Genomic DNA, 72,089 nt, shown 5'->3' on the forward strand with positions numbered 1-72,089 from the left:
GTGACATGGTACATTAGTATTGCCAAGAGAGTTATAGAAACTGGACATTCTTGAGGCGGGGCATGGTGGCCCACGCCTGTAATCCCAGCACTTTGGGGGAGCAAGGCAGGTGGATCACGAGGTCAGGAGTTCAAGACCAGCCTGGCCAACATGGTGAAACTCCTTCTCTACTAAAAATACAAAAATTAGCTAGGTGTGGTGGCGGGCGTCTGTAATCCCAGTTACTCGGGAGGCTGAGGCAGGAGAATCACTTGAACCTGGGAGGCAGAGTTTGCAGTGAGCCGAGATCCCACCACTGTAGATCCCACCACTGTGCTCCAGCCTAGGCGACAGAGCGAGACTACATCCAGAAAAAAAAAAAGAAACTGAACATTCTCTTTGGCAGAGTGAGGCATCCTAGAGGGGCTCAGTGTCGAGTCCTGGGAGCACTGCAGTGCAGATGTCATAGGCTGGGGAGAATTGAAGTGAAAGTGTCTCAGGTCTCAGGTTGATGTGGAGGTGGTGGTGTCTATGTGAGTATGTTGGGGATGGAGGAAATGATTCATTTCCACAGGACTCCTGACTCATGGAAGTATTTGGGCCAAACTCACTTTCTAGAGTTAAATTTCATGAATTAGAATTAAAATATAATAGCCACAAGGGCTGGGAAGGATGGAAACTTCGTATTTATTAATTCATTTAATCCTCACAGCAACTCTATGAGGTCATTCACCTGCATTTGATAGAGGAGTAAACGAAACCCCTGGGAGTTAGAGGGCTGATAAATTGCAGGGCCTGGACAACATTCCTACAGCTGACCCCAGAACTCTCATTCTTTCCACAGCATTATTTTACTACATCTTGGGTTTAATTCACATACTGTGTAATATTAGAAAAAAATTTTTAAGAAGGTGGGAGTTTGGAGATCAAAGAGCCCCTGAGAGGTGGGAGCTGGCTGTGGTTGGGACTCTAGCAAGCCAGAACTTATATCTGGCTCTCACTCTTGTGCTTTGTGAATTTGGAGAAATAATAATAATTTTTTTTTTTTTTTTTGAGATAGGGTCTTGCTCGGTTGCCTAGGCTAGAGTGCAGTGGCATGATCACAGCTCACTGCAGCCTCTGACCTCCCAGGCTCAAGTGATCCTCCTACCTCCACCTCCCAACTAGCTTGGACTACAGGCACATACCATCATGCCCAGCTAATTTTTAAGTTTTTTGTAGAGGCGGGGTCTCCCTATGTTGCCCAGGCTGGTCTTGAACTCCTGGGCTCAAGCAATCCTCCCACCTTGGTCTCCCAAAGTGCTGGGATCACAGATGTGAGCCACTGCACCCAGCCAGTTGAATATTCTTTTGCTTTAGTTTGCTTCTCTTTCACAGTGGTCTCTGTACTGTTTTGATTGCACATGCCACCAGTAATAAAAAGGTTTGAGAACACTAGTTCATGAAATGTTTATCTCTTTATAAAGTTATGTACATATAAAGCCATTTTAACATATTATGTATGTTAAAAATATTTACAAAAATAGAACTTTCAAAAGGATAAGATAAAAATAAAATAGCCATAACTCTGCCCTCACTAATATTTTTAGTTGAGACCATGTGACTGAACTAGATTGTCCTTATTTTTACCTCATGTGACAAATAAAGGTGGTGTCTGCTGTGCCATATTCTTGTGGTTTTACTTATGCTGGCTAAGTAAGAACTTTGTTCTTAGCTTTACTCTCTGATTCCATTAGAAAAAAATATTTTCATGTCACTGACCTATTTTTGTCAAGTTTAGCTTTATTAAAACTAAATTATGAAAGCTATAAATCTATGTAACCTGCCATACACAAATGCACTGTGTCCTAATACACTAAAAACAATCAAATTAGAGTGATGCTATTATTCCAGCCAAATCATGGGATGCCCTCAGGCTTCTTTCTCCATCATCCAGAACACTCAACCTTCTGACATGTGGGCTGAGAGAGGAGACCAGTGCCAATCCATTGATTAACTATTAGTAAAGCTTAACTTCTGTCGTATTTATTTCATTTATTTATTTATTTTTTTGAGACAGAGTTTTGCTTTTGTGGCCCAGGCTGGAGTGCAATGGCATGATCTCGGCTCACTGCAACCCCTGCTTCCCGGGTTCAAGCAATTCTCCTGCCTCAGCCTCCCAAGTAGCTGAGATTACAGGTGCCTGCCACCACGCCCAGCTAATTTTTTGTATTTTTAGTAGACATGGGTTTCACCATGTTGCCCAGGCTGGTCTCGAACTCCCAACCTCAGGTGATCCACCCACCTTGGCTTCCCAAAGTGCTGGGATTACAGGCAAGAGCCACTGTGCCTGGCCAACTTTTGTCATATTTTAAATCAAAATAAATCTAAGTTTAAATGTTTTCTTACTGTGCTCCAAAAGATTGTCTTGCGTATCCACTAGGTACAGACACTTTATTTTAGAGACAGCTGACCCTTGAACAACATGGGTGTGAACTTTGTGAGTCTACTTATACCCAGATTTTCTTTCACCTCTGCCATCCCTGAGACAGCAAGACTAATCCCTCTTCTTCCTCCTCCTCCACCTCCTTAATGTGAAGACGATGAGGATGAAGACCTTTATGATGATCCACTACCACTTAATGAAGAGTAAATAGGCTGGGTACAGTGGCTCACGCCTGTAATCCCAGCACTTTGGGAGGCCAAGGCAAGTGGATTGCTTTGAACCCAGGAGTTCGAGACCAGCCTGGGCAACATGGAGAAACCCTGTCTCTACTAAAAAATACAAAAATTAGGCGTTGGTGGCTGTCGCCTGTAATCCCAGCTACATAGGAGGCTGAGGCACGAGAATAGCTTGAACCTGGGAGGGAAAGGTTGCAGTGAGCTGAGATTGCGCCACTGCACTCCAGCCTGGGTGACAGAAAAAGGCCCTGTCTCAAAAAAAAAGAAGAAGAAGAAGAAGAGTAAATATATTTTCTTTTCCTTATAATTTTCTTAAAAGCATTTTCTTTTCCCTAGCTTGCTTTGTTGTAAGAATACAGTACACAGGCCGGGCACGGTGGCTCACACCTATAATCCCAGCACTTTGGGAGGCCAAGGCAGGCGGATCACCTGAGGTTGGGAGTTCGAGACCAGCCTGACCAACATGGAGAAAGCCCATCTCTACTAAAAATACAAGATTAGCCGGGCTTGGTGGCACATGCCTGTAATCCCAGCTACTTGGGAGGCTGAGGCAGGAGAGTCGCTTGAATCTGGGAGGCAGAGGTTGCGGTGAGCCAAGATCACACCATTGCACTCCAGCCTGGGCAACAGAGCAAAACTCTGTCTCAAAAAAAAAAAACAAAAAAACAGTATATAATACATATAACATATAAAATATGTGTTAATTGACTTTTTGTTACACATAAGGCGTCCAGGCAACAGTAGGCTGTTAGTAAGGTTTTGGGGGACTCAAAAGTTATTTTCAACTTCACATGGGGTTGGGGCCCCTAACCCCTGTGTTGTTCAAAGGTCAACTATGTAAGTTTCCCCCAAACAGGAGAAACGTAGGAGTTGACGGTATGAGTTCCGTTGCACTTTGTTGAATTATTCAGTAAAAAGGCTAAAATGCCTTTAAGAAAAATATTTTTGCATCTCTAAACTATTTTTGCTGCAAGAATTGAGAGAATCCAGAAGTGTGGTTGATGATAACCAAAGCAAGGATTCAAATTAAATGTGAGCTCCCCAAACTTCTGAAGACAGCCTGTTTTCTGCTGTAGCTTTGACAAGGTCAGTCCCAGGACAGATGGAGGAGGCAACTTTGTTGGAGCTATTACTGATCAAGTAACCCAGATGTCTCAGATCCACTCAGAACCTTCCTCTCTGGATTCTCTTTCATATCTCAGGACATCTAAACCATTTCTATCAATTTGCTCCAGAGCAAGCTGGAACCTGGACCCCAAGATGAAGAACAAGCCTGGGCTGACCCAGACAAGGTTATCCTAGACCACAGCTCACAGAGCCGCCCCTTGGAGGGCCTGAGCTGAATTCCAACCCCAGCCCGAGGGTTTTGGATGGAAGTGAGTCAACTTCTGGAATGCAGTGAATTCAACATTTAGCCCCAAGTTAGTCACCATCGCAAATAGCAGTGAGGGCTGTGGCTCTTGTTCCATCTCCTTTTCAGCTGCAACAAAGTGACTACTGGAAACAGAGGCCAGGGGAAAGAGCAGGCCAGCCTAAGTGAAACAGGGAGCCCTGGGCCCATGTACACCGCCAGCACCACTCTAGATCTGGGTTACTTTAATGCTACTGAAGCCGAAGGCTGTATGGCTTTAATGGGAGTCTCTTCAAGCTGTAGCTTTAAAAAAGCAGTTCTGAATTAGCCGGGCATGGTGGTGGGTGCCTGTAGTCCCAGCTACTCGGGAGGCTGAGGCAGGAGAATGGCGCGAACTCGGGAGGCAGAGGTTGCAGTGAGCCGAGATCGCGCCACTGCACTCCAGCCTGGGGGAGAGTGCGAGACTATGTCTCAGAAAAAAAAAAAAAAAGAAAAAAAAGAAAAAAAAAGCAGTCCTGAAGTAGAATTCAAAGCAACAAGAGATGAAAGGAGCTGCCATTTATTTATTTATTTACTTATTTATTTATTTATTTATTTTTGAGATAGTCTCCCTCTGTCACCCAGGCTGGAGTGTAGTAGAGCGATCTTGCTCACTGCAGCCTCTGCCTCCCTTGTTCAAGCTATTCTCCTGCCTCATCCTTCCGAGTGGCTGGAACTATAGGCATGTGCCACCACGCCCAGCTAAGTTTTGTATTTTTAGTAGACAGGATTTCACCAAGTTGGCCAGGCTGCTCTTGAACTCATGACCTCAGGTGATCCACCTGCCTCGGCCTCCCAAAGTGCTGGGATTACAAGCATGAGCCACCGTGCCTGGCCAGGACCTGCCATTTAAAATGCTCCATGAAGTTTACAATTCAACAACAACAAAAAACATGATTGAAATGACCTGGAGAAAAAGAAGCCTCCAATTCTCCGGGGTGTAATTCACGTCAACTACAATTTCTGCAGCAAAGGCAAAAAAAAAAAAAAAGTAAACAGTACTTACTTTTTGCAATAGGAAACTCTTGCACATGGTTTCACTGAAATTTAAAAGTTATAACAGAGCATATAGTAAAAATCTCCCTCCTTTCCCATCACCCAGTTCCCCGTTTCCTCTCCAATTCAGAGACAGGCTGGCACAGTTCATCTTTATTAGCCAACAAATATCTGAATTATGGGTGAGTTGGTTTGGCCCATGGTAAGGGCAGTGATCCAAGAACAAATCCCAGCAGAATGGAAAAGTTGTTAATGAAGCTTTTAAAAAACATTCTTCCATGTACACACAATGTAACATCGGTAGAATTATCTTCAGATATGAAGCACAAGCGAAGACCATAGAGGTTAGCAGTACCCAGGAGAAAAAACATTTTGGCAGACTGGGAGCAGATCGAATAACTTACCTTCTCTTGATTTTCTGCAGGACGTTTGAGGCTCCTGGCAATGAGGATCTTCCTGTAAGTGTTTGAATTAGGGTTTGGCATCTGGCTTGACCTGATTCGCTCAGACACAGCTGGCCCTAATTATTATGAAATCACATGCGACAAGAAGGCCTTCTCTTGGCACTGGAACATTCCAAGCCATTAGGTGGATGTAAAATCTGGTCATTATCCATTAATTTTTCCTTTCCTCTGATATACTTCTAGACCTTCCAGTCACCAGACTCTGTGCCGTGTTAAAGGAGCTCTTGACATCCCAACCATGTTCCTGGAACCCAAGAAACGATCAGTTATAATTTGGGCAACTGCCAGCTAATCTCCTTTCCCACAGGGTTGGGTAAGGGATAAGATAGCAGTTGTTCATTTAGTACCTGGTATTTTACACTCCTTATTCCATTGAATAGTAGATCATATCTATGCCTATTATATTTTCAATTAACTTAACAAATAGCAGGAAATGAAACTATTAAAATCTTATATCCTAGTCCCAGCCATTCCAGAGATTATCTTTAACTTTAAAAAAGGAGGAGGGAGGTAATATTTTACTAGGCAAAAATGTATAAATATACCTTTATAAATGAGTTCTTAAATTTTTTTGAGACGGAGTCTTGCTCTCTCATCCAGGCTGGAGTGCAATGGTGCGGTCTCAGCTCACTGCAACCTCCGTCTGCTGGGTTCAAGCGATTCTCCTGCCTCAGCCTCCTGAGTAGGTGGGACTACAGGTGTGTGCCACCACACTCGGCTAATTTTTGTATTTTTAGTAGACACGGTGTTTCACTACGTTGGCCAGACTGGTCTCGAACTCCTGACCTCTTGTTCTGGGCATTAACCACTGTGCCCAGCCTGAGTTTAAAATTTTTTAAGTGTCCCAGGTAGCTTCTATCCTTGGTTTATGAAACCCTGTAATGTCTCCATTTTATAATTCTCTACACCACCTTCCCCCAAATAATCCACTGTGATTTAAATAATAAATGTGCCATGCTCTGTGGCTCATGCCTGTAATCCCAGCACTTTGGGAGGCCCAGGTGAATTGATCACTTGAGACTAGGAGTTCAAGGCCAGTCTGGCCAACATGGTATCACACCCTGCCCCGTCTCTACTAAAAATACAAAAATTGGCCAGGTGCTGTGGCACATGCCTGTAGTTCCAGCTACCCTGGAGGCTGAGGCAGGAGAATCACTTGAACCTGGGAGGTGGAGGCTGCGGTGAGTTGAGATCATGCCACTGCACTCCAGCTTGCAGGACAAACTGAGACCCTGTCTCAAAACAACAACAACAGCAACAAAAACTAACTAGATTAAAAATAAAAATAAGAAAAAATAAAATAAATAATAAATGCATGTAACATGCATGTGACTTAAGTTGTCTGGGTATCATGACAACAAACAAATGGCAATGGAGAGTGGTAACTCAGTGTTTCTTTAAATCAATTCACTGGCTGTCAGAACTTAAAAGACTTCCTGGTTAGTATTTTCCCAAGTTCACTTATTTGCATACCATCTTCATAACTTTTTTAATGGAATTTTTTTTAAAGTATCAATTTCATATAATTAATGATGAAATAGTTTTACAATATTTGTTACAAAAAAAGAAAGCCTGTCCTCCATTCCTTGAAGTTACGGCTTTCAATGCTGCTACATTATTATTTTCTTTTCTTGCTCCTTGTTTTTTTTTTTTTTTTTTTTTTTCCTGAGACAGAGTCTTGCCCTATTGCCCAGGCTGGAGTGCAGTGGCAGGATCCCGGCTCACTGCAACCGCTGCCTCCCAGGTTCAAGCGATTTTCCTGCCTCAGCCTCCCGAGTAGCTGGAATTATAGATGTGCACCACCATGCCCAGTTAATTTTTGTATTTTTAGTAGATACCAGTTTTACCATATTGGCAGGCTGGTCTCGAACTCCTGACCTCAGGTCATCCATCTGCCCTGGCTTCCGAAAGTACTGGGATTACAGGCGTGAGCCACCATGCCTGGCCACTAAATTATTATCTTCATATTTACCTCCAATTCTTCCCTTTAAACAGAAGTCTTGATATTTGTACTTGATTTTTCAAGTTTTAGCATTATCTATTGACTTCCTGCTGTGGAAGATTCAGATTAAGCTTAATTTCAATATTTCTGACCTAAATCCCTTTTCCCCCTCTATTATTTCCTATCCTTCCCCATTCTTCCAATATAGATATTTTGGTAAAATCAGTCTTTTGTTAGTATTCTGTACTTTTAAGATACTATTGACAGCTGAACAGCATAGTGAACTGATTTCTTTTTCTACACAGCTATTTATTTTTCTTGGAAAACCCTTTATAGAATAAATAATAATATAAATAATAGTTTGTTTAAGTTTATTTATTTATTTATTTATTTATTTTTATTTTTTATTTTTTTGAGACGGAGTTTCGCTCTTGTTGCCCAGGCTGGAGTGCAATGGCGCAATCTTGGCTCACCGCAACTTCCACCTCTTGAGTTCAAGTGATTCTCCTGCCTCAGTCTCCCAAGTAGTTGGGATTACAGGCATGTGCCACCATGCCCGGCTAATTTTGTATTTTTAGTAGAGATGTGGTTTCTCCATGTTAGTCAGGCTGGTCTCGAACTCTCAACCTCAGGTGATCCTCTCGCCTCGGTCTCCCAAAATGCTGGGATTATAGGCGTGAGCCACCACTCTCAGCCTCTGTTTAAGATTTTTAAGTACACTTATCACTAATGTATGTACAAACTTTCCCCTAGTTGCATAAATCTCTCAATCTTCATGCCATTGGTAGCCTTATAGTTTGATCTTTTAGAAGAATTCTCTTCTGGGATCTTCTGAGGAGAGGCAGGTTTCTGGCTGTGTGGAATGACAGAGGATGTCCCACTGCTTCTTATGATGACTTTCAACTGGAATTGTTTTCGACTTTACCTCCTCCGCATCTGATTCCACAGACAATGGGTGCAACAAATTCCTGGGCCTTCCAGAGGTTCTGGATGCAAATTAAGTTGCTTCTCAGCTTCCCCCACTGCTGGCTGATGGTTGAGATTTCCTGCATCTTCCAGGTAAGTTATCCCATGTCCGTTCAATGTTTCTAAAATTGTTGCCGTGGTATTTCTCATTTTATTTGTACTATTATGTGAAAATTATGTACTGTTGTGTATGCTTTTAAAAACATCCTTCTGAACCCACATTTTAGTGGTTTTAAACTGAAAATCATTTCAGTTTTTTTCCTCCTATCCTATTATTTTCTGGCCTTTACCTAATACAGGTTGAATATCCCTTATATAAAATGCTTGGGGCCAGGCGTGGTGGCTCACACCTGTAATCCCAGCACTTTGGGAGGCTGAGGCGGGTGGACCACCTGAGGTCAGGAGTTCGAGACCAGCCTGACTAACATGGTGAAACCCCATCTCTACTAAAAACACAAAATTAACCAGATGTAGTGGCGCATGCCTGTAGTCCCAGCTACTAGGGAGGCTGAGGCAGAAGAATTGCTTGAACCCGGGAGGCAGAGGTTGCAGTGAGCTGAGATCACGCCATTGCGCTCCAGCCTGGGCAACAAGAGCAAAACTCAGTCCCCAAAAAAATTTTTTTTATTAAAAAATAAAATGCTTGGGATCAAAAGTGTTTTAGATTTTGGAGTTTTTCGAATTTTGGAATATTTACTTATATACTCACCAATTAAGTATCCCTAATTTAAAAATCTGAAATGTGAAATGCTCCAGTGAGCCTTTCCTTTGAATATCATGTCAGTCCTAAAAAGTTTTGGATTTTGAGCTGGACACGGTGATGCATCCAGCTACTTTGGAGGCAGAGGTGGGAGGATTGCTTGAGGCCAGGAGTTCCAGATCAGCCTGGGCAACATAGCAAGACTCCATCTAAAAAAAAGGTTTTGGATTTTCCAGCATTTCAGATTCTGGATTTGGGACTAGGGATATTCAAACTGTAGTAGTCTTTATATTGACTTGATTTTTATATTTTAAACTCATCCTAATCAATAACATTAATAAAATTATGGGTGGAATATAGTTAGATTTTCTTATATAGTTATATTTTCTAAAATATATTAATATATATTAAAAAGAAAAAAATATTGATGTACCACCAGTGGCATGCACTCTACTTAGGGAAACACTGCCTTCGCCCACTGCAGACATTAAGGTCCAGGGAGGTTAAATGGTCTTGCTTGAGGTCTGGCAAATGGCAGAACTGGGACATTCCTTGGATCTCCTGAATTCCCTACTTGTTTTTACCGCAAAGTCAGCCAGCTTTGCGCAAAGCCGGCTTTTCTTACCGCAAAGCAGCCAGTTTTTACTGCAAAGCCAGGCCTGGGCCTCTATGTAGAGGTACTCATTAACTATATGCCTTACTTCTCTAAGCTATTCGCTACCACTTGGCATGTTATACCACCATGAAATTATTTACCCCCTAAGTTACAGAGCTTGTTTGAAGCTAACAATTCCAAATATGCCCCACTTTTAGCCCTGAATAGAGAGATGCATTGATGGAAAAATAAATGAGGTCAGTATTCTTTTCTACTCATCTGACAAGAATGGCAGTTTATTAAGGAAGCAAATTTTCCAATGTGGTTTCCAAAAATCTTACTCATTCCAAAATGAATAAGGAGGTGCTCCATTCTTTTCTTTGCTATATCAACATATAGGACCTCCACGTCACAGACCTTAGATATTTCCCCAAATAGAAAATAGTACGGTTTGTAAGTGGCAGAATCAGTTTGTAAACACAATTTGTTCCAAACCCATCATTTAAATAGAAATGGCCCAAAGCCAGCATTGCTTCAAGCATAGGAATTCTCATATCATTTGTCCTCACCAACAAATTCTGCAGTACCAAATTTAGCTTGGTGAGACAAGCATGATGCTGAAAATACATCCTCTGCTGTTATTTGGCAACATTTAATAAAAGAAGAGCAGATGTTGAACTATAGGGACAGGTTAAATTTTGAAATTACAGTGCCATTATAACTAATTAAAGCTAGAATAAAAGACACAAATTTGAGAAAGATAAAATTATTGAAATAAGACTTTGGAGTTTGTTTTAACAGGATTTGATCTGTGTAACATATTTTGTAATGTCTATTTGTATTTGTACATAATTGCACTTTAATTTATAACAGTTTAACTTCAAATATTTTTCTACTTTAAGTACAGTGCAGTATTTAAATAGAAGTATACTTCTATTTCTTCCTTCTTGTCTTTATGCTATTGTGATACATTTTGCTTCAACATATGTTATGAATCTTGCGATATACTGTGATTATTTTCGCTTTAATTAGTTGATGATGTCTTAAAGAAGTCATTTATATATTTATCATTTCTGGCACTCTTCAGTCATTTGTATAGATCCTTTTCTTGTGCTGTATCCTGCCTGAAAACTTCTGTTTTCTTTCTTGTTGTGCAGATGGCTAGTGATGAGTTTTTTCAGCTTTTGTTTGAAAAGTTTTAATTTAACTTTTATTTATTTTTTATTATTATTATTATTTTCAGATGGACTCTTGCTCTGTGGCCCAGGCTAGAGTGCGGTGGCATGATCTCGGTTCACTGCAATCTCTGCCTCCCAGGTTCAAGGGATTCTCCTGCCTCAGCATCCCAAGTAACTGGGATTACAGGCACCCACCACTGCGTCCAGCTAATTTTTGTATTTTTAGTAGAGACAGGGTTTCACCATCTTGGCCAGGTTTGTCTTGAACTTCTGACCTCATGATTCACTCACCTCAACCTCCCAAAGTGCTGGGATTAGAGGCATGAGCCACCGTGCCTGGCAGTTCACTTTTATTTTTGAAACATTTTTTGCTGGGTATAAAATCCTAGATTTACAGCTTCTGTTTCATTACTTTAAAGATATTGTCTCATTGTCTTCTGGGTTATGTAGTTGCTGTCAAGAAATCTGCTGCCATTGGTTTTGGCTGTTGTTCTTATGTAAATAAGATGTCCCCTTTTCACTGGCTGTTTTAAAAAATTTTTTTGACACTGGTTTTCAACAGTTGGGCTATGGTGTGCCTTGGCATGATTTTCTTAATGTTTATTCTGCTTGGCGTTTGTTGTGCCCCTTGAATCTTCAATTTATAGTTTTCTTCAAAATTGGAACACTTTTATTTATTATTTTTTCAAATATTTTATCTCCCCACTCACATCATTTTCTTGGCACTTTAATTATACACATGTGTTCACCTAGGTTATATATGTAAAGTCCACAAGTCACTAATGCTCTATTCATTTTTTTTAGTCTTTTTTCTGTGCTTCATTATTTCTTCAACTTCACTTACCTTTTCTTCTGCAATATCTGATTAACTATTAATCCCATGCAGTATTTTTCAATTAAGATACTGCATTTTTCATCTTTATGTGTTTTATCTGAGTCTTTTAAAAGTATCATCAATTTGGCTGGGCATGGTGGCTCACACCTGTAATCCCAGCACTTTGGGAAGCCAAGGCAGGCGGATCACCTGAGGTCAGGAGTTCAAGACCAGCCTGACAAACAGGGAGAAACCCTGTCTCTACTAAAAATACAAAATTAGCTGGGCCTGGGGTGGCACATGCCTGTAATCCCAGCTACTAGGGAGGCTGAGGCAGAAGAATCGCTTGAACCTGGGAGGCGGAGGTTGCGGTGAGCCAAGATCATGCCATTGCACTCCAGCCTGGGCAACAAGAGCAAAACTCCGTCTCAAAAAAAAAAAAAGTATCATTAATTTATCTTTTCACCATGTTCATATTTTTATTTACTTTCTTATAGATAGGAGTGTATTTAAAATAGATATTTTCATGTTCTTGTCTGCTAATTCATTATTTCCATAATTTCTGGGACTGTTTCTATTGATTACTTTTTCTTTTGGTTATAAGCAATGTTTTCCTGTTTTTTTGTATGCCTGGTAATTTTTGACAGGATACCTGGCATTGTGATTCTACATTGTTGGTTGCTGGATTTTGTTATTTTCTTTTAAATAGTGTTGAGCTTTATGCTGGTACAAAATTAAGTTACTTGGAATCTATTGGATCCTTTCCTTTTCAAGCCTTTTTGTGGTGAGTTCAGAGTGGCTTTTAGTCTAGGGCTTATTTAGTCCCACTAGTAAGGTGGGACTACATAAGAAGAGTCCCCCTCTGAGGATTCTAGGAGGTCTTTCTACTCTGACTGGTGGGAACACAAACTATTCCTAGCCCTGTGTAAGCCCCAGGAATTGTTCAGCTTGCTGCTTTTGGGTGATGGTTTCCCCTTAGATAGTTTCCTCTTGTGTATACATGAATCAGCCATCAGCCAAAGCTTCAAAGTGGCTCCTCTATAGATCTCTGGAGTGCTCTCTTTTTCTCCCTGTCTTCCCCTGCATCTCCCTCCTTTCTAGTGCATAGACCCATACCTTCTAGTGACTTTGACCTCCCTTGGCCTGGATCTCTTGCTCCTCATCTCAATGAGACTGCTGTGCTATTTCTTCCTCCCTATACTGCAATCTGGAAATTGCCTCCAGGTAGCAAGCTGGGGCAATCATAGGGTTCACCTCTTTATTTTCCCTTCCTCTTGGATCATATTTCTGTGCTGCCTGTTGTCTAACATCTGAAAACTACTGTTTCATATATTTTGTCTAGTTTTTTAGTATTTTAAGACAGGAGGGTAAATCCATCCCCCATTACTCTATCATGGCCAGAAGCAGAAGTCTTCCGATCCCCTATAATGAATGTTTGTGGCTGGAAAAATGTTTGTTTATTTTCTATAACTTTCCCTAGTGATTCTACAGTTCCTTACCAAGTTTGATGGTAAAATAAAAATTAATCATGCTAGAGGCCGGGCATGGTGGCTCACACCTGTAATCCCAGCACTTTGGAAGTCCGAGGTGGGCAGATCACCTGAGGTCAGGAGTTCAAGACCAGCCTGGCCAACATGGAGAAACCCATCTCTACTAAAAATACAAAACTAGCCAGGTGTGGTGGTACATGCCTGTATTCCCAGCTAATTGGGAGGCTGAGGCAGGAGAATGGCTTGAACCCAAGGGTGGAGGTTGAGGTGAGCTGAGATTGCACCATTGCACTCCAGCCTGGGCAACAAGAGCAAGACTCCATCTCAAAAAAAAAAAAAAAAAAAATTAATCATGCTGGAACTTCACTTTGGTCACATTAGCAGCAGGCTTCTTTTCCTATTTTGTTTCCTGGCACCTGCTGGATCTCTAAAGCAAGAGAGAGTCAAACCCTTGGTTTCCCAAGTTTGGGTCTACCTGATTCATTCACATATACTTTATGTGATGATCAGTGTTTTCATGTTTAGATTCCCATAACTCGTGATTATCTGATACTGACTATAGTTGTTGAAAATTATATATAAAAAAGAGCCCTAAAAAAAGTCATAAGAAGGCAAGCATTCTCTTGAGTGCTCACCTTTTTTATTTCTCCTTCACATACTGGAGCCCTCTCCTTGACTTCAGGCCTTCAGTAACATTCAGGCAGTTCCCCGATCCTCCAAAATCCCTTCTGGAAGCTTCGCACATAGACACATCCTATTTCAAAATTATGCTCTTTTTCTTTTTACAAAATAGTCAAACTCCAATGACCTGAAAGGCTTAATCCGTTCACCATAAGAAGCTTGAAGGTAGGAACTAAATCTTCTTTTTGGTGTTTCATCAGATTCTAGAATGTCATCTGACACTGGACTTCATAATTGTTCACTTTCTGAGTATACCTTGAGTGATTGAGGGCAGGAAATTTGGAGCTACTGTCACAGTGCTTTCTACCACCTCCTCTGGCTTCTAGGGTGTCCAAGATAAAATAAGAAGGGACCCTGTTTTCTCATAGTTGCATTTTTCTAGTGGAGGCTCTACCTCTTATCTGGTCTTTAAAAGAGAAGAAAAGACTAACCTCTTGGGAAGGTTGATTTTGGCTTCTGCCCAATAACCCAAATCCATGAACACTCTCCCACCTTCTGAAGTTGTATCTCTAATTTTTTCATAGACATTTTAACAGGGTTTTCACTTCCCTACCATTAGTTTATATTTAATATCAAGTTAATGAACTACATTTGTAGGATCTTTATCCCAAGTCTGTATTCCTCAATTTTTTACAGACTTTATGCTTTCGGGTAATCATTTCAAGTTTCATCATTTTTCAATACATCCCACAAGCAATTTGTGACTTGGCTCTATCAGCTTGAAGTAATTAGAAATTCACTTGCACTATTGAGGACTTGCATCTGTAAAAGGAAGAAATATTTTCTGGAAAAATGAATTTGCAAAATGAAGGCACTTTGGCTTGGTGAGTCTGGACCTCACACAGGTTGAGACAGTCACAACTTGAGACCGTGAGATAGGTGAAAGGCCCTTGAACCAGAACACTAGAATCAAATGAGTCTTTTCTCTCATGTTGCCCTGTGGTAGACAGAATGTGGGGTTGATGACCAGGCCAAGCTAAGGAAAACTCAGGTGGATGGGCATGAGCAGGCTTGTTTTCAGATTTGAATAGCATTTCAATACCTTCAAAACCATTTTCACTTGTTCATCACCCTGCTTTTCACCACCAATGAAATGTGGCTATTCCATTCACCTCTGGACACTTTAGGTTCCTCTTTGTTTTCCTCCTTGTACCCCTCTCTTTTTTTTTTTTTTTTTTTTTTTTGAGACGGAGTCTTGCTCTGTCGCCCAGGCTGGAGTGCAGTGGCGCGATCTCGGCTGACTGTAAGCTCCGCCTCCCGGGTTCACGCAATTCTCCTGCCTCAACCTCCCGAGTAGCTGGGACTACAGGCACCCGCCACCGTGCCCGGCTAATTTTTTGTATTTTTAGTGAGTCGGGGTTTCACCGTGTTAGCTAGGATGGTCTCAATCTCCTGACCTCGTGATCCGCCCGCCTCGGCCTCCCAAAGTGCTGGGATTACAGGCGTGAGCCACCGGGCCCGGCCTTTTTTTTTTTTTTTTTAAAGACAGAGTCTCCCTCTGTCGCCCAGGCTGGAGTGCAGTGGCAGGATCTCGGCTCACTGCAACTTCTGCCTCCCAGGTTCAAGCGATTTTCCTGCCTCAGCCTCCCGAGCAGCTGGGATTACAGGTGCACACCATTGCAAGCTAATTTTTGTATTTTTAGTAGAGATGAGGTTTTGCTGTGTTGGCCAAGCTGGTCCTGAACTCCTGAACTCAAGTGATCCTCCCACCTCGACCTCCCGCAGTGTTGGGATTACAGGGTGAGCCACCGCGCCCAGCCAAAAGCTAAGTTTACATATTGTACAAGTCATAGTAAGAATAGCCAGGTGTGGTGGCTCACGCCTGTAATCCCAGCACTTTGGGAGGCCGAGGCGAGTAGATCACAAGGTCAGGAGTTTGAGACCAGCCTGGCCAACATGGTGAAACCCCATTTCTACTAAAGATACAAAAAATTAGCTGGGTGTGGTGGCACATGCCTGTAATTACAGCTACTCGAGAGGCTGAGGCAGGAGAATCCCCGGAACCTGGGAGGTGGAGGTTACAGTGAGCTGAGATTGTGCCATTGCACTCCAGCCTGGGCGACAGGGTGAGACTCCGTTTCAAAGAAAAAAAAAAAGAATAAACACGGACATCTCTACCAGATTGTCAGTAGATGGCTTTTGTCTGCTCACAATCTCCTTAGGGAATAACAAACACTTCTCCCTTTCCTACACCATATGGTTCAGGCATGATTCAACACGTGCTTTGACTTAAAAACTGGACACACAGTTTAGGTTGGGCAATCAGAGAGATTATTTCAAGGATGGGCAGAGCTCTCCCCAGGATTTTTCTGGAATGATTAAAAAACAGCCTCCCTCTATGTTTTGTTTGCCAGCTGTAAAGATAATGTAACACTGGAATCTTGGTGGCCATATTTGCTACTGAGTTAGAAGGGAAAGAATGAAGGCAACACAGGAAATGTGGAAACACAATGAAACCGCCATTGCAAAATTATAACTGAGAAAATTATTACAGTGAAAGAGATCTGACCTAACCAACCCCATCTTGCTTCTGACCTCCAAGCTGTCCTCCTTCATTCCTGGGCACAGGCCGATCTAACTTTGGGAGGACCTTAGTTTATAGTTTAACTTTGAAACAGAAATGATAACAGCCCTTTCCTGAAACAAACCCCCCTCCTGTATGGGGACAAGACTACCCTTGTAGGACTAACAAATTAGCTAAAAAAAAAAAAAAAAAAAAAAAAAAGGGAGGGATCACAAAGGATCATAAGGAACCCTTTGGGGGTAATGGGTATGTTCACTATCTTGACTGTGGTGATAGCTTCATGGGTGGATACATACATCAAATCTTATCAAATTGTACACTTAAATATGTGCAATAAATGGCTTTATATCTCAATAAAGCCATTTTATTTTTTATGAAATAATAATAATAATAATAAGTATGGAATAGAACTTGCAGATCTAACCCAACCAAGTTTTCATTCTTTTTCCTTTTCCTTTTCTTTTTTTAAATGTCTTTTTCTCTTATATTATGCTCGCCTGACGGAAGATTTTACGTTCCATCCTCACATGGAAATTTAAATGTAATCATGATGGTCACAAATTTAGAAACTGTATTTACTTTATTTTGCCTAAGAATGCTGGGGTAACATTAATTTTTCAGTGGTGCCTTCTGAATCTTAACGTTGATTACCTTTTATTTGAGTCTATTAACTAAACTGTAGTAAGTAATAATAATAAATTCTTGATTTGCATAGGGAAAAAAAAAAAAAAGAAATTACGGTTTGGGAGTCATGGAGCTGGAGGCTACAAAATTCTGACCCTCCCCAAATTGCTCCTGGGGATAACGTCACCATTGTAAAGCCCTGCACTCGCTGCACCAGCTGGCACCACCCAGATTGATAAACTGGCTCATCTAGTCTTGTGGCCCCCACCCGGGAACTGACTCAGCACAAGAAGGCAGCTTTTACTCCCTATGGTTTCATCTCTGACCTGCCCAATCAGCACTCCCAACTCACTGGCCCCCTACCCACCAAATTACCCTTAAAAACTCTGATCCCCTAATGCTCGGGGAGACTGATTTGAGTAATAATCAAACTTCCATCTCCTGTACAGCCAGCTCTGCATGAATTAAAAACTTTCTCTGTTGCAGTTCTGTCTTGATAAATCAGTTGTCTAGGCAGCGGGCAAGGAGAACCCACTGGATGGTTACAAATTTAAGGTAAACTATTATGTAGGAAAATACTGTGTTTTTGATATGTTCTCACACCACAACAACCATCTGAAACCGCCTTTGCAAAATTATGACTGAGATAGTGAAAGAGATCTAACTTAACTGACTCCATCTTTCTGCTAACCTCCAAGCTGTCCTTGTTCATTCCTGGGTGTAGGCTGAACTAACTTTGGGAGAATCTTAGTTTACAGTTTAAACAAAGATGGTAACAGCCCTTTCCCAAAGCAGACCTCCTTCTTGCCTGGGGACTAGATTGCCTTTGTAGGACTAACACTAGCCATAAGATTAGAAATTATGGCTTAGGAGTCATGCAGCTGGAGGCCACAAGATTCTGACCCTCCCTAAACTGCTCCTAAGATCAGTGCTTGAGATATTTTGCAGACCCTGCACTTGATGGATCAGCTGGCCCCACCCAGATCAATAAACTGGCTCATCTGATCTTTTGGCTCCCACTCAGGAACTGACTCAGTGCAAGAAGACAGCTTCGACTCCCTATGATTTTATCTCCGACCAATCGGCACTCCTGGCTCACTGGCTTCCCCCACCCACCAAGTTATCCTTAAAAACTCTGCTCCCCCAGTGCTCAGGGACACTGATTTAAGTAATAATAAAACCCCGGTCTCCCGCACAGCCGGCTCTGCATGAATTACTCTTTCTCTATTGCACCTCCCCTATACTGATCTGGGCAGTGGGATAGGTGAACCCCTTGGGCGATTACACATCAACACAGAAAAGGATTTCTGTGACTAAATATTGTTTTTTTTTGTCCCCACACACCAAGTAGCAGACACCAGCTAGGTGTTCTCCAACTGAATTCCAACACTATCGACCTGGAGATAATATCACATCCCACAAATTGGGGGCCTAGTCCCCAAGACTGCTCCCCATACCCCCAGGCACCAGTTGCAAGTCTGGGCCTCAGGAACTCCTGACAACTAGTTTCAAATTGGGGTTCCCACGACTCCCTCTTTGCCTTCTAATAATTTGCTGGACTGGCTCACAGAACTCAGGGAAACACTTTTGGTTACTAGTTTCTTTTCTTTTCTTTTTTTTTTTTTTTTGAGATGGAGTTTCGCTCTTGTTGCCCAGGCTGGAGTGCAATGGCATGATCTCGGCTCACCTCAGCCTCCGCCTCAGCCTCCCGAGTAGTTGGGATTACAGGCATGTGCCACCATGCCGGGCTAGTTTTGTATTTTTAGTAGAGACAGAGTTTCTCCATGTTTGTCAAGCTGGTCTCAAACTCCCAACCTCAGGTGATTCACCTGCCTCGGCCTCCCAAAGTGCTAGGATTACAGGTGTGAGCCACCAGGCCCGGCTGGTTACTGGTTTCTTATAAAGGATATTACAAAGGATACAGATAGGGTGAGGTATGTGGAAAGGGGCATGGAGATTCCATGCCCTCCCTGGGTGCACCACCCTCCAGGAACCTCACATGTTCAGCTATCCAGAAGCTCCCTGAACCCAGTCCTCTTGTTTGGTTGGTGTTTTGTTGTTTTGAGACAGGGTCTTGCTCTGTGGTCACCCAGGCTAGAGTGCAGAGGTGCAATCACGGCTTGCTGCAGGCTTATCTCCTGGATTCAAGAGATCCTCCCTCTTCACTCTCCAAAAGTGCTGGGATTATAGGCATGAACCACTGTGCCCAGCCCGTCTTGAGTTTTTGTGGAAGCTGAGTGATGTCAACATTCTTCCTGCAATGTTTTGTCTGGGAAGGGTCCTAAGCCCCACCATCAGAAAGGTGGGGAAAGATTAGTCTTGCTTTGGGGTAGGTGAAATGAGGACAGGAGAAAGTTGAGATTTCCTGGGGTCTGCCCCTGAGGCCTAATACATTCAAGATTATAACAAAAGACTGTAAAGGGGACTATGGAAGCAATGAACCAGGAACTGTGGAGGAAAACAAATATATATCATAACACCACAACTATTATAATAACATGATTTGGGCTCCTGGATCCAGCTCCCAAAATTCATCCTTAGATTTCCCAAGAGCCTATAATTACCCGTTTTTGCTTAAATACGTTTGAATTGGGTTTCCGTTGTCAGTGGATTTAGGTAGACCTTTAACATGAAACACCAAGCTGTGGGCAAGGTATGAGGAATCTGGTGAGGCGCATGTCCGGACTATCGGAGACTTACAGTGGAGCACCGTCTCCCCAAACCTTGCTACTACCTCCGTCTGAGAAGAGGCAGGCAGTGAGAACAAGCCGAGCTGAGCCTCTGGCGGTGAGGACCAGGCTAAATCCAAGCCAGGAGCACTGTGGGCCGAGGCTGGACAGCCCTCACCTATGGACTCTTGTCACTTCCAGGTACTGCCAAATGCACCTCAGTGGGGGTGAGGAAGTGGGCGGAGGCACTTCATGCTGACCCGAAAACAGACCCAAATCGCCCTTTCTGTGCCTGGGGGGCATGAACCTCCACAGCCCCAAACTGCAGTTGCAGAGGCAGAGTGGCAGGTCGACATTTCTGTTCTGTTCCTCAAATCCTTGGGGACTCGAGGTGTCCCCAAGGTGTTTCTGTTCCTCAAGTTCTTGGGGAAGTTTCGCTGTGTTCTTCCAGCTTATCGATTCTGCCCTGAGCAGCAGCAGGCAGGTGTGCAGGGGGTGGCTGGGAGGGGAGCCCCCCGCCAGCATCGAAGTGCTGATAGATTAGTCAGGAAAAAGAGTTGCTGCCTTCGTCTCCCCTTGTGGGCTTTGGCCTCTTTCTCCCAATTGTCCTTTGGCAGAGGTGCAGAACGCTGATGAGATACCCCTTGGACTCCTTCCAGAAGAGTCTCCCATTGAGGCAATTAGGTGAGAGCTGGACGACAATTTAGCGAGCACGCAGCGATGCCAAGGGTCTCCCGGGTCAAGAGGCAAGTCTCAGCTCTGCTACTGATGTGCTTCTGAGGGGGTGGTCTCAACGAAACTAAAACAAGAAATCACCCTTCCTTTTGTAAAACACTCCAGGATGTCTAAAAGAGTGCAGTGTTTTAGTGATGTGTCAACGCACAATGAGGAAAATGTACTTTGCAGCATCCACTCCATTTCCTGGTTCCTACGACGGGTTTGGCAGGAACCACATCATGGACAAACAAATCATGGTAAAATATGTTTTTAAAGTAAAACAGGCTGGGAGCGGTGGCTCACGCCTGTAATTCCAGCACTTTGGGAGACCGAGGTGGGCGCATCATCCAAGGTCAGGAGTTCGAGACCAGCCTGACCAACACGGTGAAACCCCTGTCTCTACTAAAAATACAAAAATTAGCCGGGTATGGTGGCGCATGCCTGTAATCCCAGCTACTCGGAAGGCTGAGACAGGAGAATCGCTTGAACCTGGGAGGCAGAGGTTGCAGTGAGCCAAGATTGCACCATTGCACTCCAGCCTGGGCAACAGAGCGAAACTCCGTCTCAAAAAAAAAAAATAGTAAAACAAAAAAAATTAATATTATGAGAGAACAATGACAGTGAGCTTTTTCATGGGTGACCACTATGTGGCTGGTGCTTTCACTGATGACTCCTCCTTTCTGCAAAGTAGATATTATTCCCATTTTACCAATGTGGAAAATGAGACTCCAAGCAGAAAGCAAATGAGATTGCATCTCTCAGCATGTGGTGACTCTCCCTTCCTATGGGAGCTTGCCCTTCTGCCTCTATTTTCTAACTGTCCTTAAAATTCTGAGTAAGGAGCCTCTTCCTCTCCACATTGGATTGTGGTAGCTGGCACTGTTTCTCCAAAATGAAACCAACAGCAACTACCAGAGAGTCACATTCATGCTAAGGTGATCAGCTGGCTAATTGCCACTTCTCTTTCACTGCCCCATGGACCTTGAATGTTCAATCACATGGTTTTTTGTTTTTTTAATTGTGGATATACACACACACACACACACACACATATAAATTTACCCTTGCAACCATTTTTTTGTTTTCCTTTTTTCATAAAAATTTTTTTTTCTATATTGTTTTAGCTTACAGCTCAGCAGCAGCCAAACCGTTTAACCATTTATTAAGCTAGAGTACAGTGGTGTAATCATAGCTTACTGCAGCCTCAAACTTCTGGCTCAAGCAATCCTCCTGTCTTAGCCTCCCAAGTAGTTGGGACTACAGGTGTGCACCACCACACCTGGCTTGTTTTTAAATTTTTAAATTTTTTTGTAGAGATGGAGGTCTCACTATGTTGCCCAGGCTGGTTTCGAACTCCCGAGCTTAACAATCCTCCCTCCTACATCTCCCAAAATGCTGGGATTACAGACTGGAGCCACCGTGCCTGGCCCCGGACCATTTAAAAATGTACAGTTCAGTGGCATTAGTACATTCACATTGTTGTGCAACCATCATGACTGTTGGTCTCCCCAAATTTCTCATCTTCCCAGAAACTCTCTGCCCATTAAACACTAGCACTCCATTCCACCTTCCTCCAGCCCTTGGCAACTACCATTCTGCTTTCTGTGTCTATGAATTTGACTACTCCAGACACTTCATATATTATCTGTATGTTAATGGAATCGCACAATATTTGTCTTTTTGTGACTGGTTTACTTCACTTAGCATAATGTCTTCAACGTTCATCCATGTTGTGGCATGTGTCAGAATTTCCTTTCTTTTTAAGGCAGAATAATATTCCACTGTGTGTGTATGTCACATTTTGTTTATCTAGTTAGGTATCTGTGGGACCAATCTGCTTTTGAACTCTAAGGGACAGAAAAGCCTTCCTTATTTTGAACTCAATTTTGTTTCCTTCTAACTTGTGTTCACAGGTCCTAGTTTTGCCCTTCAAAAGATACACAAAGCAAATTGAATCCCTTCCCCCATGTCAGTGCTCCACTTATTTTAGGACAATTTCCAGGTTGTCTCTAGGACTTTCCCTTTCTGTGCTATGAAATGAGGCCTGAGGACACGTGCCGAGTGCCTACGGGCTGCTTGAGATGGGAGATACCTTTTGTCCATTCATTCTTCATCTCATGCTGACTGAAGCAGATTAATTCTATCGTAATAAACAACATCCTGTTGTAGAAGCCACCGGGAGAGAGTTGGGAGTGCAGGATTCACCATCTACAGTGAATGGCACCTGCCTGGAGAACTGGGTGAGAGGGTCGTTCATCTTCGTAGTCTCACCCCGTAGCAGGAGGGACCGGCAGAGCCTCCTAGATGCCACCCCTCCCAGGCAAAGCTTCAGCCCGCACCCCTGGACCAGGGCTAATAACATCAGCCACTGGCCACTTGACATGTTGCTAAGAGATTTCCCAAACACACATTCCCGTCTTAGCAAATTAACTCCAAGAACACAGTGAGGAAGAAGATAAGTTAAAGGAGAGATGTCTAAATGAGAAACTAAACTCGGTCTTCCTGAGACAGCCAGTGCCAACGGCTTGCGCTGGGTGGAAAGGTGAGATTTCATCACTGCTTCTCCCCAGGGCTGGCAGGGGCAGATCAAGTTGCCTCTCACTCTGGCCCCACCCTGAGGAATGGACTCATGGACACTGCAGGCCTTTCTCTCCTCTGATATCTTTGAGTCAAGGCGCCGTGTTGACCAAGTGGGTCAGATAAAGGACTACAAAGCCATTGTCCGAATTGCCCAGGGAGGATGTGGCCAACATTCCTAGGTGTGTTTGGAAATATGGCTGAGAGAGTAGGCGCCAAGTGAGAGACGCTGGCAAAGTAAGCCTACATTTGGAGACCAGTGGTTCCCTGCTGTCACAGGGGACTTCGGAATAAATCCCTTCCAACCCACTAGCACACACGCTGCCACACACGACTGTAGATGGTGAATCCTGCACTCCCAACTCTCTCCCGGTGGCTTCTACAACAGGATGTTGTTTATTACGATAGAATTAATCTGCTTTTCCAGAATTTAGTAATCCATCAATTGACAAACTTCCCTGATACATACTTTTAAGATTCTAGAAAAATTCAACTCATTATTATACATCATTCACTTCCCAAATCAGTGAAAACTGCATGTGATACATTATAACCATAAAATTATTACATCAAGCACTTATAGACAGAAGTTAAGTCACAAAATAGGTGGAAAGAAGAAAACAATTATATTAGAAGACTTAACCTAAGGAAGTATGAAATTTAGCTCTGAGCTTCTGCAATAAAATAGAAAAGAGGCAGGCGGATCACTTGAGGTCAGGAGTTCGAGACCAGCCTGGGCAACATGGTGAAACTCTGTTTCTACTAAAAACACAAAAATTAGCAGGACATACTGTTGCATGCTTGTAATCCCAGCTAGTCGGAAGGCTGAGATGTGAGAATTCCTTGAATCCAGGAGGCAGAAGTTGCAGTGAGCGGAGATCTTGCCACTGCACTCCAGCCTGGGCAACAGAGTGAGACTCTGTCTCAAAATAATAACAATAAATAAATAAATAAAATATAAAAGGGAATAAAAGCGACATATGTGCCATTATTTAATGCAAGAGAGCATACAAATTCATCTGGAGAAGTTGCCTTGATACATTTCAAGTAAGGATTGTTTATAAAAATAGAATTTAGAGGACCGGGCGCAGTGGCTCACGCCTGTAATCCCAACACTTTGGGAAGCCGAGGTGGGCGGATCAGAGGTCAAGAGATTGAGACCAACCTGGCCAATATGATGAAAGCCTGCTTCTACTAAAAATACAAAAATTAGCTGGGCGTGGTGGCATGTGCCTTTAGTCCCAGCTACTCGGGAGGCTGAGGCAGGAGAATTGCTTGAACCCGGAAGGCAGAGGTTGCAGTGAGCCAAGATCGTGCCACTGCACTTCAGTCTGGCAACAGAGCGAGACTGTGTCTCAAAAAAAAAAAAAAAAAAAAAAAAAAGAATTTAAATTTAAATATAACTTTTTAGGGATTAATCTACTATGTATAGGAGACCTATCTGTATATGTGAGTGTATCTCTGTGTATGCATAGAAGTACACATCTACTGTCTATAATCTCCTTTTGTATATATATTTCAGAGATTTAAAACAAAACCAAACCGCTAGGAACCTTTGCAAGACCTCATCTGTTTCAGGTTATGGGAATGGCTGCCTATAACAGGAAAGAATCTGGCAGGAGGTTGGGGTATGGTAATCTCATATCCCCCAGGGCATCTGCACACTCCTCTGTCTTGCTAGGTAGCTGAGCTGATGCTACACAAGCCTGGCTGTTTCAAAATCTAGGGCCCTTGTCTGCTAGTGGGGTGAATGGGGACTCAGTCTTGCTGCTCCAAGGCCAGGATCCAGGTGCTTGAGGAAAGCTCTTTGGCACCCAGATGTCCTGCCCCAGAGTATTGCTGTCTAAACTTACCTGTGGGCCAAGCCTGGCATATGACTGGGTGCCTGCTAAGCTCCCATTTGGCACTCCAGCTCCCTGCTGGCCCTGGAACCCTGCCCCAAACCACAGCTGCCTGGCTTGGGGCCTGACAATCTGCCTCCTCCTTGCTGGAATAACCTCTCTCTCTCTCTCTCTCTCTCTCTCTCTGGAGGGCAGGAACTGGTCACCATACCCTTCCCTCGGCTGCTGAGAGGGGTCCTGCTTCCACCCTGATGGCCTAGACAGGCCCCACCCCCATGAAGCCACCTGCCTGTGGTGAATGTTCCTCTGTTCCGAAATCCTAACCATCCCATGCCTCCTGCATGTTCCATCTCTCTGATTAAACCCCCTAGAAGGTTAGACCCAAGTACACCAAACCCCTGAGGAGTCATGATGTGGATTCCAGGCTGTCCTTAGAAGCAGCTCAGGCCAATCCTGGGTCCTCCCCTCTTCCCGCTGACCCACTGTCTAAAAAGGTCATGAAAGCAGATGGACGTCTCACCTTCCCAGAAGATGGTCCATGTGGAGGGTGCAGCCAGGTCCCCTAATATCAGGAGCGTGTTGTTTGTACGATGATGACTATAGAGGGGCCTGCTCCTCTCTCCCACAAGTTGAATCAGGAGGGTTTTCAAAAGGGTCAAAAGTGAGCACATTGCATTGGAGTGAACAAGGTTTGCTGCCCCGCCTGGCCATGCTGCTGTAGAGTAATGGAATGTTGCACCATCACTCCCACCTTGGGAAGGACAGGTAAAGGCCCCCTCTGGTCCTATCCTTTAAGGTGGGGAGTGCCTGAGAAAGAGCTGAAATCTTTCCTGACTCTCAGGGGCATGCTATAAGAGGAGAACACTTTGGGATCAATTTTCAGATAAATCCAAGGTTGGGGGCAGGGAACGGTGGGGCTGTAACAGCCAATCATGTCCCATGGAAGCAGAGTTTCCTGGTGCCCCCAGCAATGGGCACTGCTGGCCAAAAGGAGTTGTGATCTTTGGGGTGTCATCAGGAAACCCTGCCTAGTCCAGCTTGTGGGTTATAAGATCCCTGAAGCTGAGGGGTCCTAGATAGTACCAACCACCAAGGTAACCACAGCTGGTGACTGCCATATGTAGCCCCATCTGCTTGAAAGAAAGAGATGTCTGTGACTGAGCAACATCAGGCTGTCTGAAGCAGTTCTGCAGTGTCTGGCTTATAGTGGGCACTCAGTATACATCCACAGCTTCCACCCTCTGGAGACCCATGAAGCTGACATGAAGAGAGGAGCATGCCCCTCCTGGGGTTGGCAGATACCACGCGGGGGCAGCCCAGGGCTCCTTTGGGTGAAGTGGAAATTTGCCCCCTCCCCCATACCTCCTGCTGAGGCCATGTCTCTGGGAGGGACTTTGAGAAGCCATCACCAGTTTTCTCTAGGTTCTTGACTCTACCTTCCAGTAAAATATTCCTATGGAAACTGAAGAGACAGGAACTTTAGGGTTTGCCCATGGAGGCCGAGGCCAACTGTGAGAAAAAAAGCCTTGTTGGGTCACTGTGGTTTTGCTCTTCAAAGCACTGAAACCGCTTTAGCCAGGGCCTCTCTTTTCTAACTTAAGTTGCAAGTGCCTGGATATTTATTTTCAGTTTGTGATTAAAAAGTAGATAAAATGAATAAATAGTGAACCACATGTCTTAAATGACCTTCAAATAGAGTAGTAACAAAAAATAGTTATATAAAGATATACATCTCATTTTAAATGTGCCAGAAAGATAACCAAAATAGAAAGAAAATTCATTATTCAGGCCAAACAAGACAAGGAGTGATTATGGACAACTAAGTTATTTTCTTAAAGGAAGAATGACAGATGCACTGAAGCCCCCACCTGCAGTTTTTTGGCTGGGATGCTTTAAGATGGGGAAATACAAAAACCAGACTCTCCTGGCCCCTTTTCTCTAGAGCTACAAAAACTCCAGCACTGACTCTGTGTATCAGCTGAGGTTTCTACTGAGAAGAGGCAGCTGTGTGGCAGGCAATTCTGGGTCGAGGGCTGTGGAGGACTGGAGGCCACTGCCTGCACCATGGCTCAGAGGCCAGCTGCTGGGGAGCCACAAGGAGAGGGGCCCAGGCATGTGGACAGTGGTCACAGGAGAAGCTTCTGGCAGGACAGGAGTAAAAGGAACAAGGTAGTTATTAAACAGCAAAAATAGTTTCAAAGCAATTATGCTAATTGTTTTAGTCTGTTTAGGCTACTGTAACAAAATGCCTTAGACTGGGTGGCTTCTAAACAACAGAAATTTACTGCTTACAATTCTGGAGACTGGGAAGTCCAAGATCAAGACATCAGCAGATTTGGTGTCTGATGAGGGCTTGCTTCCTGGTTCATGGTTCACAGACAGCACCTTCTTGTTGTGCCCTCACATGGTGGAAGGGAGAGGCTAGCTCTCTAGGGTACTAATCTCATTCATGAGAGTTCCACTCTCATGACCTAATCACTGCCCAAAGCCCCCACCTCCTTATACCATCACCTTATGGGTTAGGATTTCAACATATAGAATTGGTCGGGAGAGAACATAAGCGTTATGTCCATTGCACTAATGCTATCCAGATTAGAAAAGGTGACCACTAAAATAATAGTTTTTAAAAACCTATATTCATTTTTAAATCATTGTGACATGCACCTGGAGAACGATTCCCCAGGTTTAGTATTTACTCATGCATGGAAATTGGGAAAGCAAGCAAAGAACCTTAGCAGTGCTGGTTTTGGGATTGTGGTCCATGGGCCCCTTCCTTGCATCCCCCAGCTGGCTGCAGAGTTCCAGATGCTTCCTACCCCCAGAACTACTCAGTCAGAATCTCTGAGAGTGGTGCTCAGGAATCTGTATTTTTAAGCTTGTAAGTATAGTTCTTTTGAAAACCATTAACCCGAAGAACAAAAGATCAAACTGTTAACATATATCTCACCCTTAATCTGGCAGCCAGGTCACTGGAAAACACATTGAATTTGGAATCAAAATGCTTGGGTTAAAATTATGCTACTTAGCCTTGAGCAATTCACTTAATTTTCTATGGCTCCAGTTTTTCTCATTTGCAACATGGAAATTCTCCCCAGAGTTGTAAACATTAATTGGTGAAGAATGTGAAAGTGTTTGCACTGAAAACTCTAAAGGATCATATAAATGTTTATTATTATCATCATTAATAACAATTGGTATCAGAAGTTCCTACCCATAGTGTCAGCATCCTGGTCTAAGCCACCATCATCTCTTGCCTAGACTACTATAATGACCTCCCTAAAGTCATTTTCCCTCCCTTTCCCTACTATTTCCTACTCCTCTCTTTATACATCTCCCTTACTAAGCCCTTCAAATGCTTTTCGTTGCCCTTAGGATATAGTCTAAAATCCTTAAGACTAGCTCTGACTAGACCTGATTGGATGAGAGAAGGTAGAATTGAAATGCAAAGGATTCAGAGTATCATTGGCTTCCTGGCAAAATATACCTAGGCTTTATTACAGCTTTTGGGAGCCCCAGATAGCCAAGACACAGCACACTGGATGGAGCCTCTGGCAACACCAGAAGCCCCAGGGAAATGGGACAGGTTTATAGGTAAAGCCAAGATCTCTCAGGCACAGCTGTGGGCAGCCCTATTGAAGAAGGAGAAAGATACAATATTAAAAATTTAGACTTTGGACTGTGTGGGCCTAAATAAATTATTCTAATTTGTAGTGTTTATAATAACATGATTAAATATAATTTAAAAGGCTAAAACTACATTTAATTTGTTTTTAATATACAAAGATACTTGCTGATGGCATTTTTACTGATGGAAGCATTTTTCCTTTTTTAAAATAAACTTTTTATTTTAAAACAGTTTTATATTTACAGAAAAGTTGCAAATAATAGTACAAGGGTTCCTACCCATCCATCAGCTAGTTTTCCCTGAGGTTAACATATTGCATTACTATAGTACATTTCTCAAAAGTAAGAAGCCAATGGTGGTAAAGTACTGCTAGCTAAACTCCAGCCAAGGCAAGGCAGCCACAGCTGAGTGCCTTTACTCAGATTTCACCAGTTCTTCCACTAACGCCCTTTTCTGTTCAGGATCTAATTCAGGATCCCACCTTGCATTTGGTGGTCCTCTCTCCTAGTCTCTCCTTAGGGCTCTGACAGTTTCTCATATTTTCCTTGTTTTTGATGAGCTTGACAGTTTTGAGGAGTGCTCGACAGGCATTTTGTTGAAAGTCCCTCCACTGGGATTTGTCTGGTGTTTTCTCATGACTTGGCTGGATGACAGTGTTTTGGGGAAGAAGAAAGACCACAGAGGCAAAGTGCCATTTTCATCACCTTATATCAAGGGTAACTACTGTTAACATGATTCATCACTGTGGATGCTGACCTTGATCCAGGTAGTGCTTGCAAGTCCCTAAGCCAAGCTCCCACACTCAAAGTGTGTGTATGGTGGCAAGTGTGGGAGGGGGGCTGAGCTTTGCCCCCTGGAGGGGGAATATCTATGGAAATTATTTGGAATTCTTCTGCACAGAAGAGTTGTCTCTTTCCCCTCCTCCCCCTGCCCCGTGTATTTATTTCTTCAATCGCTTATTTATATTAAGATGGACCCCCGGATATTTATTTTATACTTTGGGTTTGTAATCCAATACTATTTACAGATGATCCTCAAATTACAATAGGATTATGTCCCAACAAACCCATTGTAAATTGAAAATCTTAAGTCAAAAATGCATTTAATACCCCCCAATAAATCAATCGTAAAGTTGAAATCGGAAGTGGCACCATCATAAGTAGGGAAGTGCCTATATTTTCCTGCTTGTATTGTTCCAGCTTTGGCCACCAGGAGCTCTTCCAGGCTGTCTCCTGTGCCCCTTTGAAGGTGTCCCTTCCTTACTTTTGCTCTTTGAGCCCTTCCTTACTTCTAGCACCATGAGATGCTCCAGGCTCATCTTGCATTTTTCCTGCCCCAATCCTAGAGTTGGCCACTTTTCCAAGGAGCCCTGGTTCCTTTTATTGGAGAATGGTGTTAGAAACGAAGACCTGGGTGCTGGGCATAAATTAGCGTATTAGGCTGTGTTTATGTTGCTTAAAAGGAATACTTGAGACTGGGTAATTTACAAAGAAAAGAGATATTATTTTGGCTCACAGTTCTGCAGCCTGTACAGGAAACTTGGTGCTGGCATCTGTTTCTGGTGAGGGCTTCAGGAAGCTTTTAATCATGACGAAGGCGACGGGCAGCCAGCATGTCACACGGAGAGAGCGTGAGCGAGAGAGAGGAGGAGGTGCTATATACTTTTAAACAACCAGATCTCACAAGAACTCACTATCCAGAGGAGAGTACCAAGCCATTCATGAGGAATCCGCCCTCATGACCCAAACACCTCCCACCAGGCCCCACCTCCAACATTAGGGATCACATTTCAACATGATTTGGTGGAGACAGACATCCAAACTGTGTCAGTTAGATTTTTAAAACACTTCTTAGCATTTATTTTTAATTATAAAATTAATATACACTCTTGGAAAAATTTTCCTTCTTTCTGTTTGTTTGTTTGTTTGTTTGTTTGTTTGTTTGTTTTTGTAGAGACAGGTCTCACTTTGCTGCCCAGGCTGATCTCAAACTACTGGTCTCAAGCAGTTTTCCCATGTTGGCCTCCCAAAGTGCTAGGATTGTAGGCATGAGCCACCACGCCAGGTCAAAATTTCTGAACAACATAGAAATGTACCAAGTTAGACATGAAAAAGTCCCTGGCAGGGCGTGGTGGCTCACGCCTGTAATCCCAGCACTTTGGGAGGCCGAGGCAGGTGGATCATGAGGTGAGGAGTTTGAGAGCAGCCTGGCCAATATGGTGAAACCCTGTCTCTACTAAAAATAACAAAAATTAGCCAGGCATGGTGGCACGCTCCTGTAGTCCCAGCTACTCAGGAGTCTGAGGCAGAAGAATTGCTTGAATCCGGGAGGCAGAGGTTGCAGTGAGCCGAGATGGTGCCACTGCACTCCAGCGTGGGTGACAGAGCGAGATTCTGCCTCAAAAAAAAAGAAAAAGACCCATCTGCTTTTTCTCCAATCTACTTTCCAAAACTAAACTATCGTTTAGGGTGTACTTAGGGTTTTAAAACGAATGCATCTTTGTAGTACAACATTTGAAAATGATTAAAAAGTATACATCAATAAGATTTCAGAATTTTTTGCACTGTTTGTAATGGGGAAAATGAGAAAAAAAAGTCCTTTATCAAGAATCGGAGATTAGTTCTAATCTAATCTCTAACTCTAAGAACCTGGTAAAAAGTATATAAAATAAAGACATTTAATTATATGAGAAAGTGTTCACAATATATCTATTCAATGAAAAACAGCAGATTACAAAACACTACGTACAATATTTATTCCTTCCTTTTTGTAAAAATAAAATTAAAAGTATTGGCACAAAAAAGATTAAAAGAACAAGTATCAGTATGTCATAGTGATTAATTCTGAATAATGCGGTAATTACAGGTGATTTTACCTTTCTTCCTTTTCTTTAAATGCATTTTCCAAATTCTGTACACTTAACATGCATTACTTTTGAACTAAGGAAGCAAAGTAATACAGGCAGTGCTTGCTTTACACAATACTGTGTTAACTGAAACTCTGCATATTGAAACTGTGACCTCAATTTACACTGTTCTGTGATAGGTATAGTTATTTATATTTTCTTAAATTATTTATTTATTTATTTTTGAGACAAGTTCTCACTCTATCCGCCAGGCTGGAGTGCAGTGGTGCCATCTTAGCTCCCTGCAATCTCTGCTTCCTGGGCTCAAGCGATTCTCCAGCCTCAGCATCCCCAGTAGCTGGGATTACAGGCACACGCCATCACGCCAGGCTAATTTTCGTATTTTTTGTAGAAACGGGGTCTCACCATGTTGCCCAGGCTGGTCTCAAAACTCCTGGGCTCAAGTGACCAGCCTGCCTCTGCCTGCCAAAGTGCTGGGATTACAGGTGTGAGCCACTGTGCCCTGCCTTATGTTTTCTTTTAAAAAATCTTTGTTGGGAGCTCTAGGTCTGTTAAAAGAAAAAATTTTAAAAAAAATTTTAAATCTTTGGACTTAATACAGAATGTGAAAATAAACACTAGCAAAGGGAATGGAAATTGAATTGATGTATTCACTATTCACTCATTCACTCAACAAATATTTTATTGACCATTTACTATGCCAGCCACTGTTATGGGTGCCAGGGACACAGGGAGCCAGTATATAGGCCCAAGGATGTCCTCTAGAGAATTATTTATGATAGTGAAACACTGAAAACTACCTAAATGTCAAAACTACATTAAGAAAATTATGATAGGGCTGGGCGCGGTGGCTCACGCCTGTAATCCCAGCACTTTGGGAGGCCAAGGCGGGCAGATCACAAGGTCAGGAGATGGAGACCATCCTGGCTAACACGGTGAAACCTGGTCTCTGCTAAAAATGTAAAAAAAAATTAGCTGGGCATGGTGGCAGGCACCTGTAGTCCCAGCTACTTGGGAGGCTGAGGCAGGAGAATGGTGTGAACCCGGGAGGTGGAGCTTGCAGTGAGCCGAGATCACACCACTGCCCTCCAGCCTGGGCGACAGAGTGAGACTCCATCTCAAAAAAAAAAAAAAAAAGAGAATTATGATATAGTCATAGCATGGAATAATATGTACCCATTTTTTAAAAATCATGTCTTGGACCACACTTGTTGACACTAGAGATCTTTAAAATTATTTGTTATAATGAACAAGAGCAGACAACAAAATATAGGCCACAGTGCCATTTTTCACTAACAATGTATGTGTGTTTGAATTTGTGTGTAAATATTTTTATATTCATACCCATATTCTATTTTAGAGTAAAACCACCTCTCACTCTACATAGAGACTGGGGAAGAAGATGGCCCTTGTCTAAGAACTTTCTTTTTTTTGAGACGGGGTCTCACCCTGTCATCCAGGCTGGAGTGCAGTAGCACGATCTTGGCTCACTGCAAGCTCCGTGATTCTCTTGCCCCAGCCTCCTGAGTATCTGGGATTACAGGCACGTGTCACCACGCTCAGCTAATTTTTTGTATCTTTAGTAGAGATGGGGTTTCACCATGTTGGCCAGGCTGGTCTCAAACTCTTGACCTCATGATCTGCCCGTCTCATCCTCCCAAAGTGTTGGGATTACAGGTGTGAGCCACGGCACCCAGCCCTAACAACTCTTTAAAGTGAAACCTCAAAGCATCTGCTAAATCCTTGGATGTGTAAACAGGGGCCTAGAAATAACTCTGGGTTTGAGCTTCAAGAGAGTGGTATTGCTGTGCGTAAGAAAAATGGTAGATTTTTTAGGCTGTTCTGAGTGGGTAGAGAAGGGATGACTGAAATAGATTTCATTTGCTTCCCTAAACTTTCAGTCAAGCCACCATGCAAGGCCTTGACTTAATATTGTGTGTGAGTGTGCATTTGTCAATCAAGAAAAAGGACTGAGCTTCACATGTGGGTTAAAGCTGGTCTATCAATGAAGGAAGAGCTACGAGTGCAAAGAAAAGGAGCACCATGGAGGCAGGAACCTGGAGCTAATGGTAATCATGAGGACATAAACCTCAGTGAGGAAAAAGGCCATGTCACATTTCTATTTGTATTCTTGGCATTCAGCTAAGTGGTGCATCCATTTACACTTAATTTAACAGGGGCTGGAGTATTTGTAAGCCAAATAAGTTTTCTTTTCTTTTTATTAATTAATAAAGACAGGGTCTCACTATGTTGCCCAGGCTGGTCTCGAGCTCCTAAGCACAAGCGAGCCTCCCACTTCAGCCTCCCAAAGTGCTGGGATTACAGGCATGAGCCACCATGCCTGGCAAGTTTGCTTTTGTTAACACTTGCCTATATAGTGTCAAGTGTTGCAATAGTAAGCACTAAAAGTTCAATCGTGTATTCTTTTTTATTTCATCCCATATGTTGAGAATCATTATCTCTGGGATAAGCACAATCTTACCTCCAGGTTATGCATTAACCCTGATGTCTGTCACCTGTCCCAGTTTCTTTGCTCTTCACAATGTCCTCATTATCAACATCATCAGCATCCTCACACTCATCATAGTGAAGACGTACATTTAGCTCATTATGTACCAGGGATTGTTCTGAATGCTTTATGTGTATTAATTCTCTTACTTTTCACTACAACCCTATGGGGTAATTACAGCTGAGGGAACCAAGATACAGAAGTTAAGTCCTCTTTTATTCTTACCCTATAAACAAGCCCTGAGTACCCTCATTCATTCACATGGCCTCAAAGATCACCATCCACAGATGACTCAGGCTTAAATGCAAGCTCCATGAGTCCACCAACTTTCCATGATTGTTGGGTTCTCCCATATATCCCCATTACCTAGCCCAGGACTTCAATAAATATTTATTGAAAGACTGAATGAACCTAGCCCAGAACTCCCTTCTCACCTGCAGTCTCACCCTCTCTATTTGCCTGCCCCACAGGCACCTCATACTCAAAACCTCCGGACCACAACTCATTGCCTCCAACTCTTCTCTACCTATGAACATGATCTCTGTTTGGTATTTCCTCTTTCTCCTTGAATGGCACCAGCATCTCTCTATCACTTAAGTCATTTTTTCCCTTATTCACTCTATTCAGCCTGTCCCCAATTTCCATAGCTTCAACTGCTTAAAAGCCTCTGAAATCCACTTGCCCCTCTCCGTTCCTACCCTAACCTAAGCGGTGATCTAGAGCAGACCCTGGAGATAGATTTCCTGGGTTTAAACACTGCTACTTACTAGCTATGGCACGTTGGGCAAGTCATTTAAGTGTGCCTCGGGCACATTTATATTATTTAGGAATTTTTTGATTACAAACCAAACTCAAACTGCCTTCAACAACAACAACAACAAAAAGGAATTTTTTTGTTCATCTAGTGGTGTCAGGGTGTCCAGCTAGCTCTAGGAGCCCATCGTGGCACACGCGCTTCCTCTCTCTCTTAGGGCTGGTTTCCTCTGTACTGACGCTCCACTTTCACACAGGCTCTTCCATCATGGTAGCAATATTGTTGCCAGAGCACCAGTTTTGCATTCTATCCTGTTGAGAGCCTCAGAGGAAACTGAGCACTTTCCCTTATTTTTTTCCTTACAAAAAGCTCAGGATTACTTGATGTTGATTGGCCAGGACCTATCACATGGCCCTTAGACCTAAAGATGGGGATTAATCTCATGCAACCACATGGGACAAGAGTGAAATGAGAGGGTAACCAATGAAGACTGGGGTGTTCTTTCCAGGAAAAAGAAGTACAGATGGATGCTAGTCCTGCAGAAATAGCATTCGTGCACATGTATGCATAATAATGGCTTCCCCGTAGCCTGTCTGGTTATTCTTCAGATAGTTCTCCATGTTGTTGCTGAAAAGAGCTGTCTGAAATGCAAGCTAGTTATCATGATATGAAAGCTCACAGGAGTGACCAACTCTTGTTCATCTTGAGGTCCTAAGCCCTAGCACAAGATTCATTCCACAGAGTTCCCTAGCATCAATCAGTGCTTGGCCCAAGATTGATGCTTAGGAAATCTGTGGGATGAATTACCTTTTCTGAGTCTCACAAGTGCTAGGATGTGCCAGGGCAGGTGTGATGACCCATGTTTCATGTGGCAAAGCGCCAGGAAAAACCGAATGCAATAGGAATCCACAGAAGTCACCAAGATGGGACAAGCAGAGGTAGGGTTTTTGCTGAATTTTGAAGGATAAAGAAGATGCTAATGGGTATACTAGAGTGTCCCAGCTGAGCCAGGTGGATGCTGGGTATGGAAAGCACAGTTACCGGTAAGGAAAAGGCTGACCTCCCTGGAGCCAAGTATGCAGGGGCACCACGGTGCTGCTCAAATTCTAGCAGAGAAGACAGGTCTGTACATGAGAAGGTGATGAGCTCATTCCCTCCTCAGGGCTTTGCCCGTGCTGTCCTGTGTGTGTGAATGCTCCTACACCATCAGACTCCTTTATATCCGTCAGGTTTCAGCACTAACGTCACCCCCTTGGAGAGCTTGTCCCGGATCTTGCTATTTAAAGCGGGGCTCACCACATCATTACCCAGTTGTAGTTTCATAGTTTCGGTCACTGTCTGAAATTGCTCTGTTTCCTTGTTGAGTGTCTCTCTCCTCCATGAGGAGAGAGACAAGCTCCACGAGGGCAGGGATTCTCATTGTACTATTCAGTAGACATTTTTTTGTTGTTGTTTTATTTTGTTTTGTTTTATTTTGAGATGGAGTCTCGCTCTGTCACCCAGGCTGGAGTGCAGTGGTGCGATCTTGGCTCACTGCAACCTCCACCTCCCAGGTTCAAGCAGTTCTCCTGCCTCAGCCTCCCGGGTAGCTGGGATTACAGGTGCACGCCACCACACCCGGCTAATTTTTGTATTTTAGTAGAGACGAGGTTTCACCATGTTGGCCAGGCTTGTCTCAAACTCCTGACCTCAGGTGATCCACCTGCCTCAGCCTCCCAAAGTGCTGGGATTACAAGGCACGAGCCATCGCGCCCAGCCTTCAGTAAATATTTTTTAAACAAATGAATTAGCAAAGGGAATTATTCATCTGGCTTGAGGCTAGGTAAATCAATAACATGTTCTAAATATGGCTAGCATATTATCTGGTACATAGCAAATCCTCAATAAAAGGTAGGTATATAATGGCTATTATTTATAGATGTCTTGAAATATCAGAAGCCCTGAATTCAACATCCAGAGCCCAGGGCAGTAGAGGCTGAGCAGACAAGACAGGTAGAGGGAAGGAGAGAAGGAAGGCACGTGGTGGCAGCTGCTGCTTGCCCAGAAAGAGTTAATGGGGGAGTGGAGCTGGGCAGCTCGAGAAGGTACAGAGCAGGGTTTCCTTTCGGCAGAGGGCTCCTGGGACTTCTATAAGAAGCTGGGACTTGAGTTGTGGGGACTGAGATTGGGAAGGAAAAAAAATCCTAATCCAAATCTTGTGGGATTTTTTGTTTTGTTTTGTTTTGTTTTGAGACGGAGTCTCACTCTGTCTCCCAGGCTGGAGTGCAGTGGTGTTATCTTGGCTCACTGCAACCTCTGCCTCCCGGGTTCAAGGGATTCTCATGCCTCAGCTTCCTGAGTAGCTGGGATTACAGGTGCGTGCCACCATGCCTGGCTGATTTTTGTATTTTTAGTGGAGACAGGTTTCACCATGTTGACCAGGCTGGTCTTGAGCTCCTGACCTAAGGTGATCCTCCCACCTCGGCCTCTCAAAGTGCTGGGATTACAGGCGTGAGCCACCGTGCTGGGGCCAAACCTTGTTTTAATTATAAATTGACACTGGCAAGGTCTAGTTTAGTTCAACTTCAAAACTCCAGGCCATATCTACTGAGCATTTACTATATTTGAAGCACTTGCTGGCTCCAGTGAAGGACAGAGAGTTGAGTCACACACATGTGGTTCAGGACCCATAGGAAACACATTTTCTTGGGGAAGACAGAGAGGTAGGTCACAGCTAACTTAAATCGTGTGATAACATGCTTGCTGCAATAGTGATACCCAGCGGAGGGGGGGTGATCATAGGAAGGATGCCTTGGGAAGAGAGAGCAAGGCTGGAGAAAAGATAAAGGGAGGTCAAAACCATGTTGGTAACCAAAAACACGAAATTCAGGGAAAATATCTATTTCTTGGTTTTGGTCTGTTTTGTCTTTTTTTTTTTTTTTTTTTTTTTTTGCTGAAATTATGTCAACAAGTTCAGTGTTACCTTTAGCTAGCTAAATAATATGGCTGGAAAAGATCATTTAATTAAGACAGATTGCATATCTGAGCACAGCATAGCTATCAATAATTGGTTTTTGTCTTTTCAGAAGCAAAATATGCTGAAATTCAAGAACTGGGCATGAATGACTGTGTCACTCGCCAGAGCTGAGCCACCTCCACGCAGTGAGCCAGGCCGATCATGTGAGGCCCTGCCACCTTCAGACAGTGTCCTGTCCCCCTTCACCAGGAACAAACAGAGGACGGCCTGTCGCCTCTCAGCTCCCTGCCTGCCCTCAGACTTTCACAGACTCTTTATCGAGTTTTACAGAGCTTTTCTGACTCTGTAACAAACAGTCAAATAAAAATGCTGTGTTCCCAGAAGTAGAAAATGTTCTCCATCTGGACTTTTCCCAGGGCCTCAAATTTAAATTGTTGAAATTCTTTATCCCATGCTGCCCTCCTCACCAGCCTTTTTGAAATGGATAATTTACCATTAAGGAAAATCTGCACTTTATTATACAAATAGTAAAAGTACTGTGCTTATTTAACTCTCAAAAGAAACAATTTTTTTGCCTTGTAAGAGATTTGATAGATAGATGATAGATAGAATAGATAGATGATAGATAGATAGATAGATAGATAGATAGATAGATAGATAGATAGATGATAGATAGAGAGAGCAGCAAATATATCTCAAGGAAAGGAAGACTTGAGACACATGGACATATGAATCGTGTACCTTTAAAGACGTCTCTGCTGTTAGGATCCTGAGTGTCATATGCTGAAGTTAATTGAAGATGAGTTACAAAGAAAACAAAAGAAAGGAACATGAGTACACTTTTATAGATTCACTAATCTACCAGGATTAAAGTGGTCATCAAGTACTTGCCATATGTTCAAAACCATTCTGGCCGGGCGCGGTGGCTCACGCCTGTTATCCCAGCACTTTGGGAGGCCAAGGTAGGCGGATTGCCTGAGGTCAGGAGTTTGAGACCAGCCTGGGCAACACAGTGAAACCCCGTCTCTACTAAAAATACAAAAAATTAGCTGGGCGTGGTAGTGTGCACCTGTAGTTCCAGCTACTCAGGAGGCTGAGACAGGAGAATTGATTGAACCTGGAAGGCAGAGGTTGCAGTGAGCTGAGATCGCACCATTGCACTCCAGCCTGGGCGACAGAGCGGGACTCCATCTCAAAAAAAAAAAACAAAACAAAACAAAAACCACTCTGAGTTTACCCAAGAATGGAACAGGCTGTCTCCAGTTTTACACAGAAGGTGTGGACCCAAGTTCATTTGTAGTTTTTTTTTTTTTTTTTCTCAGAGCAAATTTCTGGTAGGCATAAATCTTTGTTTCCTATATGATATGTTAAATCAAGTTTTGTGGGTAGCCTAGGGCGTGGCCGGCATTTATTGTTTATATGGAAAGTGTTATACAGGTTTCATACCTCTCTCTAGGACTCACCACCTGCTCCCTCTCCCCATCACAGGAAGAATGGCAGGACTGAGGTGGCAGGTGCAAAGTCTCCACCTTGGCCTCTGGCTCTCTTCCATGACCTCTAACTTTGCCTCAGTTCCTCAGGCACTCAATCAGTTCCTAAGGAGAGCATTGGCCTCCTGTGAGCTGGATCCTCATGAGACTCTTGGTTTGAGAATCAGTCTCTCCTGATCAAAGTTGCTTGGGGAGGATTCTGGATTCTTCTGGTGGATCCACTTCCTCTCCACTGGCCCACAGAAGTGCAAGAGTTCCACAGGCCGGTCATGTTCAGAACAGGAGATGATCTCAGGCCATCAGGAGACAAGAAAATCTTGGCTGGTTCAGTGATCTGGGGTAGGTGGTTTTGCCAGGGTTCCTTGGGGATAAGGCAGCCTAGGTCTGGGAGCTCTGTCTTCAGCTCCCACATCCAAGCAGGGAACCCAGCCCTCATTCCTTCAGGTGACAGGAGGCTCAGGCACCAACTTGAGAACAAGAGGAATGGTCCAACCAAGGGACCCATATGTCCCAGCTTCACCAACAATTCCAAAGTCCTCTTGGTCAGCACCCAACATCGACTTCGAAGGCAAGTTCAAGGGCAATTCCAGGGATGGAGCCTCCAGTCATGCCTGCCTTCAGTGGACATTCTCCACTTTTCTTGCTTTGGAAGGATCCCGATGAGGCTGTGCCAAATGACTGGGCAGGCCTTGTCTTGTTGGAGTCACACGTTCCCCAACTGCCCTGCCATAAATGGTTCGGGACCAATCCACTGCAGAAATTCCCTTTGGTGGGTTTCCAAAGTAGTGTCTCACCAGAGAACTCCAGGGTGAGTTCTGATCTCAGAATTGCGGGTTGGTGATAGGCACTGGGTACGTATGGGGAGTTGAGAACATTATTGAGTTTCACAAGGTACATTCAAGGTCCTGATATAGACTCCATATGCCTGAATGTAAGTGTAGGGGTCAATTAATGAAACTGCTTTCACCCACCCGAAGTATCGTAGAGGGGAAGCAAGAATTGCCCAAGTAGAAGTCAGAGAAAACTGAGAAGGAAAGGCTGGCCCTGTCAAGGGTGGAGGAGGATGGTTAGCAGGACTTTATATTCAGTGTTATCTTCAGGAGAAATTCAGAGTGTGGGGCAAGCTCAAATCCAGTTCAGGCAATGACCAGAGTCTGAGGGAGTCACTGGGGTATGGGGCTGGTTCTGGGCAATATCTAAAGTTTCCACAGGCAATAAGAGAACTCGAATGGGTCAGGGAGGAGTTGAGACATCAGAAAAGATTTTATAAGGATATTCTAAAAGCTTATCCCTGCACTAGGGTTAAAAGCTGGTGTTGACCTGACAAGAGGGCAGCTGAGGTTTAGGTAGGCTGCAGTGTGGACAGAGAAGCTGGACTCTGAAGACCCAGACTCCAAACCCATTGTCTATTTTACTCCAGCACAATAGCATATTTCCGGGGGAAATATGTTTCAGAATGTTGCAGATATTTTGGCTCCTTCTATGTGAAGTTATGGGCACAGTCATCTAATGGGACAACGCCTTTGAAGAAATGGTTCAAGGATAACCTTGCTGATCCAGACAACCATGTGGATATGTGTATGTATAATGTTAAGCCAGTGTTTACAATCAGATAAAAATAATGGGGATATTTTATGAGCTCTTAACTGTTAATACTTTTTACATCTATGTGCATTTATTAGTTATAAAGAATACTTACTTGGTAAAAACACCAAAAACTCCATCACAAAATTATTGAGGGAGAAAAAATTGAGTATTTATAAAAATGTAGCTTTGAAGGAATTAGGAATTTTAAAAAGTCATCTAGTCAATGATTAATGCTTACAATCAAAACAGTAGATGATGCTTTTATATTGGGAATGAGATGTCAGGCAAAAAAATAACTTTGTACATACTACTGGTTTCTGTGGATTTCTAAATGGGCTATGCTACTATACTCATGTACCTATAGACAGGTGTCTCAAATACTTTCCACAGCTGGTGAAGGGTTTCAGAGTTTCACAATTAATACATGGAGAAGAGAGCTTATCAAAGGAGCCCAGTCTAGGCCCAGTTGGCACCTCTGCCAAGGGCAAAGATAGTATCACAGATGGTTCTATCTCCTGACACATTCCTAGTACTCCAGGAAGGAGCACTGTGCACACCTATTAATCAGGGAGGTCTTCATGCTTCTATTGTCAACTCCAACAATGCATCTACTTGGACTCTGCTCTCCTGTCTTTATTATAGTCATAAGTGCATAATGTTGCTTTTGAAATTCCACAACTATATTGCAATTTTTACAATCTAGTATAACCCAGCAGGTACCCAAGTTTAACAGACAGTTTCACATTAAATACTCTTAAAGGTATAAAATATTACTTAAATTATCAAATGAGTCTTTTTGACAATATAATTGCAAGTTAAAGCCTCATTAATTTATGTGTTCATTTTTCTTCTTAAACAGGGGTGTCCAGGCCCGGCGCGGTGGCTCACGCCTGTAATCCCAGCACTTTGGGAGGCCGAGGCAGGTGGATCACCTGAGGTCAGGAGTTTGAGACCAGCCTGGTCAACATGGGGAAACCCTATCTCTACTAAAAATACAAAAGCTTAGCCAGGCATGATGGCGGGAGCCTGTAATCCCAGCTACTTGGGAGGCTAAGGCAGGAAAATCACTTGAACCCGGGAGGCGGAAGTTGCAGGGAGCCGATATAGTGACAATGCACTCCAGCCTGGGCTTCAGAGTGAGACTCTGTCAAAAAAACAAAAAACAAACAAACAAAACACCAGGGGCATCCAATCTTTTGGATTCCCTGGACCACATTGGAAGAAGAATTGTCTTCACCCACACATAAAATATACTAAATACTAACTATAGCTGATGAGCTAAAAAAAAAAAAAAAAAAAACTCATAATGTTTTAAGAAAGTTTATGAACTTGTGTTGGGCTGCGTTCAAAGCCATCCTGGGCTGCACGTGGCCCACAGGCCACAGGTTGGACAAGCTTGTCTTAAGACATTAGTGCCTTTTGAACAACGGGCTTAAGATGGTAGAACTTTCTAGAATAGAGCTCCTCATAGGGTTGTTCTACAACATTTAAATTAGATTCTTCCTGAGGCAAACTGGTCACCTGATCACCTTAAAGCATCTCTGGGACTCTCAATGCCCAAAATTCTTGTGCTCTGAGTTCTGAATTTCATGTGGGTATTTTAAGCAGCTGTGCCTTTATAATGATATAAATGCCACACTCCTCACAATGGCTAGCTTTTCAGCATAGTAAATGTCATCTCTGGTTTTCTTTCTGATAAAGAACATTTCCACATGAAAATTGCCACCTTTGGGCTATGCTTTTTGCTAAGTTCAGACCTTATATGTAATAGGGGTAGGCTCTTACTTATATCATCTAATTTTTCAGGGCTCTAAAAAAAATTCATAAAACCTCCATTGACTGGTAATGACAGATGAGTTCTAAGACCAAATTCAGGTTATGCAGGAAAAGGTGCTATAGGGAAGGCGTTGAACTCTGCTATAATGCAATTACACCAGGAAGAAAAATCTGTACTGTTGACAGTCATTTGTACCTTCCTGAGAATGAAACTCCAAAAGCAGATGGAAAGCAGGAGAGGAGAGAGAATCAACAGGACACGCGCACCCTGTGAGGAAGAGTTATGCGGTAAGGGGAGGTCAAAGACCTTCACTGTTGTGGCTAGCGATGAAAATAAAACAACATGTTACCAGAACGGAATTGTCCAAGAGTATTCCAAGGTTGGAACTGAGATCATCGCAGGACAATGACTGCCCATTCTTCCTGGCCCCAGCACTTATTGCAGCACTTGGAACATAGTGACAGCTCAGCAAATGTTGGCATTTTTAATGAATAACTATTTGTTGTGTGTGTGTGTGTGTGTTTTTTTTTTTTTTAGCAATTAAGAAAAACCTCTTTACACTGACAAGATATAATTCTCTGGGCCAATAATTTTAGGAACAGAGACATTTGAATCAAAGGTGTGAAGAAATGAACACGTTTCATGCTTTCCCTTCATGAGAGCCTAGGTTCCAAACATGCTTCCCTTGACTGAACAAGCTGAACCAATCCAGATGGCCTGGGGGATAGTAGGTGAAAATAGTAGCAACCAGAGCTTGTTTTAGAGTATTGTCTCATTGCTTTTAACATTCAAAAGAAAGCTCACAGTCACTTCCCTTACAGAACACCCCCATCACACAACGACATACACACGCATACACGGGTCCGTGGATGTCTCCCTTTAATAACATTTTACAGCTAACAAAGAGATTGTGTATGCCAGGAAATGGAGGCCCAGAGAGGTGAGGTGAAATGCCTCTACAGTCCCATCTAGAATATTACAATATTTCCTAAACACAAGCCCAGTGTTTTCCCCAATGTACAAATAATAAAATTCTAGAAATACTGTCTGGATGCACAGTCCCAATCTACCTAGGTTTCTGTACATCTCATAATAGCAATAATGCTAGAAATCTTGAAGTGAAAGTTTTATTTTATTTTTTATTTTTTTGTGGAGACGGGGTCTCAATATTCCTGGCCTCAATCAATCCTCCCGCCTCAGCCTCCCACATTGTTGGGATTACAGGTGTGGGCCACAGTACATGGCAGAAAAGAAAGATATTTAAACGGAATTGAAGTAGGCTCTACTGGGCCCTTAATTTAAGGGGCACAGTGGGAGGTTAGCAGGAATTTCAAACAGTCCACCATGGTTTGCCTACTTTTCCATATTGTTGCTTCCTTCTGCTCAGTGACTGAGTCACAGTTGTTTCACCACCTCATAACATGTTAAATTCCCTTTCATCTTAGGAGTACTCTGCAGTTGCCATTTGAGACTATGGTCTCGCTAATCAGAGCCAGAGTTTGTCATCCGTCATTTGCTATGTGTCCTTATCTATTAATACTAGACTCTGGGAATATAGAAGGAGACTTCAGTGTTCTCCATGGTACTCAGATGTGAAGATCTATGTGAGGACTTCTCCATTACTGAAGGGTACATACCATGTATCATAAGATACCAATAACCAACAGAAAGGAGATAAAGTCACAGGTAAGCCTGAGGACAAAACCCTATAACTGGTTGTAAATGTAACATAAGCAGGTTTCTCTTCTTCTCTCTTTAGATCAGAGGTTAGCAAACTTTTTCTACAAGAGGGCCTGATATTAAGTATTTTAGCTTTGGGGGTCACACCACCTATGTCACAAGTCTTTGATTCTACCATTGCAGCAGAAAACTACTTAGGCAATACAGAAATGAATGGACGTGGCTGGATTTGGCCCATGAGCCATAGTTTGGCAACCCCTGCTCTAGATGATAATCATAAATAACATTTTGAGTGCTATATACCAGGTACACTATCTTACTTAATCTTCTCAGCAATTCTATGAAGTGACTGCTCTTATTTTCATTCCCATGTTACATATGTAAAGTTTAAGTCTTATATAGATTAAACAAAGCTGCTTCTTATCAAATAGCTAGAAATCTACATAACCGGATTTTGATCCCTGGTTGGCTGTAATAAAAATCAAGGGCTATCCTTGATTCTTTAAAGGGAAGAGAGTTGCGGTGGTAATGCACAGAAAGGAGCTAACTGAGGGGGAGTTGGAAAAGATGTTGGGAGACGGAAAGAGAATTGAACTGCTAATCTTTGGTTGATGTTCATTCCTCTGAGCTGGACTTGCGATGTTCCATCACCTCCTTTGAGACAGGAGATGCCATGAAGTCAGTCTTGCCTACTCCCAAATTCTGTATGCTGGTAGGCCGGCCTTAGCTCTGAATCACTGTTATCTTATTACCTAGTAGGGCCATGGCTGTTGGGAAGAGTGAGTGGTGGCCCCAGTAGAGGTAACAAGTAGTATTTTGTAAGTGAGGAGTGCTTTACAGTTCATAGACTTCCACTGAGTTCTCATGGTGTCCTGTCTCTGCGCTTGGCTCTTGTTGTCCCTCTGTTTGGAAAGCTCCCCTTCTAAAGAATCCTCCTTCAAGGTCTTACTCAGATGCTTCCACTTCCATGATCCCTTCCCCAATGGCACCAGCCAGAATTCACGTTCCCTTTACTTGTGTCTGGATCACTCTGCTTCCCTGTCACCTAGATGATGTGAAACTTTCTATTTTTTGAGACAGAGTCTCACTCTGTCACCCAGGCTGCAGTGCAATGGCGTGATCTCGGGTCACTGCAACTCCGCCTCCCACGTTCAAGGGATTCTGTTGCCTCAGCCTCTTGAGTGGCTGGGAATACAGGTACACACCACCATGCCTGGCTAATTTTTGTATTTTTAGTAGAAACAGGGTTTCACCATGTTGGCCAGGCTGGTCTTGGACTCCTGACTTCAAGTGATGCATCCACCTCAGCCTCCCAAAGTGTTGGGATTACAGGTGTGAGCCACCGCACTTGGCCAATGTGATACTTTCTATTGTGAACTGTATCTACTTTCCTCCTATGCTGGTCCATAAATTCCATGAAGGGTAGTAGGTGCCCACTAAATATTTGTTTACTTGAGTTCAGTTTAATTATCCTCATAATAACAACCTTGTGAAGTAAGCAGGACAGATGTTACCCTCTTTTTTAGATAAGAAGGCTGAGGATGAGAGCAACAGAATTACTTGTCTTGGGCATCCCATGAGAAGGTGTTGGCTAGAATCCCTGTGCAGTCTTTGACTCCTCATTGCAATGAAAACACGCTGAAGTTTTTAATTTCCTGGTGGTAATAGGCTTCCAATGGCTCTAATTATATATGGAGAAATTACGAAAATTAAAACTCGAACACTTATCTATGAAAATGGTTGCTTACGATGTTTCTCAAAACAACAAGCATTGTCTTGTTTTGCTTCTTTTGCCCAACAATAGTACGGAAGCAGTAATCAATACACAAATCCACTCAAGAGATGCTTGACCTCTCCTTAAATTTAACTCAGATTTGTACACAAAAAACTTCTTTTTTATTATTTTTTATATTTATTTATTTATTTTTAGGAGACTGGATCTTGCTCTGTTGTCCAGGCTGTAATGCTGTGGCATGATCAGAGTTCACTGCAGTCTGGAACCCCAAAGCTCAAGTGATCCTTCTGCCTCAGCCTCCTGAGTAGCTGGGACTACCGTCACACATCACCATGCCCAGCTATTCTTTTTTTTTTTTTGAGGTAAAATTTATATTAATAAATTGTACAGATTTTCAGAGTTCAGTTTGATGAGTTTTGACAGTTGTACATACCCTTTGTAAATACATAACTTCTTGTAAATCTAAATGTGTGCATGTGTGCAAGAGAACGTGTAGTATATCTGAGACGGAGAAAGGATGGGGACAGGCGAAAGACACCGAGATAGACCCAGAAAGACAGCATAAAGACAGACGTGTGAAAGGACCGGGTATTGCTCACCAATTCTGACATGGTATGTGGTCAAAAAAGAACAAAACAAATGCCAAACCACCTAAATAGACTCTTTAGAAAAAGAGGTTAAAGATTGCTGAGTGACTCAGGGATATGTGGGCAGAAAGGAAAAGCTGAAGTTTCTGAGATCAAAAGCAAGTTCCTTTCTTTGGCAACTCCATACATACATACACAAGGATAAAGCCATTCTTATCAAGGAAAAAGCAAACTATAGACAGTTACATTGCTGAAAAGTCATCAGTAAAAAGGAGAGAACCGTCAGAATGGCCTCAGAAGAGAGTCATATCTCAGTGGCTGAAATAATTTATGCACAGATTCATAGGAGATATGGCGAGAAGCAGCACATCAAGATTGAATTTGTCTAATGCATGATGCATGGACTCATCCAGTGGAGGCTTGTTAAGTTTTTAATTCCGCTGAAAAAGTCAAAAGAGTAAACCATGTTTCCATACTCCTTATTTCATATCCCTAGTAACCAGACTGAGTTTCTAAAATGTCAGTTGTAAGGAATATTCCAGGAACACTGGCTATAAATTATATTACAGGATCTGAAAGTGTTTTATGACTCAGGATTTCCTTATCTTATTTGGATTGCAACTTCCCTGGGTTGGCACAATGCTTCTTATCACGGAGATAGTCCTTACATATCAGTTTCTCGGTGATCTCTGTTTTATAAAATCAGTAATATTTCCAACTGCAATACCAAACTGGATTACTTTTCTGAAGTCTTTAAACAGAATACTTTTGAATAAAATAAAAGCTGTAAATCAAACTGGTGCACTCTCTTCACAGCTATTTCCATCTTGCAAATATCCCTGCCATGCAAGTCTCCAGAGTCACACTGCCTGGGTTTGGATCCTGATTCTACCACTCCACTGCCAGCGTGACTTTGGGAAAGTTACCTAACTTCTTGTTGCCAATTTGCTCATCTGTAAAATAGGGAAAATAGTACCTATTTCATAAGGATGCTGTGCAGACTAACTGAATAATAGCTGTGCATTCATTTAACAAATCTTTATTTCTTGAGCGCCAAGTTTGTGCCAGGCACTGTTTTCAGATCTGGGGAAAACAGTAGTAAACAAAACAGGCTGAAGTACCTGCCTTCAGGGAGGCTACATTCTAATCAGAGAGATAGACAATAAACAAGCAAACAAGGACATATAAAATGTCAAATAGTGGTAAGTACTATAGAGAAAAGAAAAGCAGAGTAAAGGAGGTGGGGCCGGGCACAGTGGCTCACGCCTGTAATCCCAGCACTTTGGGAGGCCAAGGAGGGCAGATCACTTGAGGTCAGGAGTTGGAGACCAGCCTGGCCAACATGGTGAAACCCCCTCTCTACTAAAAATACAAAAATTAGCTGGGCGTGGTGGCAGGTGCCTGTAATCCCAGCTACTCAGGAGGCTGAGGCACAAGAATCGCTTGAACCCAAGAGGTGAAGGTTGCAGTGAGCTGAGATTGCACCACTGCACTCCAGCCTAGGTGACAGAGTGAAACCCTATCAAAAATAAATAAATAAATAAATAAATAAAGGAGCTAGGAGCTGGGGACTGCTGTCTAGCGTACTCAGGGACTATAACCATGAGGGTGACAGTTGATACCTCTGATGTATAAGTAAGCATTTAATAAGTGTTAGTGTTGTCATTATAACTGTTATTAATTAGACCCATACCTACCAAATTTGTTTATCATAAACTCCCAAAAGGAATTAAAGTGTTTTAAATTTCTGCCAGGGTGATTATAATTTATAATCACTATACAATACAGCCTCCACCATCACTATTTGCTCTGGCAAACCTGTAGGCTGTGCTCTCTCTGCTTCCCACTCTGTTCCCCGTCTTCCCCCGGCACCATATCCTTGACATCTCTTGCATAAATAGCATCTTCCCTGATACTCCAGCCTGTGGATGTATCGTACACCATCACAGAGCCTTATAGTTTTTCTTCCTAGCAACAAAGCATTTATCGCCCATGGAATTGCAGTCTTATATATATTCTTATATAAAATATTCTTGTTTATTGAAGTCTGTCTCCTCACTAGACCCTACTTTCCATGAGGGTAGGGAGGGTCCCTGTCTTGTTTCTTTCTACACTGCTGTTTCTCCCATATCTGGCATAGGAAATGGATGAATGAGTAGTTAGAGGTCTCCACTCAACTGTGCTATGATTAGGCAAATGGAGTTGGCAGGGTGCATAGCTCTTAGGCATCTGTGTTCTATACCTTTTCTTGTATTTCCTTTCAACATATTTTGAAATTCTCATCATTTTAACTGTAGGTAAAGATCAAAGTTAATCTATAAGGTATACATTCTTTGTATGGCCAGAGTAAAGAACTGAGTAAAGAACAGAGTAAAGAACTAACTGGCCAGAGTAAAGAACCAGGCTTTCTATTTTAGAGAAACAGAAAAAAAAATCTCCTAAGGGGTAATAGATGTCTCATTTGCATAGCCTGGTGTTTAGATCTCCTTAGTGTATTCTTATTTGTAATCATTCTGAACTAGCCATAAGCATCTTGATGAGACTCACTATCACAAACTCTTAACTCATAGCCTATGGAGAAAAGAGATCATAATATTCAGATTTTAAGTTATTAACCAGAACGTAGCACAGAGATGGGAGGTCAGCACATTGGATGTGTGAGTGGGTGTGTGCACACAAAGGAGAGGGCTCAGGGCAAAGTTAACACTGATTGGAATAGGTCAGATTGAGGAGCAAAACGTGTGTGTTTTGATTTTTCTCTAGAAAGCAGGGTTGCTAGGGAACAATAATAGCCATATCATTACCTCCTAGGATATCACAACATATACATCACAGAAGTGATACAGACAAGAAAGCCAAACACAGAACAGAGCAGAGGCAGAGGCAGAGAACAATTTTCAGATTTCAGATTTTCTGGCTCACCCTGTGTGGCGGTGGGATGATTCAGCAGGGCCAGGAAATGAGCACAACACAGCATAGTTAAGGCCTGTCTATCTGGTTTATAGATTCTCCACCCCCTTTGCCTTTATGTTCCCCTCTGCCTACATCTCCTCAACCCAAGCCTTGCTCATTCTCCACCAGTGAGTACGCAGCAAGTAAAAGTAAACTAATATTCAGTGGCCAACTGTGACTCCGCATGAGAGATGGAATATCGTTAGCTTAGCCGTTGGCTTATTTATTTAGATACAGGTTTCACTGTTCCCAGCTATTTCTGCTTTACTCCTGGTCCCACCCTCTAATACAATAGATCAGTAAGAACAAACTGTCCAAAGCTTTCTGTGTTTCTCGCTGCTGTTCAGGGCCCTGTAAGGGAGAAGGGGCGTGCCACTTAGGGAAGACAAGCAGGGATCTGCATTAAGCCCAGTTCGTGCTACATCAGAAGAATGAATTTCAAGGGTGGACAGGTGACAGGGAGGGTAGGTAAAATAGCCAGGGCTCGGGAATGGAGTCACCCTGAGAAATTAACTGGAGTGAATACCACTGGCACTAGCAGAAGTGAAAGACAAGGCCCAGGTGCAGGTTGACACTGGGAGGAGAATGGAGTGCTAACGGTTTAGTCATGGTTTCTTTATGGAAGGCAAAGGAGAATCAGAGAGCAAGCTGCCAAATTAAAAGTAAAAGCCCACTGGAGAAGGGCTGACTGGGAAACTATGGGGTAAAAGGCTGGGAGTGGGATCGGGGAAGTGGAAGAGGGATAGGGAGGAAGGAGGAATCAAGTCATTGGCTGTATTACTGGAGTAAGATGAGATGTCTGTCTCTCCCATGCTGTAGGAGGCCCAGCCATGACATGAGTGATTTCACACCCTGTAAAGGAGCATTTAAAAAGAAGCCGGGCAGGTTTTGAAATATGAGGCCATGGTGTGGGCTGATTATATATCTTTGGCTGTTTTGTTTTGTTTTTTCCCTAAGGCAATTACATTAAGTGCTTAACATCAATCCAGAAAGGAAAAAATGAGGGCACCATGGTTTTGGTGAGAGGATTTGGTGGGGGGCAGAGGGGGAAGGCTAAATTGTCTCCCTGCCAAATACAAACACTGCACATACAGAAAATAAGCCGTGTAGATCCTGAGTTCTGACTACAGTGGCGAAGGAACACACAGGGGCCTAAGAGAATGAGGTAATATTAGTTATGTCAACAGTTGCATGTTACAAATGCTGAAGGGGAGTGAAACTTGCCAAGTGTTAATGGAACTGCTGGAAAGAAAGACTACTGGGCACCTGCCACCAGCCGCCTGACCTGGCCAACCCCACCTGATCGGGGGCCCACAGCAAGCTGTCTTTCTTGTTTCTTCTTTCCCGTTGGGTCAAAAATAAAGGTTGTTCTCAGTATTTTTTAGAATCTGGCCTGATTGCAGGGCAATCAACCAATGTCTGAGGGAATGCTGGGCATCAGATGCTGGGGAAAATGTGCCACTTCCAGGTATAAATGCCCCAAGAGCTTCCAGAGTTCTCACTCCAGTTGTTCCTTGGGTTGGTGTCATCCCCCAACAGAAGGGTCAACCTTGAAGGGTCAACAGAGCAACCACAGAGACAAGAGTTGCTGAAACACTTTGTGGAACCCTGTGCAAAGAACCAGTGGTGAAAGTAATACACAGGCAAGTACCCAAAACGACCAGGGCTATGAGCTCACCTGGAAGCAAGAGACATTGCCTAACCCATAAGAGCACCACAGTGCATACTTGTAAGACTGATGGAGTCATTCTGGCCTTCAGGAAACATCAAATAATGGAGGCGACAAGGAGAGTAGGAAATGGCCCAAAAAAACCCATACAGAAAAATACATTCATTTTAAAAGGACCTAATGAAGGAGCTTAGTTAAACAGAATAATTCCTTTGTAGTTTTCAATTTTCAATAAACATTTTCCTTTTCAATAAACATTTTCTTTCTTTCTTTTTTTCTTTTCTTTTCTTTTTTTTTTTTTGTGAGAAAGTCTCACTCTGTCACCCAGGCTGGAATGCAGTGGCCCAGTCTCGGCTCACTGCAACCTCCACCTCCCGGGTTCAAGCAATTCTCCTGCCTTGGCCTCCCAAGTAGTTGGGACTACAGGCGTGTGCCACCACACTCGACTAATTTCTGTATTTTTAGTAGAGACCGGGTTTCACCATGTTGGCCAGGCTGGTCTTGAATTCCTGACCTCAAGTGATCTGCCTGCCTCAGCCTCCCAAAGTGCTAAGATTACAGGCATGAGCCACCGAGTCTAGCTAACATTTTCAAAAATAGAGAAAAGTAGAGAGAAGAGTAGAATGAGCCCCCAGGTACCCGTCACCCCACTCCAACAAACATCAACATTTGCCCTTCTTATTTTATCTGGTCCCACCCCTCTTTTTCCCTGGAATATTTCAAAGAAAAATCCCAGACATTTTACCATTTCACTCATAAATATTTCAGGATGTATTTACGAAAGTTTGCTTCATTTGTATTTTTGACAGAAATTTCCATCTGGAAGATAGAGAATTTAAAGGGAATGTTACAAGGGGAGAATGGTCTCAGGGAAGCAATAACTGAGAATTTTTGGCTTTCCTTCCTGCCTACCTGCTCTATGCTGCAGCATCACCCAAAGTCGCGGGTAGGCATATTGTACTAAACACTTTTTTGTGTGGCTTCCCCAGAGCCCAGTGATTTCTGTTCCCTGGAAACTGATTAGTAGTAATGTCTCCTCGCTGTGATCCTGCCCTGTGGCCTTGAGGGAGTTCTTCCAAAGGTAGAGACTTTGGGTCAAGGTGGGCCAATGGCATTCTTTCTCTCTGCTGGGATTTGAACGTGAGAGCAGAACATGTCAGGAAAAACTCTAGATGAAAGAGAAGGTCTCCTTACTTCTGCTGCTGAGAGCCTGGAAACTGCTCTACCCAAACCCAGGGAACATAAGTTCTTGGCTTTCCCAAAGCTTGGGGTGGAATGACATTTGCTTAAATTCCATGACACACTGTCTTAGTTCATTTGGGTTGCTACAAAAGAATACCTTAGCCTGGATAATTTATAAAGAAAGGAAGTTTATTTGGTTCACAGTTCTACAGGCTTATAAGAAGCATGGTGCCAGCATCCACTTTTGGTGACCTCAGGAAGCTTACAGTCATGAAGGTAGGTGAAAAGGGAGCAGACGTTTCACATGGCGGGAAAGAAACAAAGAGGGAGTGGGTGCCACACTCATTTAAACAACCAACTCTTTTTTTTTTGAGACAGAGTCTCACTCTGTTGCCCAGGATGGAGTGCAGTGGCACAATCTCAGCTCACTGCAACCTCCGTCTCCTGAGTTCAAGTGATTCTCCTGCCTCAGCCTCCCAAGTAGCTGGGACTGCAGGGACGTGCCACCACGCCCGGCTAATTTTTTTATTTTTAGTAGAGACAGGGTTTTGCCATGTGAGTGAGGCTGGTCTTGGACTCCTGACCTCAGGTGATCCACCCACCTCGGCCTCCCAAAGTGCTGAGATTATAGGTGTGAGCTACCATGCCTGGCCTTAAACACACTCTTACAGGAACCAGTGGTGCTAGAACTCATTCATTACAGCAAGGACAGCACCAAGCCATTCATGAGGGATCCACCCCCATGACCCAAACACCTCCCACCAGGCCTCACCTCCAACATTGGTGACCAAATTTCAACATGAGACTTGGAGGGGCAAATATCCATCCAAAGTATATCAGCTACTCTATGATCTTTCAGATAAACTCCCTCTCTATGCATTAGCTAGCCAGAACTGACTTTTACTCTTTGGCCAAAAGAACTTTAACAACTACACATCTCTCTAGAAGGAACCCATGGCCTAGAGCATCAAGCAAGGACAACACTAATATAGAGATGAAAATGTTATGAAAACCTTCTATGTTATGTTCACTGCCCTCTCCCCAACACCTAGCACAGTGCTGAACATAGAATGGACATTCATTACCTATTTATTGGATAAATTGACTACTTATCTTCCCAGTAGAGAGGAGATTATAGAATCTGCCCATTATGGAGCAAGTCTTCTTGTCTTACTAGGAACATGGGTTTGGCTTTGGCTCTGACTCTGCCACTCTGTGTGAGTGAGTCACTTAGCCTCTTTGGACCTCAGTTTCCTCATCTATAAGCTGGGAATCATAAACTCAGCCAACCTTACAGAGATATTGTGAGGCTCAAATGAGGTCATGCTATATGGAAGCACTTGGTAAGCTGTAAATTGTTTGCAACTAAAAAGTATTATTATCTTTTCTAGCTGTGGATTCCATTCTGTCTATCTCAGCTTTTTGGCCCGAGAAGTCTTTAGGGCAAAAGTGGATGATAAACTGCTTCTTTCGTCATTGTTTTCCTGTTTCCATTCTAACCACTTCTTAAGCCTGGAGTCTGCTTTGGGGACTCTGTTTTATGGATTAAACTCTGTGAAGCCTAAGAACCAAAAGGATTCTTTTTTGTAAAGCCTATGGCATCTTCATTAATCTCATCAGGTACTCAAGATGCCTCCTGATGCATGTTGACTGATGTCCACATATCCCTCTGATAATCAATAGTGTGGAGGCAGCAGCCTGATCCATTCGTATCTTCCTAGGGAGACACATGAACTCATCTTATTGGATGAGGGGTCTATGGAAAGACAGGGAAGCAGAGAACAGGAGAAATAAGTAACGGTCAGTGTTAGTAAGGCTTCCAGGTGCAGCTGTCCTGCCTGAGAGGCCACCAGGTTGGCAAGAAGCTAGTGGATGTCCTGCTACCTGAGTCTTGAAACAGCTTGAACTTTCCCATTTCCTGAACAGCCCAACACTTGCAGAACATTGCTGCATTGTTCTGTGCCCTGAGGTCTCCTGGTGGCGGGCCAACCCTAGGCTGTGCCGGCAAGCACATGGCTGCGATGATTTGTCTGTACCTAGAGCCATTCACCTAGCTGAATGTGTTGGGACATTATCCCAGGGTGTTACCCACCCGAGGAAACAGGAGAGGGGCTATGGGGGAAGGGGATTACATCAGCATTATTATTGTTATTCACTTATCAGATGGTTATTAATTATACTTCAATTAAAGGCTTGCAGTCTTTACAAGCATGAGCTCATCAGCCCTCACAATGCCCAAAGGAGGTCAAGAACCAGGAGACTGCTGATTTGCTCATGAATGCAGCTGACTTGAATTTCAGAAATCCTGTGATCTGGTTTTCCCCTCTCTGTCCGGCCACTGGCCACTTCCCCTTCAGGAGCCCTCAATTCCCCCGATGTATAGTGGACAGATACGTTATTCACTCGGCTGACTGGTGTCTGCAAAAGTGTCAAGGATCAAATTTTCCTTTCTAAACCCTTCCAAGGGTTAAAAAAAAAAACGAAAAAAACAACAACAACAACAACAAAGGAGACATTTAACCAGGCGCTCCAATGCAGCCAGCTCGCCCTCAAGATCAATACACCAGGGAGGTAACTTCATGGGAATCCAAGGAGCAACAGTGGGGTGGTGAATTTTAATGAAGCCTCGTGCAGTTCCAGGTTGGCTTTCTGGCCAAGGGAGGTGGCACCCGGCTTTGGTAATCAGGAAGTTGTTTTGTGGCTGGAGGTCAAAGAACAGAAGGCAGCGTGAAAGAATGATAAATGGTGAGCCAGGAGAAGAGCCTTTCAGAAAGAAGCTGAGAGATGTGAAGGACGGAGGGCCTGCCCCTGCCAGCGCATCCCTGGGGCCCACTCTCCTCCCCAGGCGCCCAAGAGCCACCAAAGGCACTCAGCCAGCCAGGCCACACCCAAAGAACCGGGATCCTTTAAAATAAGAACCATGAAGAACAACTGCAGAGTGGGGTGTTTCGTTGTGTTGGGGGGTGTGTGTGTGTGTGTGTGTGTTTCTCTTCTTTCCTTTTTTTTTTTTCTTTTTTATGAGGGGGTGGAATCTGTTGGGAGGCAGGAAAGGTACCAAGTTCCTGAGTGGCCCAGATGCCCCCACCTCCCGCATGGCTACAGAGTTAATAAAACTTGAAGGAAATGGCAAATGGGAGAAGCAGAAACCTGAGGCAAAAAGGGCCTTATCTTCAAAGAGATCGGCGTTTTGGTTACGGAAAAGTTTTTCCAATTAAAAGCGTCCTGAAAGGAGTAAATAAAGAAATCCCCAGTTAGTTATCCTGCACCGAGTTGGGAGGAAAAGTCTTGGTGCTTTATTCTAGAAAGGGTTTGGGCTTTGCTGAGGCATTTTGAGTAAAGGGAGTCAGGGCTTTATCCTCCCCACCCCTCCTTCCTCTATCCTTACCCAATGAGGCTTGTAGTGATCTAATCTGAAAGAGATAAAGCCCAATTTCCTCAGCTCTGGAGCTGATAAACAAGCCAAAGACCAGCTCTGTTCACAGGGCAGTAATTAAAGCTCTCAGGAATCTAAACAGCAAGGTGGTCAAAAGGACAAGGACAAACTCATATTTCCCAGTGCCATTCTGGGCAGCTGTGAGCACCTTGTGTTGGAATTTAACCTGGTGGAAATAGCATTATTATCACCCATATCTTTTTTTTTTTTTTTTTTTTTTTTTGAGATGGAGTTTCGCTCTTATTGCCCAGGATGGAGTGCAATGGTGCGACCTCAGCTCACTGCAACCTCTGCCTCCTGGGTTCAAGCGATTCTCCTGCCTCAGCCTCATGACTAGTTGGGATTACAGGTGCCCACCGCCACCATGCCCGGCTAATTTTTTGGATTTTTAGTAGAGACAGGGTTCACCATGTTGGCCAGGCTGGTCTGGAACTCCTGACCTCAGGTGATCCACCTGCCTTGGCCTCCCAAAGTGCTGGGATTACAGGTGTGAGCCACTACGCCCAGTTCATCACCCATATCTTTATGGATTCAGCTAGACCCCTATCAAGCACATAACCAGCCAAAGTACTATGGAACTCTGCTGATCACAGGCACCAAATGTGCTGTTAATTTAGCACTCTGTAGGAGGCAAGATTTGGCAAATACATACATATTTCTTGCTGATCAAGGAAGGATCTAAATCCTAGAAATTATATAATCCCATGTTGAAGTAGGGTGCCTTCTTTATTTAAAAATCATGCATAGCAAAGTACTGTCTGACATTGTTGCAATCTTATTAGTTCTGCTGAGTAAGTTCTGTTCTTTGGAGTCTTTGGAATTAATAGACTAATGTGTGTGTATTGTGAGATGAGATGGGGCAGAGGGAGTGCAGCAAAAGGAAAGAATATATGTGGCCATGCTATTAACACCCAGAGGCATCTTACAGGTGCGACCTGGTGAGAGGAGGGGAAAAGGTAGGGCAGAGACAGTGGGGACATTCTGCCAAGAATCAGCCATACCTTAGCTCCCCTGAGAACATACGGGAAATGCCAACAGGAAATGCCAACAGGAAATGGACAGGTCTCCATTTGGATCAGAGGTAATCCTGGCTGGAACAGAAAACATAGATGTGGGCATCTGGTGGTTCTCTTCTCTGCACTTGGAGGACATAGTATGAACACCTTACTGGGATCAAGAGGAAGATAGAGTCTGTACTGAGGTGTCAATGGTTCTCACATTAAAAAATAAAAATTACTGAAACCTGTCTTTTTAAATGAAATTTTTCTTGGGGCTCAGATATATAGAACAGATAAGTATGACATTTTTTTACTAGTATACATTTACTTTGAACATTTTTGTTTTTAATATTTGCTTATCAATAAGTAATAACAGCAAGACAACTTTGAAGAACATAAATATTTGGAATTAGGTATCATGCTTTGCTCCACATCAATCCAAATTATCTATTTCAGTTGTCCTTGATTATGTTTTGGTTTTTAAAAAATTGTTTATGTACATCTATGCAACTAGAAAACCCTTATTCACATAAGTAGATGCAAACGGAATGTGTGTGTGTGTGTGTGTGTTTTAGATCTCCTATCAAGTATAGTATACTCCTCAAATGAATTAATCTAAAAACTTGGACAAGAAGTTGAAGAGATTTTTAGATTCAAATTTTAGTCACAACAATATTTAACAATGGCTTGCATTTCTTATCATAATATAAAAGTCAGCATCAAACACCCTAACTTCAGAGTAAATGGTAAAATATCTCTAATAAAATACGACACTTTGACATGTAGTGATAAATGTGTCAAGGCTATGGGCCTTCACCTGGTTTGAGGTTTCATTGAGCTCTATAGTAATGCTATTTAATTTTTACTTGAGCAGAGCAGCACTGGCCTAGTTTCAAAAAAAAAAAAAAAAGTGAGAACCATTGAACTATGCAAAACTACCCACTTTTTTTTTCTAATTAATGACATATTTACAAAAACTTCAAGTATGTCTTAGTCTTTTTTTTCCTCTTGCTTATAGCAGAATAGTTGAAACTGGGTAAGTTCTAAGAAAAGAACTTTATTTCTTACAGTTATGGAAGCTAAGATGTCCAAGGTCAAGGGCCTGCATTTGGTGAGAGTCTTCCTGCTGTTGGGGACACTGGAGAATCCCAAGGCTGCACAGGGTATCATATGACAAGGGGGCTGGGCATGCTAGCTCAGGTCTCTCTTCTCTCTATAAAGCTATCAGTTCCCCTCCCATGATAACCCATTCATCTATTAATCTATGAATGAATGAATTAATTAATCAGGGCAGAGCCCTCATGATTCAGTCACCTCTTAAAGGCACCACCTCTCAAAATTGCCACATTGGTGATTAAGTTTCACCATGTATTTTGAAGGGGACATTTAAGCCATGGCGGCGTATACTCACAGAGAAGGTAGAAGTTCCATACTGAAGAATTAACTCGATACCAAAATTAATGATGGTCCTTAATACATAGAACTGTGTTATGTAATACATTTACATGAATGCTTTTTCTTGTATATTTTTTTAAATAACTAAAATGTATTTAAACCATAAATTTGAATCAGACATTGGTAGAAATCCTAAAGAAACTTCTGAGAAATCTCTGCATCCAGTGTGGGAAGAGTTTGGATTCTGGAGGGGGGAAGATGAGAGGAGAGCTATATGAATGGTAAAGGAACGAGTCAGGTTGTAAAGGAGCTTATACATAAAATTAAAGAGTTTGAAGTAGATTTCGAGAATCATAAGCAAGAAAGTGGCATAATCAGGTCTGAATTTTAGAGATCAAACTGGCTGCAGTGTGGACAATGGATTTGGGTGAGAGTGGAGGGGAGGGGAAAAGGGCAATAGACTGATCAATTAGGAAGTGCTGTGACACAGGCCAGGGCTGATGATGGCCAGAACTAAAGTCATAGGTCTGTGGCTAGAAGCAACAGGGGTGTAAATTGGGGTGTAAATTTAAGAGTTATCAGAGAGGCAAAATTGACAGGACTGTTATTGATCACATGGGGGCTGGGGATTGAGGTACAGAGGAGAAAGAGTAACACGAAATTTTCTGGCATGGGCAGTGAAGTGGAGGGGGTTTCCATCAGCATGACAGGAAATTCAAGAGGGAGAGGTTGCGGTGGGAGTGGAGGAAACAGATCATGAGCTCAGACATGTTGAGTTTGAGGTTGAAGCCAGTAAGTTGTCACTGAGTCCTGGCAAAAACCATGCTAAACAGAGTCCAGCACACAAAAACAGATAAGCAACAGATTTATCCTTCAAACAGCATATAACAAATATAAACAAATAATCTGATTATAAGGCAGAGGTGGTTGATGCTTTAAGGGAGGTGCATATCTCTAGAAAAAGTAAGAGGGGGTAACTGAGAGGTTCGTGGGTCTTAAAAGATGAGTATGATTTGGCTTTTTGGAGCTGGGAAAGGAGAAAGGCAATGTAGGTAGGGACAACATGAGCCAGATACAGAGGCCAAAAAAAGAAAAGAATGACATTTAGGGGGAACTAGAATAATTCAGTTTGTTGGCTTAGGGTAAACAATAGTGATAGGTAAGGCTGGAGGGGCAGACTATGGCAGGTCAGGAAATGACTCGACCACTATGCTTTATTGTGGAACTGATTCCATACCTGTGGGAAGCCAGTGAAGGGCTCTGACAGGAAAGAGCATGTGGTTAGTGTTCCCTGAGATATGGTTTACTTCCTTCACTTCCAAACGACCAGCCTGGGCAACACAGGGAGACTCTGTCTACAAAAAATTTCAAAATTAGCTGTCTATGGTGGCACACACCTGTAGTCCCAGCTATTGGGGAGGCTGAGGTGGGAGGAGTCCTTGAGTCCAGGAACACTGAGGCTACAGTGAGCCATGATCGTGCCTCTGCACTCCAGCCTGGGTGACAGAGGGAGACCTGGTCTCAAAAAAAGAAAAAAAAAAATTCAAGACACTTCCAATGGCAGGGACTCTGACTGCAGAAGTTGCTGGGAAAGCAATGACGTCACTTCTCCTATCACTCTCCCCAGGTAAATGTCACTATCAGCAAAGGGAAATAGCAGTGGCAACTGAAAAACCTTTGCAGTGGGGCCATGTGGGTGAAGCCATTCGGTCTGAGTCACTAATGCTGCTCTTTAACTCATTTTGGAAACTTTGGTTTGTGTTGTGGGGGTGGATTAATTGGCAGAAATCACAGAAGTAGTTATTACTCCATCTCGATTTGGGGAACTTGTGCAGAGATTTTTTTAAAACTCTTATTTTGCTTTTGGGTTTTGCCTCATTCTTATTCCTTTTTGAAAAAAAGTGATCCTGATGTAATGAGGTGAAGTTCATATCCTATGTTAGCAGTCCCAAGAAGGCTAGTGAAGTGGTTTTGTCATCAGGATATAAAAATTGGGCTTTTCCCCCAATAAAAAGCAGACTGTGGTCTGATAAATACTGTGAATGTAGAGCACAGAAAAAAAAAAAACTTAAGAAATTCATTGCAGGCTACTATTAATGCCATCTCCATTCTAACCACTGCCAATGGAAAAACCATGAGAAATGAGTCTGAAAAGGCCAAAATTTTCCAAATCAAGGAAGTCTCTCCCAGTTTCTCATTTTGTTTGTTTTCTGTCTGGTTACTTCAGACTATGACATATCTGTTATGTATATCTATGGTTAGTTTCACACGTAAACACGTATACACACACTGCAATGTTAGGAAGGTAACAGGAAAACCACTTGGAGAGAGTTCTGTTTTGAAACTGTTCGTTTAAATATGCTTTAAAATTTTCAGATGATTAAAGATCCTATTCCATTTGGGATCTCTCCTAAAATATCTGGAAACTGGCATGGATTACTAAACAATCCTAAATTAGTAGTCTTAACCAAAAGTATATACAGTACGCTGGAGAAGGAAACTGGGAAGCAAATTAATGAGAGTGATCATCAGACAAATCCAATGAGAAATGACCTCTGTTGGGACAGTTGTCATGGAGAAGTGGATGACCAGATGGTCTCTTCTAGCTAAGCCAAGTTGGATGGAGCAGTAAACAGGTTTTTTCCCATAAGAAGTAGAAGGGGGAGTAAATATCAGTACCCTAAAAATCATTAGCAATGGTCAAAAGATCAATACACTTGTTATCTCCAACAAGTTACAAATCATGAGTCAAAATTTTTAACCAGAAAGAGGGATCAAAAGCTTTAATTGTTCTGGAGTTCTAAAGTGCTGGAGATAGAGATCAATGTTTTATACCCAGAGTCATTTGACTTAAAAATTTAGGTAAGCAGCGGGCGTGGTGGCTCACACCTGTAATCCCAGCACTTTGGGAGGCCGAGGTGGGTGGATCACGAGGTCAGGAGTTTGAGACCAGCCTGGTCAATATGATGAAACCCCATCTCTACTAAAAATACAAAAATTAGCCTGGCTTGGTGGCAGGCACCTGTAGTCCCAGCTACTTGGGAGGCTGAGGCAGGGGAATTGCTTGAACCTGGGAGATGGAGGTTGCAATGAGCCAAGATCACACCACTGCACTCCAGCCTGGGTGACAGAGCAAGACTCAGTCTTAAAAAAAAAAAAAAAAAGAAAAAGAAAAAGAGAAAAATTAGGTAAGCTAACCAGTTTAGGTCTCATGGAGAGCCAAAGTTAGATTAAGCAATGGTAGTGAACTATCTATGTTAAATGCTAGCAGTATCAAATTGTACTTAGGTTTTTGTTGTTGTTGTTGTTGTTTTTTACTGCTCCTTTTGGACCAGGGCTACCCATAGGCAATGTGCCAAAAATAGCCAAGGAATTTATTTTTATTTATATCTTGCTGTAAGTTGCATTCTTTTTACACAAGGTTAGCAGTTAATGACTCAATGGTGGCAGCTACCTGAATTGCAGGCATGGTTCTTGGTAAATAAATAACATCTGACGGATTGTTTCTTGTTTCGGTTTTGGTTTTTTTTTTTTTTTTGAGATGGAGTTTCACTCTTGTTGCGCAGGCTGGAGTGCAATGGTGCGATTTCGGCTCACTGCAACCTCTGCCTCCCAGGTCCAAGCAATTCTCCTGCCTCAGCCTTCCTGAGTAGCTGGGATTACAGGCATACGCCACCAAGCCTGGCTAATTTTGTATTTTTAGTAAAGATGTGGTTTCTCCATGTTGGTCAGGCTGGTCTCGAACTCCCGAACTCAGGTAATACACCTGCCTCAGCCTCTCAAAGTGCTGGGATTACAGGTATGAGCCACTGAATCCGGCCTGATGGATTGTTTTTAAAACTGAAACTCAGCTGGGCATGGTGGCTCACGCCTGTAATCCCAGCACTTTGGGAGGCTGAGGCAGGTGGATCGCTTGAGCCCAGGAGTTCAAGACCAGCCTGAGAAACATGGCAAAACACCTTCCCTGCTAAAAATAAAAATAAAAGAATTAGCTGGGTGTGGTGGCACACACCTGTAGTCTCAGCTGCTCAGGAGGCTGAGGCAGGAAAAATTGCTTGAACCTGGGAGGTGGAGGCTGCAGTGAGCTGAGATCGTGTCACTGTGCTCCAGCCTGGGCAACAGAGTGAGACTCTGTCTCAAAAAAAAAAGAAAAAAGAAAAAAAAAACCCTGAAAATTCATAAAATTGACCACAAATACAATCTATGTTTTCAGGACTTTTGCCTAATTACACAGTTTGAACCTGCTGTTAAATGGGTGAAACTATGTTTTATTTATCTATAAACATGAAAAATCAGTCATCAAAATTCTTTTTTTTTTCTTTTTTTTAGATGGAGTTTTGCTCTCTGTCACCCAGGCTGGAGTGTGGAGTGCGGTGGCACGATCTCAGCTCACTGCAACCTCCGCCTCCCAGGTTCCAGCGATTGTCCTGTGTCAGCCTCCCATGTTGCTGGGATTACAGGTGCCCACCGCCACTCCTGGCTAATCTGTAATTTTAATACAGACAGAAATTTTAGTTTCACCATATTGGCCAGGCACCATGCCCGGCCCCAAATTCTTTCTTAATCAATTTTTGTTTCTTTTGCTATCTCACATTACCAAAAATTTGTAGAGTGTAACTCCAAGTATTTCCTTTTGCATTTGTTAACTACACAAGGAATACATTCTCATTTTTTTAAATTCTAATAATCAGATAAATCAGAAGTTATCTCATTTAACAAGCCCCCACCGGCTATTACAGAAACCCTTCTATTATTACCAGTTTGATGTGTATCATTCAAGATCTTTTTCTAATATGTTTGCATAATATACTTTTGCATATACAGCATATGAATATATATTTTTGCTTTATGCTTTTTTTCCCTCTTTGAGACATGATCTCTCTCTATCACCCAGGCTGGGGTGCAGTGGTGCAATCAGGGCTTACTGCAGCCTCGACTTCCTCAGGCTCAAGTGATCCTCCCGTTTCATCCTCCCAAGTAGCTGGGACTACAGATACATGCCACCACGCCTGTCTAATTTGTGTAATTTTTGTAGATGAGGTTTCGACATGTTGCCCAGGCTGGTCTCAAACTACTGGACTCAAGCGATCTGCCCACCCCAGCCTCCCAAAGTGCTAGGATTGCAGGCATAAACCACTGCCTTTGGCCTATGCTTTTTAATATAAATATTATTATACTATACATATTTTTCTATAATTTTATTTTTTTATCTATCACAGGTGACAAAACACTATTTATTTATTTATTTATTTGAGATGGAGTCTCACTCTATTGCCCAGGCTGGAGTGCAATGGCATGATCTCGGCTCACTCAATGTCTTTGTTCAAGCAATTCTCCTTCCTCAGCCTCTGGAGTAGCTGGGATTACAGGCACGTGCCACCATGCCCAGCTAATTTTTGTATTTTTAGTAGAGATGGGGTTTCACCATGTTGGCCAGACTGGTCTTGAACTCTTAACCTCACGATCCACCCGCCTCGGCCTCCCAAAGTGCTGGGATTACAGATGTGAGCCACCGCACCTGGCCACAATTTATTTTTTTAACTTATCAAATATCTTGGATATTTTTTTATTAGTGTGTAGAGATTAACTTAATTTTTCTCTTACATGATTTTTTGCATTAATTTTTTTTTTATTTTGAAAGAATTGTAGATTCACAAGAAATTACTGCCTCCCCCTGAAAAAACAAAAAAAGGAAAGAGAGGTCCAGTCAGTGCACCTTTCACCCAGCTTCCATGTAACGGTCACATCTTACCTATAGTGCACTACCATAAACAGGAAATTGACATTGCTACAATCCACAGAACATATTCACATTTCACCAGTTTTACATAAGCTTATTTGTAAAAGTGTGTTTGTTTGTAGATAGTACTTTTTTATTATTATTCTTCTTTAAGTTCCAGGGTACATATGCACAATGTGCAGGTTTGTTATTTTGAGATACGTTCCATCAATACCAAGTTTATTGAGAGTTTTTAGCATGAAAGGCTGTTGAATTTTGTCGAAGGCCTTTTCTGCGTCTATTGAGATAATCGTGGTTTTTCTCGTTGGTTCTGTTTATGTGATGGATTACATTTATTGATCTGCATATGTTGAACCAGCCTTGCATCCCAGGGATGAAGTCCACTTGATCATGGTGGATAAGCTTTATGATGTGCTGCTGGATTTGGTTTGCCAGTATTTTATTGAGGATTTTCACATCAATGTTCATCAGGGATATTGGCCTAAAATTCTTTTTTTGTTGTGTCTCTGCCAGGCTTTTGTATCAGGATAATGCTGGCCTCATAAAATGAGTTAGGGAGAATTCCCTCTTTTTCTATTGATTGGAATAGTTTCAGAAGGAATGGTACCAGCTCCTGTTTGTACCTCTGGTAGAATTCGGCTGTGAATCCATCTGGTCCTGGACTTTTTTTGGTTGGTAGGCTATTAATTATTGCCTCAATTTCAGAACCTGTTATTGGTCTATTCAGAGATTCATCTTCTTCTTGGTTTAGTCTTGGGAGGGTGTACGTGTCCAGGAATTTATCCATTTCTTCTAGATTTTCTAGTTTATTTGCATGGAGGTGTTTATAGTATTCTCTGATGGTAGTTTGTATTTCTGTGGGATCGGTGGCGATATTCCCTTTATCATTTTTTATTGCATCTATTTGATTCTTCTCTCTTTTCTTCTTTATTAGTCTTGCTAGCAGCCTACCTATTTTGTTGGTCTTTTCAAAAAACCAGCTCCTGGATTCATTGATTTTTTGGAAGTTTTTTGTGTCTCTATCTCCTTCAGTTCTGCTCTGATCTTAATTATTTCTTGTCTTCTGCCAGCTTTTGAATTTGTTTGCTCTTGCTTCTCTAGTTCTTTTAATTGTGATGTTAGGGTGTCGATTTTAGATCTTTTCTGCTTTCTCTTGTGGGCATTTAGTGCTATAAATTTCCCTTTACATGCTGTTTTAAATGTGTCCCAGAGATTCTGGTATGTTATATCTTTGTTCTCATTGGTTTCAAAGAACATCTTCATTTCTGCCTTCATTTCGTTATTTACCCAGTGGTCATTCAGGAGCAGGTTGTTCAGTTTCCATGTAGTTGTGCAGCTTTGAGTGAGTTTCTTAATCCTGAGTTCTAATTTGATTGCATTGTGGTCTGAGAGACAGTTTGTTATGATTTCTGTTCTTTTACATTTGCTGAGGAGTGTTGACTTCCAATTATGTGGTCAATTTTAGAATAAGTGTGATGTGGTGCTGAGAAGAGTGTATATTCTGTTGATTTGGGGTGGAGAGCTCTGTAGATGTCTATTAGTTCCACTTGGTGCAGAGCTGAGTTCAAGTCCTGGATATCTTTGTTAATTTTCTGTCTCATTGATCTGTCTAGTATTGACAGTGGGGTGTTAAAGTCTCCCATTATTACTGTGTGGGAGCCTAAGTCTCTTTGTAGGTCTCTAAGAACTTGTTTTATGAATCTGGGTGCTCCTGTATTGGGTGCATATATATTTAGGATAGTTAGCTCTTCTTGTTGAATTGATCCCTTTACCATTATGTAATGGCCTTCTTTGTCTCTTTTGATCTTTGTTGGTTTAAAGTCTGTTTTATCAGAGATCATGATTGCAACCCCTGCTTTTTTTTGCTTTCCGTTTGCTTGGTAGATCTTCCTCCATCCCTTTATTTTGAGCCTGTGTGTGTCTTTGCACATGCGATGGGTCTCCTGAATACAGCACACTGATGGGTCTTGACTCTTTATCCAATTTGCCAGTCTGTGTCTTTTAAGTGGGGTATTTAGCCCATTTACATTTAAGGTTAATATTGTTGTGTGTGAATATGATCCTGTCATTATGATGCTAGCTGGTTATTTCGCCTGTTAATTGATGCAGTTTATTCATAGCATCAATGGTCTTTACAATTTGGCATGTTTTTGCAGTGGCTGGTACCAGTTGTTCCTTTCCGTGTTTAGTGCTTCCTTCAGGAGCTCTTTAAGGCAGGCCTGGTGGTGATAAAATCTCTCAGCATTTGCTTGTCTGTAAGGGATTTTATTTCTCTTTCACTTATGAAGCTTGGTTTGGCTGGATATGAAATTCTGGTTTGAAAATTCTTTTCTTTAGGAACGTTGAATATTGGCCCCCACTCTCTTCTGGCATGTAGGGTTTCTGCTGAGAGATCCACTGTTAGTCTGATTGGCTTCCCTTTGTGGGTAACCTGACCTTTCTCTCTGGCTACCCTTAACATTGTTTCCTTCATTTCAACCTTGGTGAATCTGACAATTAGGTGTCTTGGGGTTGCTCTTCTCAAGGAGTATCTTTGTGGTGTTCTCTGTATTTCCTGAATTTGAATGTTGGCCTGCCTTGCTAGGTTGGGGAAGTTCTCCTGGATAATATCCTGAAGAGTGTTTTCTAACTTGGTTCCATTCTCCTCATCACTTTCAGGTACACCAATTAACATAGATTTGGTCTTTTCACATAGTCCCATATTTCTTGAAGGCTTTGTTCATTTCTTTTCACTCTTTTTTCTCTAATCTTGTCTTCTTGCCTTATTTCATTAATTTGATCTTCAATCACTGATATCCTTTCTTCCACTTCATCAAATCGGCTATTGAAGCTTGTGTATGCTTCACAAAGTTCTCATACTGTGGTTTTCAGCTCTGTCATATCATTTAAGGTCTTCTCTACACTTTTTATTCTAGTTAGCCATCCATCTAACCTTTTTTTAAGGTTTTTAGCTTCCTTGCAATGGGTTAGAACATGCTCCTTTAGCTCAGAGAAGTTTGTTATTACCGACCTTCTGACGCCTACTTCTGTCAGCTCGTCAAACTCATTCTCTGTCCAGTTTTGTTCCCTTGCTGGCGAGGAGTTGTGTTCCTTTGGAGAAGAGACATTCTGGTTTTTGGAATTTTCAGCCTTTCTGCTCTGGTTTCTCCCCATCTTTGTGGTTTTTGTCTTGTTTGTAGATAGTTCTATGCCTTATTGCATATATAGCTTTATGTAAGTTTACTTTTTTTTTTGTTTTGAAGATAAGGTCTCACATCGTTGTCCAGGCTGGCATGCAGTGGCATGACCTCAACCTCTGCCTCCCAGGCTCAAGCCATCCTCCCACTTCAGCCTCCCGAGTAGCTGGGACTGTAAGTGTGCACCACCATGCCCAGCTGATTTTTGTATTTTTTGTAGAGATGGGGCCTCACCATGTTGCCCAGGCTGGTCTTGAGCTCCTGAGCTCAAGCAATCCTCCTGCCTTGGCTTCCCAAAGTACTGGGATTACAGGCATGAGCCTCTGTGCCTAGCCATCTTACTTCTTTTTTTTTTTTTTTTTTTTTTTTGAGACAGAGTCTTGCTCTGTTGCCCAGGCTGGAGTGCAGTGGTGCGATCTCAGCTCACTGCAACCTCCACCTCCTCGGTTCAAGCAATTCTCCTGCCTCAGCCTCCCAAGTACATGGGACTACAGGTGTACATCACCATCCTACCAAGTAGCTGGGACTACAGGTGTGCATCACCACGCCTGGCTAATTTTCTTTTCTTTTCTTTTTTTCTTAACTACAGGTGTGCATCACCATGCCTGGCTAATTTTCTTTTTTTTTTTTTTTTTAAGTAGAGATAGGGTTTTGCCACATTGGCCAGGCTGATCTCGAACTCCTGACCTCAGATGATCTGTCTGCCTTGGCCTTCCAAAATGCTGGGATTACACGTGTGAGCCACCACACCCGGCTGGATTACTTTATTTTTAAGACATTTGTATTATTGTTCAAATATACTCCTGGCAGTATATCTTTTGGAAAAATTCCTGAAGAATGTATTTTTTAAGTGGCTTTTAAAAAATGGCCTTGGAAATTTCTCTTACAAAAAACTATTAGTTAAGGTAATTATTAAGATTTAAGACATTCTGAGAAATGTATTGTTAGGTAATTTCATTGTTGTAGGAATATCATAGAATGTACTACACAAACACAAATGGTATAGCCCAGCAATATCCCAACCTTTTTGGCACCAGGGACAGTTTTTGTGGAAGATAATTTTTCCAGGGATGGGAGAGGGTAGGGGGAAGGAAGAGGTGGGGATCATTTCTGGATGACATTGTTCTGCCTCAGATCATCAGACATTAGTCAAGAGAGTCCAATCTTTTGGCTTCTCTGGGCCACATTGGAAGAAAAAGAAGAATTGTCTTGGGCCACACATAAAATACACTAACACTAATGAAGCCAATGAGCTAAAAAAAAAAATTGCAAACAAATTTCATAATGTTTAACAAAGTTTACAAATTTGTGTTGGGCCATATTCAAAGTCCCCCTGGGCCACATGCAGCCCGCAGACCACAGGTTGGACAAGCTTGAGTTGGATTCGCATAAGGAGCATGCAACCTAGATCCCTCGAATGTGCAGTTCACAATAGGGGTTCATGTTCCTATGAGAATCTGATGCCTCCACTGATCTGATAGGAGGCAGAACTCAGGTGGTGATGCTAGCATGCCCTTGACTCACCTCCTGCTGTGCAAGCCAGGTTCCTAACAGTCCCCGGATTGGTACCAGTCCATGGCCTGGGGGTTGGGGACACCTGGTATAGCCTACTCCACACCTAAGCTATATAATATAGCCTGCTGTGCCTAGGCTGCAAACCTGTACAGTATGTTACTATACTGCATACAGTAGGCAATTGTAACACTATGATAAGTATTTGTGTATCTAAACATCTCTAGGTATAGAAAGGGTACAATCAAAATATAGTATAAAAGATTTTTTAAATGGTGCACCTGTATTGGGCACCTACCACGAATAGAGCTTGGAGCTTGCAGGACTGGAAGCTGCTCTGGATGAGTCAGTGAGTGAGTGGTGGGTGAATGTGAAGGCCTAGGACATTGCTGTACTGTACTGTACTTTTATGTGATGGACAATGCAGTAGGTTTGCTTACACTAGCATCACCACAAATGTGTCAGTAATGTGTTGTGCTACGAAGTTATACTGCCTCTGACGTTGCTAAGAAATAGGAATTTTTCAGCTTCATTATAATCTCGTGGGACCACTGTCATTACTCAAAACATCATATGTAACACAGGACTGCATGTATGTAGAAAGAGAAAGAGGAGGATGGTTGGATGGCTAAATATTAGCTGTCCTCGCTGGATTAAAACTCCCTTTAGAAAAAGAATTCTAGTCTTAGAAGTTTGTAAAACTCACAATGTCAATGTATGCCTACTGCATGCTTAGTGTGTGCCCAATAAATGGCTGCTAGTGGTTAAGCCGGTTGACTGTCTGGGAGCAGAGTTATCTCACTCTACCAGAGCTACCTTTGGGTGATGGTATCTTCAGAGGAGCAGCAGTGCTAGCTGAGTGAGCTAAGCTGTATGTCTCCATGCAGAAGTCTGCTCCTGGAAAACTTGAAACAAACAGACAAATTTGCTTATACTGCTCCCAGTCTAATAAGCCTTAACAAAATATTCTTGGGAACATTATAAAAGCACACAGATAGTACAGTGATAAGGTGAGGGGTTTTTTTTTGGCGGGGGGGAGAGGGGGGCAGTTGTTTGTTTGTTTGAGACTGAGTCTCACTCTGTCGCCCAGGCTGGAGTGCAGTGACGCAATCTTGGCTCACTGCGACCTCCACCCCCCTGGTTCAAGTGATTCTCCTGCCTCAGCCACCTGAGTAGTTGGGGTTACAGGCGCCTGCCACCACACCTGGCTAATTTTTGTAGTTTTAGTAAACACAGGGTTTCACCATCTTGGCCAGGCTGGTCTTGAACTCCTGTTGTGTTTTTTTATTTGTTTTTTTTGAGACAAGGTCTGTCGCCCAGGCGGGAGTACAGTGGCGTGATCTCTGCTCACTGCAACCTCCACCACCGGGTTCAAGCAGTTCCCATGCCTCAGCCTCCCGAGTAGCTGGGATTACAGATGTGCACCACCACACCCAGCTAATTTTTGTATTTTTAGTAGAGACAGAGTTTCGTCATGTTGGCCAGGCTGGTGTGACCTGCCTGCCTCAAGTGATGTGCCCACCTCAGCCTCACAAAGTGCTGGGATTATAGGTGCAAGCCACCATGCCTGGGCAGTGATAAGTTTTATCAAACAGCTTGGAGAATAGTTAGCTAGACAGTTACACTCTTAGCTCCAAATTCCATCCAAGATGCTGGCAGTTTCCTACATGACTTCTGGCAAATGTGTTGTGCACAATGAAGAAGCAAAGGATCAGAAAATACCCATTGCTTGTTAGCTATCTGGGATCCTCCTGAGATGCTAGGGCAAGCTTCGACTAAGGCTAGGTTTGTCTTACTTTGTATTCTTTTTTGCAACATTATTATTGTATTACATATTTTGATTTCACTGAGGTCAGCCAGAAAAAGAAACCAGAATATTAGATATTAAATTGATTGTAATTTTAAAGAACATTGCTTATTTTTTACCAACAATAAAAAATCCTTAAATAGATAAGGACAATCTAGCATAAGTTAAGTCTTTCTTTATTTTTTTCAGCCTGAATATGTTTTTTTGTTCGTTTGTTTGTTTGTTTATGAGACGGAGTTTCGCTCTTGTTGCCCAGGCTGGAGTGCAATGGCGTGATCTAGGCTCACTGCAACCTCTGCCTCCCATGTTCAAGCGATTCTCCTGCCTCAGCCTCCTGAGTAGCTGGGATTAAAGGCATGTGCCACCACGCCTGGCTAATTTTTGTATTTTTAGTAGAAAAAGGGTTTCACCATGTTGATCAGGCTGCTTTCAAACTCCTGACCTCGGGTGATCCACCCGTCTTGGCCTCCCAAAGTGCTGGGATTACAGGAATAAGCCACCAAGCCCAGCCCTCAGCCTGAATATGTTTGTGAAGTCTTTTTTTTTTTTTTTTTTTTTTTTTACCAATTCTATCCTTCTTTCAACATGGACCTCAAACTCTCCTATCTTCTTGAAAGATTCTCTGACTAAAATCCAAGACTTGTGTGACAGTCAAGAATGTGGAATTTGACTAGGCGCAGTGGTTCACCCCTATAATCCCAGCTCTTTGGGAGGCATGCAGGGAGGATCACTTGAGTCCAGGAGACCAGCCTGGGCAACAGTGAGCCCTCATCACTACAAAAAGAAACAAAATTAGCAGAGTGTGGTGGTGCATGCCTGTAGTCCCAGCAACTCAGAAGGTTGAGGTGGGAGGATCACTCGGCCCTGGGAGGTCACAGCTGCAGTGAGCCAAGATGGTGCCACTGAACTCCAGCCTGGGCAACAGAGCAAGACGCTGTCTCAAGAAAAAACAAAAAAGAATATGAAATTTACCATCAAAAATACCTGTCTGAGTCAAGTCCTGACTCTAACCGTTTACAGTTCTGTCACTTTGAGCAAGTTATTAAATCTCTCTGAGCCTCAATTTCCTTATCTGTAATAATGAACAATAACAGCTTCTGGCTTGCTTCCAGAATTAAACGTAAAGTACTTAACACAGTACCTGACATGTGGTAAGCATTCAATAAACATTAGTCATTTATTATTATTTTATTATTAATTTTTTTTACATGCAGTCTCGCTCTGTCGCCCAGGCTGGAGTGCAATGGCACCATCTCGGCTCACTGCAACCTCTGTCTCCCAGGTTCAAGCGATTCTCCTACCTCGGCCTCCAGAGTAGCTGGTATTACAGGTGCACATTAATTTTTATTTTTAGTAGAGATGGGGTTTCACCATGTTGGCCAGGCTGGTCTGGAACTCCTGACCTCGGGTAATCCACTGGCCTTGGCCACCCAAAGTGCTGGGATTACAGGAGTGAGCCACCACGCCCAGCCAGTCATTTATCATTAGTAGCACTTAGCATCATATTTTTCAGCCTGTTTTAAAGTATGTTATAACTAGAAACCCCCTATACCAAGGATTGAAACAATGACCTGTAGGTCAAATTGTGTTTAGCCAACAGTGTTTCTAAATGCATATATTAGATTCATGAGTTTAGACCTGGGATTTGTCCTTTATTAGCTAACACCCTTGCTGCATCACACATTTGCATTACTTGCGTGGTCCATGAAGACACCTGAGTTTGTGAATACCAATCTAAACTTTTAATTTTGTATCCTCAAAATTCAAAAGAAGAGGAAGGAAGACGACAAAATAAAAGATTGGCCAACCTTCAATGGTTATCATCAAGAAAGGAAACGGAGGAAAGAGTGG

This window comes from Pan troglodytes, chromosome 14 (genome assembly GCF_028858775.2).
Source record: "Pan troglodytes isolate AG18354 chromosome 14, NHGRI_mPanTro3-v2.0_pri, whole genome shotgun sequence".
Lineage (NCBI taxonomy): Eukaryota > Metazoa > Chordata > Mammalia > Primates > Hominidae > Pan > Pan troglodytes.